A 72,089-nucleotide genomic window follows, 5' to 3' on the forward strand; every position below is an offset into this window, starting at 1 on the left:
CTTCACAGAGCAAGGTTGTGGTAGATGTTGAATGAGGTCAACTTTAGCTTTATCCACTTCAATTCCTTTTCTGAGATGATGTGTCCTAGAACTATTCCTGAATTCACCATAAAATGGCATTTTTCCCAATTTAGAACAAGGTTCTTTTCTTTACATCTGGATATCACGAGGGCAAGATGCTTCAAACATTCGTCAAACGAGGAACCAAAAACAGAGAAATCATCCATAAAGATCTCGAGAAAACTATCTATCATGTCAGAAAAAATGCTCATCATGCAACGCTGAAAAGTAGCAGGTGCATTACACAACCCGAAGGGCATACGTCTATAAGCAAACGTCCCAAATGGACACGTGAATGTAGTTTTTTCCTGATCTTCCGGAGCAATGTGAATTTGGTTATAACCGGAAAAGCCATCTAGAAAACAGTAGTGACTGTGTCCAGACACACGTTCTAGCATTTGGTCAATGAAAGGGAGCGGGAAGTGATCCTTCCTTGTTACTGTGTTCAACTTCCTGTAGTCGATGCATACTCGCCATCCTGTGGTTGTACGAGTAGGGACTAATTCATTCTTGTCGTTCTGAACTACAGTAATGCCTGACTTCTTAGGCACAACTTGAATGGGACTAACCCATTTGCTATCGGGAATTGGGTATATGATACCCGCATCAAGTAGTTTCAGGATCTCTCCTTTGACTACATCTCTCATGTTAGGATTAAGTCTCCTTTGCATTTCCCTCGATGGTTTGGCATTCTCTTCAAGGTTAATGTGGTGCATGCAAATGGTGGGACTAATTCCTTTGAGATCTGAGATGGTCCATCCTAAGGCCTCTTTGTGTTCCTTAAGTACTTCTAAAAGCTTACTTTCCTGTTCCGTGTCTAAACATGATGAAATAATGACAGGTAAAGTATCAGAAGAACCTAGGAATGCGTACTTCAACGTACTAGGCAATGTTTTCAATTCAAGCTTGGGTGGCTCAACAATGGATGGAATAAGCTTGGAATCAGAGATAGGGGTGGTTCCACTTCATATTTCCTTTCAGTGACGTCCATTTGAGGTACAGATTCGAGCAGAGATAGGACGTCACTACAGTATGCATCATCATAGGAATCAGGGTTAAAGTTCTCCATACATGCTTGAAAGGGGTCGACGGATAGAATGTTAGTCAACGAATCTTGCATTAATCCTTCAATCATATTAACTTCATGCACATCATCATCATCAAGATTCACAGGTTGTTGACTAATATCGAACACATTCAATTCTACCGTCATGTTACCAAAAGACAGTTTAACACTCCATTCCGACAGTTGATGATCGCGTTGGACGTAGCCAAGAAAGGACGTCCTAAGATGACAGGAATGTGACAGTCTGGGTTTTGTACAGGTTGAGTGTCTAAGACAATGAAGTCTACGGGAAAATAGAATTTGTCAACCTTGATCAAAACTTCGACCACTCCACGAGGAATCTTGACAGATCGGTCTGCCAGTTGTAGAGTGATAGATGTTGGTTTCAACTCCCCAAGACCTAACTGCTCATAAACAGAATATGGCAGTAGGTTAACACTTGCACCTAGGTCTAATAACGCTTTATTGACCGTGTGTTCTCCTATAGTGCAAGAAATTGTTGGACATCCTGGATCCCTAAACTTGGGTGGAGTTTTGTTCAGAATGATGGAACTCACCTGCTCAGCTAAGAAAGCACGTTTTTGCACATTGAGCTTGCGCTTTTGAGTACAAGTCTTTGAGGAATTTGGCATAAGCAGGGATTTGCTTGATTGCTTCAAGAAAAGGAATGTTGATGTTGACTCTCTTGAACAGATCTAACATCTCATTGTAATGGGTACTTTTCTGTTGATAGATCAATCTTTGAGGAAATGGGCAACAGGAGATGAGTTGGCAAAGGGACATTCACAGCAGTAGAATTGTCAGATTTTCCAACTTGCTCAGATTCTTTGGTTTTCTGGGGTTGTGGAGACAGTGGAATTTGTATCAGATTCATTAGGTTCGCCACGTTGTTCTCGATGACTTTACCACTTCGGAGGGTGGTGCATGGCATGGATTTGATCAGGTGAGGTTTCAGTGCAGGATGTTGTGCCTGTTTGAAATATCCTCTTTGGATTTTGTTGGGGTTGGCTCGGAAGTTTACCCTTTTCTCTCTCACATATTTGATCCATCTTTTGATCTAGATTTTTCTGACTTTGCATCAAACTCTGGAACATTTCCTCTAGGGTGGATAATCTCTTGTCTTGTCGTGTATTGTGTGAGGATATGATTGTTGTTGAGAGTTTGATTGTTGTTGAGGGTTTCTCGGGTGTTGATAACCTTGATTGTTCTGATATCCCTGATTGTTTTGATAGCTCTGATTGGGTTGAGATGGTCCTCCTTGAGTGGGTCCTTTTGACCATGAAAAGTTAGGGTGGTTTCTCCATCCTGGATTGTAGGTCTGTGAATAAGGGTTATGCTCTGGTTTTTGAAACATGGCATGTGCCTGTTCAAGCCTAGACTCCTGGACTGCAAGCAAATCTGGACAATTTTGGAATTGATGGTTGGGGTCGTTACAAGCAGCACAAACAGACGAAGCGACATGTTCTCGGAGAGTAGTGGTGGAAGGTTTTGAATTTTTATGTAGTTCTAACTCTTCTAATCTCCTAACTATTGATGCCATGTTTGCTCTACCCTCAAAATCCGCTTCAATCCTAAAAGCCTTTGCTTCGGATGTAGTCTTTCTGGTTTCACGGATGGATTCCCACTGTTGCGTCTTTTCAGCTACTTCAATCAAGAAGTCCCAAGACGTCAGCAGTTTTATCTACGAATAGACCATTACACATCGACTCAACCGTTGTTCGGGTGGACACATCTAGACCTTCATACAAAATTTGCACAAGTCTCCATTTTTCAAAACCATGATGGGGACATTGGAGCAATAATTCATTGAATCTCTCCAGGTATCTAGCTAAGGTCTCACCTTCTAATTGCACAAAGCTATTAAGACTTTGACGAATTGTCGCAGTCTTGTGGTTCGGGAAAAACTTTTTGAAAAACTCCTTTGTGAGGTCATCCCATGTCATGATGGATTGAGGCTGTAAAGCATAGAGCCAGGCCTTTGCCTTATCTTTCAGGGAAAAAGGAAAAAGCCTTAACTTCAGGGTTTCGTCGGTCATTTGAGTGAAACGCAGAGTTCCACAAATTTCCTCGAATTCTCTCACGTGGTGGTACGGATTTTCATTCTCAACACCTCTAAAAATAGGAAGCATCTGTATTGTGCTTGATTTCAGCTCATAATGGCCATTAGCCTCGGGTAGCACAATACAAGAAGGTTGACTGGCTCTAGTTGGGTACATATAATCCTTGAGGGTACGGGGTTCTCCCATTGTTTCTGGTTGATCTGGACTGTCTCCCTCAGAACTTAGAATTTCGATAGGTTCGTCTGGGTTAATTCTAACAAGTCTGTTTGTCTGGTCTCTGTAGGTCACAATCATGTCCTAGTAGGTACCTTAACTAACATGTTGGTCAGACAGAGCAATCGGAAACAATTTGGCCCACAAGGGTTATGAAGATTTTGTTTTGAATGGGTTTTGGTTTAAAGAAGGGGTTTTGTTTTTGGTTTAAAAATTTGGGCTTTTGAAAAAAAAAATTTGAACTAAACCTAGCATAAATTAGCACAACTCATAAAAGAAAATAAAAACAATAATAATAATTAAAACAAACCCATAAAAGAAAAATAAAAGAAAAATAAAAGAAAACAAAAACAAAAAAAATAATTACAGTCCCAAATATAAAAAAAAAGAAAAAGAAAATAAAAAATTATTACAATCCCAAAATAAATAATTAAATAAATTATTACAAGCCCAAATTTGAATTTAAATGAGGCCCAAGTGGGTTAACTCATGGGTTAGGCTTACTTGTTTTTGGAGGGAAGCCCAAAAATAGGCTTTTAGTCCCCTTTTAGTTGCAAGGCCCAGTTGGGCTTTAGGATCGTCCTAGCAGCTCACGTCCAAGCCCAGCAGCAACAGGTGGAGCAGAGCCCAGCAGCAGCAGCAACGGAGGCCAGCAGCAGTTGCAAGCCCAAGAGCAGAAGTTGCAAGCCCAGCAGAAGTTGAGGTTACTGAGCCCAGCTCAGTTGGTTCAAGCCCAGTTCAGAGATTGTTGCACAAGCCCAGCAGAAGAGGTTGGCAGCAGGCCTGGCAGCATCAGTTGGCAGCAAGTTGGCAGCAAGTTGGATCAGAAGCAACAGCAGCAGCAGCAGCTAGGCAGCTTCAGTTGGCAGCAAGCTTGGCAACAGCAACAGCTTGGCAGCAGCAGCTTCACTTGGCAGCAGCAGTTGCTTTGGTTCACCAGCAGCAACAGCAGCAGCAGACTTTGGCTTGGCAGCAACAGCACAGCACAGCAACAGCACAGCACAGCAGCAACAGCAGCAGCAGCAGCAGCAGCAGGCTTTGCAGCAGGCTTGGCAGCAACAACAAATAATGCACAGCTCCAGCAGCAGTTAGCAAGTGAACAAGATAGCAATGAACACACACAACTATGCAAGCACAACAAGGCCACAACAGCTATGAAAACTTCAAAAATATGGCAGCCAGCTCCCCGGCAGCGGCGCCAAAAACTTGGTGTGATGATCAAGATGCACACAATACACTTGCAAGTATACAAGGTCAAGATTTGTAATAAAAGGGTGAGTAGGGGTTTGTCCACAGGGAGAGGAGCATATAAGAAGTTTTCCTAGGCTAATAAGAGTGGCAATGCACTATGGCAGTGAGCTAAGGGCAAATCAGCAAAGAACCAAGCTAAGTAAAGAAAAACAGACAATAACCAAGGCTTGGCAGGATAAGCAAAGAAACAGCCAAGAGAAGCAGCAAATAACCAAGGCTTGGCAGCCAAGGGCAGGGTGAGTTCAGTGCACTGACTTCAGTGCACAGTAGCTACAAAGTGCAAGAAAATGAAAGGCAAGAAAAGTAACTGAAATACAAGCACACAGGACTGAAAAATAAAAGTTACAGAGAGGGAATTGGTGGGTAAGCCAAGGCTTATGATCCACCTTGTGTCCTAATCAAGTGACATGTTTCTAGGTTATGTTCATTCCTAAGCATACAACTAGAAATGGAAGAACACCAACTTGCTCACTAGTCTACCCCTAGCATTGGCTGTCTTTTGACAGTACAGCCAATCACAGGCTCTATGAGCATTGGCATCTCTCATTTACACAATCAAAACATAGCAACAGGAAGTAACTATCCTAGCTCATTTACACTTGACAGTGCACAAGGCTTCACTGAGCCTTGGCCTGAGGCTGATTAGCTCATGCTAACCATGTAGTAGCAACATACATTCATCATAAGATATAATTTAGACACAATTTGCAACATATCAGACAACTACAAACATAAGCAAATTTCAACTGTCAACAGATAAGCACTGAAATTGAAATTCATAAAAATTTAGCTCAATTCTCTACTGGCTAGTCCAGAGAGGTATATAGTGTCTTCTACACACTTCACCCAACACCCCTTTATACCCAATACACATAATTTTGGTTTTCCCCAATTTTTCCCCAAAGTCAGTAGAACTAGGGTTTGGTGAAAAATTGATTTACCTACTGTTGATGAGATACTCGCTCCATCTCGTCGACCCAATCTTCTCCTGCTTCTTCTCGTTCCTCTCCAGCTCCAATTGATGCTTTAATCATCATATATATCACCAATTTCTCACCTAGGGTTTCAGGCAGAGAGATGAGAAATTGAGGTTGTAAATGATGATTAAAGAGATGGTACGTGATGGGTTTAGGTAGAATAGAGTTGGGGAGAAATTAGTGGAGTGATTTGGGGGCGTCAGGGAGAGGTGGTGATGATGGTGGTGCGGCAGGTGAAGAAGGCGGTGGCAGGACATGGTTGCAGGGAGATGGTTCTGCAGAGGGGGGTGGTGTAGGTGATGGCTCGACTGTTTGGGAGAAGGGGGGTGTTTGGGTAGGTGGTATAGGTTCGGTTGCTAGGGTGTGAGGCGGCTTCATCGAGTCTTGATGTTCTGTGACTCTGAGCTGCGAGATGCGAAGATGGTAGGTAGATCGGATGGTGATTCGGAGGCAAGCGAGGAGCGACCGTCAGATTATATGATACAACAAAATGAACGGTACTTGATGGAGTTAGGTACTGTAGTGTAAGGCGGAGATATCAAACTTCGATGCACAGCAAGGGAGCGACCGTTGGATTCAACTACCATCTAATCTGAAGGCTTGGAATTTCGGCGCTGTGGTGCTTGGCAGAGACTTCAGATTTTGATGCTCTATGAAGGAGCGACCATCGGATGCGTCTGGGAACTGATCTGACGGCTGAGAACGGAGGCGCTTTTGTGTGTAGAAAATGAGGTTGTGCGCACCATTCTTCGCGGCTTCCTTGCGTAATTTCTCCCGGCTTTTCACTACTTTTCTGCTCTTTTTGCTTCGCGACTCATCCGAACTTTATTTATTACCTAAAAATGCAAAATTAATTAATAAAAATATTTATTCTTGAAAACAATGAAAATACAGAATATGGGATAAAATGTAGAATTAATGCATAAAAGATGAGTTAAATGCCAGCAAAAAGGGATAAATATATACAATATTTGGCACTCATCAGCATGTCATGTTCTACCAGACCTATGAGAAAGATCTCCTAAGTGCAAGGAAGCTCGTAATGTATCACCTGTATATAAAGAGATGATATTACTGAACAAGAGATTGATGATATGCAAGACATATTAAGGATGTACCTTGACTCTCAAATGGAAAGCATCCTTCCCAGCAAACTTGGTCATGTACTTGTTGTCAACATCATAAATTCTAATGGACACAGAAAGGGAACTCACCAAATGGACACAGAAAGGAACTCATCAACTCCTTCCTTTTTCATGCCAACATCATAAATCCTAATCTTTGGGTCAGGTAAACCACGACAGTACCTTGACTTTGGGTAAGGCTTGTTCTTAATCTGCCTGTAACACCTAGCAGGTCCTGCAATATTTAACCAATGCAACAAGTATAAGAAAATATACTCAAACCTTTCTCCAATTTAACCAATGCAACAAGTATAAGAAAAAAAATACTGAAACCTTGCTCGAATAGCTCATATCGTATGTCAATAGTGAGTAACAAAGATAACTTGCTTAAATTTGGTAGCACATAGCTCATGTCATATCATAAACAGACAAATAAAATGAGAAAGAAAACAAATCGGTGAATGAGAGCTAAATTGCTTAAATGCACTGGTTTGCATGGTTTTCCAATTTAGCCAGTTTTACATACAAGAGGAATTCTCAATTCTCATGGCTAATTTATTATTCTTCTTCTCTTCCCAACGGCTTGCTGCTCTAGCTAGGGTTTCCAGTGTACATTAACTGAATAATGCATACTGGGGCATAAGTTGATCCAAATCCTCACGCAATTCACTTGTCACCCAGCAATAATGATCATTACCTTGCAAAAAAGTATACTGAAGGTTAGTATTCAACCATGTAAACATGAAAGCATAAGCATAAAAAAAAGTACGTACCAGGGATTGATATTCCCCTCTGATAGCCTTAGCTTAAGTCACCTACCTAATCACATAAAAGAGAAAAAAACCACACACATACGTACAAAAGTTTAATAGAAACAAGGGAATCAAAGTAAAATAGACTTATATATATATTAAAGTTGTTTCTGGTGAAGTTAGATACTTATGCACAACTGCATAAAGTCTTTCTAAGCATAACTTCAATAGAGTCTTATGCACCACTGCATAATAGTTACATAACCGCTATGTTCAGCCTAAGTACAAAAGTGTGAGCATAGTAAAAAAACATAAAAGCCATAAATGCCAGTTGCTTGTATGCGCGATATACGATGGCTGGGATATCCATGAAGCATATAGCATATCTCCAAAAAAGTTGATTCACCCTTCTAATCATACTTGATGTACATCTTTGTATGAACCATGTATCCTCCAATTCCAACATCTTGAAAGATCACTGCTAATCTGTTAGTTTTTACAGTGCGCTCAGCTGGCAGGAGAATGCGATCAAGCGAAACCTTTGCAAGATTAGGTGGTACAGGCAAGCAGTGACACATAAGTCCAAATTCACCAGTACAGAGTTTACCAATAACACGGACTTCACCATCCATGTTAAGCAAGGAACATTGTTGCATATCACCTGTTGTTGATCGAGCTAGAGATATGTGTTCACCAGGTGAACTTAAGTTATCAGGTGAGGCTTCAGGAGATAAATCTAAGTGACCGGGTGAACCAATTCCATGACCAGATGAACACGCTGAGCATGTGAACTAGTCGAGGCAACATATGATGCTGGCATTGTAAATTGGATATCCTTCATAGCGTGACACAATTTTCCCAAGCCGCCGATCATAAGCTCTATCTTACCACCTAGTTCATCCACTTTATGATTCAGAACTATATCTTTAGGCTTTAGATCATACACTTTAGCACGCGCAGGAGTAGAACTATCAACTTGCGTACGAGAAACGGGGCCAACAACACGAACCCGTCACCTAGAATCCTTTCCAAATGCTTCAATCAATGCATCTGTGTTTGCTGGGGGAGTACCCGCATCTTGCAAATCTTTGATCAATTTTTGCTTCTTCTGAATCTCAGCCTGCGGTACCGAGTATAAAATTATGGATTTATAAATCACGATAAATAGTATATGTAAAATTTCAGAAATGATATAAATGGAAAATAAGATGACTTACAAAGTATGGTTCTGCACTAGGTAAAATTCCCCCACCCTCTTGTGTATAAGCTTTTACCCATACATCGGAGGTACTGACTTCTACTCGAGGATTGACGCTCTCATAAAACGCAAATATAATAAGTTTTTGAATATTGATCAACCATTTTTTTCTGTAAGAGTCGGATCGAAGCATTGTTAAAACTGAACTAACATACCAGTTCAGCTTTGACCAAGCAATGAGGTTTGCGACCAGAGCAATGAGAGTAGTCATAAAGTTGTCTTTTCCTCTTATTCTCAGCTATTAGTTCATCTACTTTTTCATCATTTTCATTGATACAAAATGTAACCAGTCCTCTTCTTTCACAAGAGGAGGCACATTTCTGATTCTTTCTTCGTGGGTAGGATATATGTCATAGTAGCCCAATCTTAACTCATGCTTAAATCTCCTCCATGGATCAGACATCGACTTCACTGTTCGCTTAGAAGTCTCAGGTAAATTATACACTCCATGGAAAGACAAGATTGGTGGCTTAATGCTGTTGTCAACCAAATTCAGATTCAGGGTAAATGTGGTACCTTTAGTTCATTCCAAACATCGTCTTTGTACTTCTGATGTACGTGCTTCCAAGTTTTGAAAGAAATAGGCACATGGGTACGAACCAAGGCACCCTTTTTGTGGCCAAGTTTTGTTGCATTAGCGGAAACAGGAAGTCCATTTTTATTCACCTCCACTTCTGCCATAATAACCTGCAAACTAACCAAAGCTAACCCAATTATTGTCACAAAACCTATAACAAACCTGTCACAATCCACATAAACATAACAATAAAAGCTTATCAAAATAAGCAATGCATTCATATTTTTCAGATGATTAAACTACAAAGTAAAACTTCATGGAAATCATATCATTCTAAACTACGGAATCAACACATATAAGTTTTTCTAAACTCTCATTTTCAGTAAAAACAGAATGATAAATAGTGGGTATCTCAGTGTTATCTACTAAGGAAGTTAACCCCTGCGGTGAATGCAAGACCACGGACCATCCCTCAGGTGAAAGATCTATTGAGTAGAGCACTTGGGTTGCTTCTGAAGCCATGATAAGGGGTTCATCCTGCACTCTATCAATGCTTTTCAGCTTGGCACAAGTTAACCTTTATCAAGTATGAGTTTGGATCAACTTGGCACCCATTAGTCTTATCTTCAACTCTGACCCAATCACAATAAAAAACTGTCTCTTCAAATTCCATATAGTTTAAACTGATAATCTTTTCAATGATTCCATAATAGACAACTTCAGCTTCGATGTAATTTATGTCCGTAGACCTTGCTCTATGTCTGGTAATTGCTCTCATCGAGACGCCACTGTTTTGCGTTACCATTAGTTCATCGGAATCTTGTGCACAAAAATTAAAGACATTAACTTGGTATCTCTTATACGACTGTGCCTTGAAGAGAGGACCCTCACTAGTCGCCAAAGTACTGAATTCAGATCATTGGCTTCTAACAACTGTTTTTAATGAACTACAATGTTCGAGTCAGTGCATTATTTTAATGACATTTACTGTGAGAAGAAAAAGAAAAGAAGGATCCTACTATCATAATCATAATTAAATTTATTAGATATTCAGTTCGACATTATTATCTGTGTATTATTACTTTTTATTCATCTATCAAATATGGAATCCTAGCCAACATGATTAGCAAACTCTCAAATGATAAACTTCTCAACAGCAAAGCAATGGCCAAATTCTCAACAAGTAAGCAATGTTTCTGTCATAGCATATTACCTCATCACGTAACCATAACAGAAAACTCTTCAATGGCTGTTGCGATGTACGATTTTTTGGACCATGAGGCTTGCGACTGTTAACATAGGCAGCATACTTCCTGCAATCAAACGACAAATGAATATTAGACAGATAAACCTAATAATCGAAACAACAACTTCCTGAAACTAAAAAGATCTACCTTTTCCAGTCATCTATCCCAACAAACTTGAATATGACCCAGTTGCGAGCTTGTTCAAACTGTACCATAGTCAAAGTGATATTTTTAGGATTACTTAACGACATCTCATCAGCAAACTCATCGTCATCATCTAAAAAAGCTTGTCGAGTATGTTTGTGAGTACCTTCACCATTTACTGACAAATCTTTCATGCAATATAAGCTAGATTCTCGCGTGATATACCCTCTGGCGATGCAACCCTCAATGTACCTCCTGTTGCGCACCAATCTCTTGAATCCTTTCATCATCCTACAAATATCAGTAATAGAAAGTTATAACTCAGCATAACTAACAGTTCATATATTGAAAAACAAAGACAGGTAGGTGTAGATGTTACCTTTCAAAGGGATACATCCATCTAAATCTGACCAGACCGCAGATTAAAGCTTCGTCGGCCAAATGCACTATTAGGTGGATGCTAATAACAAAGAAAGAAGGAGGAAAATGTTTTTCCAGAACATAAATGGCTTCCACCAAACTATCCTTAGCTCTTATAAGATGTTCTCTGTTAATAACCTTTGCGCACAGAATCCTGAAGAATGTACTGATACGGAGAAGAGAAACTCGCAGATCTTTTGGCATTGAAGTAGCTACATGAACCAACAATGGCAGCAAATATTGTATTGTGACGTGGTAATCGTGCGACTTGAAATTCCTTAGCTCTGGAGGATTAATGTTGACATTGTTGCGAAAGTTGGAAGAGAAACTGCTCGGCACCCTTAAGTTCTTCAGAATTATACAAAGAGCAACTTTCTCCTTTCTTGACATTGCGAAATCTCCATCTGGCATTGTGGTTTTACCAGTCACCTCATCCACTTTTAACCATAATTTCCTTTTAACCCCCATAGCTTCCAGATTTTGACGTGCACCAGGACTGTATTTCGACTTGCCATTTCCCATTATGGTGTTAAGTAGATGCTCAGTTATGTTATTTTGTGTGTGCATTACATTTGTAATATGTCGGATGGCATTTGAACCCCAGTTTGGAAAATCATATAGAATAGACCTTCGCGAAAACAAGGACCGGTCCTGAACCTCTTCTTGTGCATCAGTATCTTCGTCATTGTCCTCTGCAGCTCTCCGTTTACGTTTCTTACTTGGTTCTGCTGGTGGTTTTCCTTTACCATGTTTAGTTTTCAAATTAGCTACCTTCTGTTGAATCTGTAAGCCAGATAGTGGCCATGGGGTTGTACCATGCTCTACAACTCCACCAAAATTGGTCTTATCTTCTCGAAATTTGTGTCATGTTGGAAGCCATCTACGGTGTCCCATATAACATATTTTCCTACTAAACGGAAGATAGTCTGAACGAGTTCCTTCTCCGCAGTGATGACAAGCTAAGTACCCATGCGTTATACATCCAGATAAAGTACCTAATGCAGGATAATCGTGTATAGCCCATAACAACCTTGCCCTCATTACAAATTCAGTTTTGCTAAAGCTATCATATGTTAACACACCTTCATTCCATAACACTATTAACTCTTCTATCAGAGGTTCTAAATAAACATCTATATATTTACCTGGTGCTCTTGGGCCAGATATCAACAACACCAATATCGAAAATTCTCGCTTCATACACGAGGAAGGAGAGAGATTGTATGGCTGGACAACTACCGGCCAACAGCTGTGGTTAGTACCGAAACACACATTTGGGTTGAAACGATATCCCAAGGGTCACATTACACGGCTCCTTAGCAAACTATGGCGAAAAGCTATCAGCACATCGCCAAGCAGAGGAGTCCACAGGATGCCGCATAACATTGATATCTGACTGAGCTCTAAAGTGCCAAAGAATTAGCTCTGATATCCGTGACATACTGTACAACCGCTGAAGCCTAGGAATTAATGGAAAGTGTCTTAAAGTTTTTGAGCAACTTTAGTAAGTTTTCTCTCCTCATTGAAAACTTTCTTATACCTAGGTTCATTACAAAAAGGACACCTAACCATTTCACTTCTATCCTTCCAATACAAAATGCAGTCATTTATGCATGCATCGTAAGTTATATAATCCATTCCTAATTCTTGGATCATCTTTTTCAGTTCAGGGTACTTAGCTGGGAATCTATTTTCTTCGGGAATCAACTCCTTCATCATTTCTAAAAGTGCAGTTACATCGTTGTCTGAAAACCCATACTGGGTCTTAATGTCATTCAATTTTATAGCAGCACTCAGTGTTGTCTTTCCTGATGGACATGAATTGTACAATGGTGCCCTAGCACGGTCATATGCATATTTACGCTTCCTACTGCGGATAGTTTCAGCAGGATAATGAATAGTATCATGTAATCCACCATTCTCATCTACACCTTCTACATCATGTTGGACTATATGATCAGATGCTACATCTCCTCCTACATTGTTAGCTACATCTCCTCCTAAATTAGCAGAAACATCTCCTCCTACATCTACTCCTACATTGTCAGATACATCTTCTCATACAGTCGCAGCTACATCTTCTCATACACTTGAAGCTATACCTCCAACCCTCTCAGCTGCTACTGAGATTTCCCCATGAAAACGCCACACCGTATATGTCAAATCAATACCATGTCTTAGTAAATGAAATGAAATTTCACTAAGCGGCTCTAATCCTTTACTATTCTTGCAACGTCTACAAGAGCATAAGAATAATAAACTATCGCCACCATATTTATGCACAAACTCTATGAATAACCCTACACCTCGTATGTATTGAGAAGATCTACGGCTACAACTCATCCATCCCTTATCACATTCCATTACCCTACACTGTTGATCCTAAAAAAAGATATCTATGTCAGGTAGGTACAACTCAAACATATCATATTATGTTATACTATACCATGTGAAATAGAACAGATAATGAATTGCATAAAATAATATGCAAGAGTATATACATCCATATAAATAAGAATGCAATGTGGCTCAGAACCATACTGCTAAGTGTGCAGCAGCCAGCAAGACCATTATAAAGTCATGGATTATGAGATACTAATTCAAACATGAACTTCGTAAAAACACCCACAATAACCGAGTTACAAATATCCCCCTCTTAGTCTTAATTCTATATTGCTATACCAACCCCCTTTCCCCCCTGAACCAAATTAAATATGATAATGTAAACCCAAAATAAAAATGACAGAAAACCAATTCTTTCCCCCTCTGATGATATTAGATATTTAACTTCTCTGACATAGGTACAACAAAAACATATCATACTATGAACTGAAAGTTAACTTCAAACAAATTATTTAAAGTTCTAATTTTTTTGCCTAGCATATTGCAGGATATTATGAACTGAAAGTTAACTTAAAAAAAAAATAAGAAAAAGCTTCAATTGTTTTGCCTAGCATACTGCAGGATACTATGAAATGAAATTTAACTTCGAACAAATTAGTAAAAGCTTCAACTTTTTTGCCTAGCATACTGCAGGATATTATGAAATGAAATTTAACTTCAAACCTATCATACTATGAACTGAAATAAAACTAGCAAACACCCACATCTCACAGTAAAATGCATCTAATACACATCCAGATTTCACACAAATAACCCTAAAAATGAAATTGGGAAAGTAAAACCCTAGATAAAATCAACTCTGAATCATCAAATCAGCGAACACCCATATCTCACAGTAAACTAAATCTACTACACAACCAGATTTCACAAAAATAGACATAAAAATTGAAGTGGAAACAAGCAGATTTGACAAAATTAAAACCCTAAATTAAACCTAAAATTTATGAAATCGAAACCATAAGAGAATCAGAAAGAGGAAATTATACCTAGATCGAAATAGAAACACCCAAATTTCGCAGATATACTTCCAACTGCAAAGATGGAACCATTAGTTAATAAGAACTGCAAAGATGAAACTGACCTAACTATAAACTCAATAAACAAAGTACTATATTGGTTCTGAATTAAATGACTCACATTTGCAGAGCTTCTGTTAATGGTAAGGAGAGAGAGTTTTTCTTCAGAGAAGTTTCAGATCTGGAAATAATGGAGGAAGAGAGAGTTTCAATGAAGTTAGTAGAGAAATTTTGTGGCTGAGAGCGAGTCGTACAGATGAAAAGCGAGGGAGTATTCCCGCTCAGTGAAAAGTAGGGTGAGGTGAAAGTGAAAAAATGGGTTTAACCCAAGTTAAAAAATCTGTTCCCAACACTTAAACTGACTGCACAGAATGATGCTGGTGTTACTCTGCACACAAACGGTTGGCACACCAGGTATTTTCAACAGTTGCAATTCGCAACAGCTGAGGAGCAATTACAAATTTCGCAACTGCTTAAAGCAATTGCGGATTTCAGAGCAGTTGCAAAATCACTTGCGAATTCGCAACTGCGTAAGAGCTGTTGCAAATTTTAGTTGCTATTCCGGAAAAATGGTGTAGTGTAACAATTCAGAACATGAACTAGCATAGAGAAAGAACTAATGTCACTCTAAGAGTACACCACATGACCAGAAGTAATTTACTTAAAAGTTGTCTCTCGGGTATTAGTTTCATTAACGAACATTTGGCCACCATGATGTGCAGGGAACTAGTTATGGAAAAAATATGAAACAGTAATATGGAGTTCATGGGAAAAGCCTCCAAGATAGGGAGCAAGGGCTGCAACTGCGACTTTTCAAATGATGTTGCTGGATAAAAAACACAGAATAAATCAGCATCTACGCATTCTAAAATAATTGATGCTGAAACAATACTACGGTAGAAAACATAGAATAACCTTGTGAATCTCTGAAACAATACTACAGTAGAAAACATCTCCAGAGAAGTACACCTACACAATGCTTTACGAACTGTTTTCTACAAAAGCTTTGACTTAACAGTTGACAATAACAGAAAAGTAGCAGGACATCTAAGCAAAGGACAGTGCCTTTGATGTACACAAGATGGAGGATATAAAAATTAAAAAAACTACAGGATGCACCATGAGCAGTATTTGCCTAATGAACTCTTGAGAAAATTCTACGACAACCTAACACTATGAATCAACCAACAGAAAATTTTAAGCAATTAATTGAAAAGTATCTGCCAAAATCATATACAGCAAAACATATCACCTAACTAAGATACTGTGAGGAAGAATATTTCAACCAAGTGAACCGCAAAATCTAACAGCAGTTCACAAAATTGAAACCAGTAAAGTCAATTCTGCTGCAACTAACTATAAATCGAAACAACAAATGAATCCATGAATCAAATTCAACTACTATTAACCCTAACATGTTACTACCACCAGCAAAAATGAACCTAAAATCAAACACCAACCAACAAACTTCACCATAATAAATCCAATTTCACTTCAACTAACCCTAAAACCTAACAATAAAAGTGGATCCATAAATCAAATTGACCAAAATTAGCCCTAATATGTTGCTACAATCAGATAAATTGAACCCTAAAATCAAACAAAAACCAACAAAATTCACCATAACGAATTCAATAGACCTTAAAATTAACCCTAACATGTTACTACAAAAAGAAAAACTATAGATCGAATTTCTTAAATTAGTACTTTCAAGTGAAGAGGAACCCCAATATTAAGACCAATACCCTTTTCACCGAAACCGTAATTTCTCTGAAATCCATCAATCTACTGAAACCCTAATTTCTTACTTTCTCTCTTTGTACTGGAAAATATAATAAAAATCATTAAAAGAGAAAGAGGAGATAAAGGAGAAGAAAAGGAGATTTGATCGATAGGAAAAAAAGGAACAGAAAAAGGTGTGATTGAGGTTATCCATGGTGATAGGTTATGGAGAGGAGAAAGAGAGTGACAGAGGCTCCCGAAGAATGAAATGAAAGAGCAAGAAGAAATAAAACTTTAGGATTAGATCGATACTCATTTGGGGGCAAAATATCCTATGATTATTCTAACTTGTGTGGAAAAAAAACTCCTCCGCTACCACCCTAGTGTGACAAGCGTGTGAATGGCACACGCAGAAACTCATCTGTTACGAGCTGAGTGTGACCAAGCGTGTGGCTGGCATCCCTATAAAAAATTTCGTAACGGCTGCAGCCTGTTACAAAGTTTCCGTAACGACCATTTGTAACGAGAATTTTGTAACGGCCACAGAGCCGTTACGAATGCCTGTTACGAATCCGGGAATTTGGTGTTGTGAAAATAGCTATCACGGTTGAGACTTTTCTAGTCGTTAATTGTTCAGTATCTGTAGAAAACAAGGAAATTTTCCAAAATCGGCTGGGAATTCCCAACCGTAACCCTAGGTTCCCAACCGTGAAGTTTTGTGTCGGTCGGGTTGGATAGTTTTCCCAGACGTTATGATATATGTCGGTTGGGTTGGAAAGTTTTCCCAGCCGTTATAGCTTATGTCGGTTGGGTTGGAAAGTTTTCCCAGCCGTCGGTTGCCAAACGGATGGGTTGTGTATTGCTTCCCGACCGTAATTGTCTGAATGAATGTTTCTCTGGTCTTATATAATTGTGTCATTTTTGGGAACCAAGGAAGGGAAAAAACATATATTTTTTCAGTGAAATGAAAAGGAATACATATTTCATAGCATAAGCTTTCATTATATTGCAAACATGGGTATTAAGAGTGGAAGAAGTCACGGTAGATACTTTCTTCCAAGACATGATAGCAAGCATGAATTTCAAACTTCATTCCATTGACATCCTCATAATGAGTTTCGGCCATCTCCCACTGAAAATAAAATAAAATTTAAATCGGTTTTACATAAAACAATTTTTGATGGGTCAATTATTGATAAACTTACTCTTTATGCACGTGGCATGTTGAGATTGTTTTTCTTTGCGGCTTCCATTTCGTCTTTGAAGGCTTCCAATTGTGGAAAGATCTGCTAGAATATTTTCTTAATGAGTTTCATCGATCTTCCAACCGAAAAACCAGCTTCCAAACCGATATCTCAATTACGTTTGGGAAACTACAGAAACCCGTCCGATACGGTGTTTAGGGTTCGCTCGTGGTCCGTTATTCAAACCGTAAATTTGAATTTTCAGTTTTTATGGTCAAAACGACTAGGTCGTTTTGCATTAAAACCTGGCCGAAAATACTTTAAAAAATATGAAACTATTTCTTTTGAGAAATGGAACAAACATAAAAAAAATGGACCAAAATGGTTTTTCATTCATTGAATCGGAAAAGCATACATATTTCATTATATTGATAAGATAGATCATAACAATTAAAATAAACCGTTATTCGTATCGGTCAAAATCATAGGTAGTATTTTCTAAGATGCGATAACTATCATTTTGTTGAAACTCTTTTCCATGAACTGCCTCATATTGGCGGTGAGACCTCGACCACTATAGAAACAAATACGATATGTTAGATAATGTTACTCAAAACGCTTTCTAATGAAACAACTTATTAAAAAACTTACTCTTATCGCACTTGAAATTGTGGGATTGGCTTCCTTTCGAGATTTCATTTCCTTTTTGAAATCTTCATATTCTTCAAAGACTTTCTCGAATGTCTCCTTAACGCTTGCCAAAATTCTTCCATTACGATTTCCGTTTAGTGCAACAAAAACTATGAAAACACGGTTCCAAAAAGACTAGGATATTTGATCTATGTCAATGTCTAGATCTTCATCATGTTGTCTGACCGTCGACCATGCTCTAACAATCGCATAATCTGTTTCATTGGTGTAGGGAGTCACCATAGTGTTTTTTCTTATTTTTTTGGATGAGAAATAAATGAGAATGAATATGAGAGTTTATAACTAGGATTTGGGTGAGCAAGAAATGATAGAATGGTCTCCTTTTATAGGGTTTAATGACATAAAGATTTTTTTTTTTTTTGAAAACTAGCCGTTTAGTTTAAAAAATAGAAGTCAAGCAATGCATTAAATGCATTGGTTGAGAGTGTTCAGGCCTAAAAACGGCTGGGTATCCCAGCCGTTTATACAATTTACGGTTGGGTTTTCAGCCGTGATTGGTACAAGGAGACTCTGAATAACTATTCGGCTAGGAGTTCATACTAACCCATCCATGAGTATGAATTACAGCCAGAAGTTATTACTAATTAACCTAGCCGTGAATATATATTACGGCCTGGAATCCTTAAATTACGAACCTTAAATCCTTATAACGGCTGGGACGATAACATTTTCCCAGCCGTAACCTGTAAATAAATTCATATTTTTCCGTTTCAAACGGATTTGAATCAATTAAAATTTCAAATGGGGGTTGATTACAAGACTTTCTAGACTAGTTTTAGGATAGGTTTCACTAGTTTTTCTTCAAAATTTTCAAAAAAGTTCGTAAAAATCATCCTTCTTCTTCTTTTAGATCAAAAACAAAAGAAAAAAAAGTTTTGATTCTCAAAAAATTAATCATTAAATTAATATAATTCATTTGCTAATCAAGGGTATATTGGGAATTATGTAAAATGGAGGATAAAAGGTTATAAGAAGTCTTATTTCATGACCCATTAAGCCCCTGAACATCCATCTTACCTACAGCCCCAATAAGATTCTTTATATAAGTTTTGGATGATCATTTTACTTGCAAAAAAAAACAACAACCAGTAAACTGGTAACCCCGTTAGCAACCTTGCAATATGGATGCATATATTACTTGCATTTGCAATTCCTAATCGGTTACACATGATCATTCTTTTTTAATAGGACCCGCTATGCTTAAAGGGATTCATTCACTCCTCAATCTATATATATGATGCCCACCTAACAGTCAACATTTTGACTAGCTAAATTGGTCCTCTTCAATCTTCCCATAGTTCCCTCCGATAAGCCGCCGTAGAAGGATGTGATAGAGGGCATGAACATTCCCTGCAATATCATGGTGATGCATATATATATCCCAATCCCAACGCCATGAAAAGTTGTTGTTTTTAAAAACCGATGCTTTATTATTGTTGATAAAGATATGCTTCATATCTACTCAACCAAGTACCACAACTTGTAGTAGTAAAAAGTAGTAAAATCATTTACCCATTTTCAAGATAAAAAAATAATATATAATATTACTTTCTCTCTGTAATCGAGAACCCATTTTCAATGCAAAGTTGCAAACTCCTCCTACTACATTCAAGTTACACCTCCCAGCCTCTCCACTAAATACAAATCCACACCTTTCCAAATCCCCCCTCTTTCTTCATTCACTCACAGTCTCTCATCTCTCTCTCTCTCTGTATTCATTGGAGCAGAGCAGTTGCACCATTCAATAAACAAAGAAAAGAAGAAGACAAAAGAAGAGAAGGGGTTTAATCGGCAAGTGTTCAATTGATGTAATCAAAGAGCAGAATGAAGAAAGAATTTGTATTTAGTTTGTTATTGATTAGTATCTTGATTGTTGTTTCTGTAGCATCATCATCTTCGATACTGAGGAAGAATCTGCCGATACTATCATTTGATGAAGGCTATAATCATCTGTTTGGAGATGATAATCTTGTGACTAATTCTAAAGACGATGATGGTAAAACAGTTCAGCTCTTACTAAACAAAAGAACCGGTTCAGGGTTTGTTTCTCAAGACCTTTATCTTCATGGGTTTTTCAGTGCTTCTATCAAATTACCAGCTGATTATACTGCTGGGGTTGTCGTCGCTTTTTATGTAAGTAAATACTATGATTGAATAATTATACTAATATTTAATGGAATCCTCTGTTGTTTTTTTTAGTAATTTTTGATTAATTTTTGCAGATGTCAAATGGGGATATATTTGAAAGAAACCATGATGAATTGGATTTTGAGTTCTTGGGAAATATAAGAGGAAAAGATTGGAAGATTCAGACAAATGTTTATGGGAATGGAAGCACTAATATTGGCAGAGAAGAAAGATATGGTCTCTGGTTTGATCCTTCTCAAGATTTTCATCACTACTCCATTCTCTGGACTCAATCTCACATCATGTATGTCAATCACAACCCACCCCCCACTAATTTGTGTCTTCTCGTCCAAAGTTCATCTCTTCTTTTCTCAAGATAAGGCTATCAGATTTGTTTAGTATTTTGCTGTTTTTCCCCACTACTGTTCTTATCATTTTTCTGATATTTTTTTCTTAAAAAGGTAAAAATTCTTTTATTCTTTATATTTTGGATACAGTAAATAATTTATTATGAATATAGTAAATCATTTCTTGGTATATGGTAAAAAATAATTTCTTGGTATGGTAAAAATGTGCAGATTTTATGTTGATGATATAGCCATTAGAGAAGTGGAAAGGAGTGAGGGAATGGGAGGAGATTTCCCTTCAAAGCCAATGTCATTGTATGCAACAATATGGGATGGTTCTGCTTGGGCTACCAATGGTGGCAAGTACAAGGTAAATTACAGATATGCCCCTTACGTCGCAGAGTTTTCCAATTTGGTTCTTCATGGTTGCACGGTAGACCCGATTGAACTATCATCTCTGACTTGTGATATGTCAACCAACAATGTGGATTTTGATATTTTGAGTTCTGATGAACAATCGTTGAAACGTACGACACTGTCGTCTGATCAGCGGGTTGAAATGATGAAGTTTAGAGAGAAGCATATGATGTATTCGTATTGTTATGATCACATTAGATACGCGTCCCCTCCGGCAGAGTGTGTGCTTGATAGCCGTGTGGCGAAACGACTCCAGCAATTCGACCCGGTAACGTTTGGAAAACCGCCAACTAGTCACAGGGGTAAAGGCGGCCATCATCGTCGTAATCGTTCTTCTAGTCGAACGGATTCAGTGGTCACCATTTGAACAAAGATTTGTGGTGGTGGTAAAACATTTTACAACCCTCTAATGGGTATCTTTGAATAACTTGGATTTTTTTGGTTATATTTGTGAATTGTGAAAGAAAGGCAGGTTATTATTTGAATGAGAATTTGTGGGAGATTAAATAGACTTTTATCACATTTGTAATGATTATTTTGAACACTAAGTTTTACCTTCTGCAGGCCTTTTTGAACATGTGGCTACCAGGCTGGTGCTGTCGTGCTTGTTAACGATTTAAAATATTATTTCTGTTTCATGAAAAGTGATATTTTAAAAATAACCGAATTGAAATATAATTTTTTTTTTTTTTGAAATATTACTTACCACGGAACGAAAGTGGTTTCTCACTTTTAAGTTATTGCGATCAACTTGTGCGTAGAAAATTTCTGTCTTTAGAAGCAGCAACACTTCAGCTTTTGACATGCGAACACCTTCCGTTCCCAGCAATTTTGGTTGCCATCGTATAGTCTCATTTCAAGTCATTCTTCTTTTGGGATATATCATGTTTGGTGTGTATGATTTCTTATCCGAGATTGAGATAAAATTTGCATTTCTTTTCATCATCATATTTCGTACAAGTGATGTGGAGTGGCCAGGGAGGATATGCACAGAATATGGGTTCTGGGACCATTTAATCCCCTTTTTTTTCTTCTTTTGAGCCGGGCCCTCTGCCGCTTTATGATTACTGAGCTTTTCTCAGTAGCAGTCCCACCCAATCAATCTGGGGCGGCAGACATATCAAATCAAACTAAACGGTCGAGAAATTCTGACATTGTTATAATCTGGAGCGACCGTACAGGTTCCCAAGTTGTGCACGTACAGACAGTAAATGCCAACTGTGATCTGTGAGAGAGCGTCTTGAACCATGGATGGACGTTTATTTTCTATCCGTTGGTTGTTCATGCCATGGGCGGACCAATTGTTTTGAAGAGACATGCTTCATCAGTATTAGCTTGTTTGGGTATTAGAAAGGATTCTGCCTCTCCAGAAATAGAAGCCCATATCAGAAGAAAAACAATTCTTTTCAAATTAACCTTTTTCTAATTTGAAATCATTTAGAAATTATGTCCTCAAATATGGAAATGATTCATATCTCACCTGTTGAATCCCACGGGTTATCCTAACATAGTGGGGTGGGTTCCATCCTAAACCCATCCCTGCTAAACCATCAGGTTAGGGAGCATCCACTCTCTCTGTCGGGATGGACGGTGAGATTCAATTTGCAGTCAGTGTAACATTTCCGTCTAAAAAGTCAAAATATAACTTCGGAGGTGATATCTGCCAAGTGCAGACTATAAACAAAGTTTGAAAAGATAGTGAATCATGGAGAATTACTAAAAAGTTCATGTATTTTTTTTCTTGGGATCTCTACGTGTAAGAGGTAAATTCTGATCGCAACTTTCTACCTTCAATGGTATTCACATCTGCCAATTACTTCTCATTGATGAGTGCATAATGGCAAATCTTTTGGAAGCATGTTTTCTTTGGATTTAATTTAAAGTCTTAATGTGCTAATTTAGTGCCTCTTAAACCTGTTAAGTTATTACCTGTTCAGTTAGCAAAGAAAGATACATTGTCCTCCTGATGGTGTGTTTACATGTCACGTCTTTTCACTGTTAGCATTTTCATGTATTGCTTGCCATCATGATTAGTGGAAATATACGTGAATTAGATTCTAACTACCAGTTGCTTGCCATTTTCATATACATGCAGTCAGCAACCCTGGAAAGTCTGAAGCTATCAGTTGATTTTGTGGATGCATAGCTGGAAAGTGTCGATGTTGTTTAGATGTTATGGAGACTGTGGATTTTTTGAATTACTAATCTTTATCTTTTGAATTGTGTTTAAGAATGTTATGAATTTGGATTGTGTATGGAATGGGAATGTATGTAGCCTGTAGGTAGGTTTGAAAATCTTTAAACTATGTTTTTTATTTCTTAGATTTGAACTGTCAGTTTCCTGAAACTGACATAGCAGCCGGTTAACCGATATCCGCTGGAATAAACCGAAACCGGCTAGAACCATTAAGAAACCGAACCAATGGTTAATGAATTGGTTTGGTTCATATTTTAAGAAACCGATAGTATTGGTTTCGGTTTTGGTTTGGCTAAAAACCGAACCAAAACCGACCATGAACAGCCCTATTTGGGGGAGATGACTTTCCTTCTTGTCAGGAATATGCTCTGCTTCCCTTGTACATCCACATATATCTCCTATAAACCTTCAGACTGGATAAGGAGGATCACCGTGTACACAGAAACAAGTACTGAATTGCTTGAAACAACACAAGGTGAAGGGTTGCGCTCGGCATTCCTATCTGTAAAAATGTTCTAAATACTGATCCAAGTAACATAGGAGGTTTAGTAGGAGGTATGACCAAGTCACAAAGATTCTGGTTCATCTTCTCAATCCACACAGAATTCACATGAATTATTACGACCCTGAGATTAAAGTAGGATGTGTTTATCACCCGAACAAAATCAGGCAAGAGATAACAGGTTAAGCTTACGACATTGTTCCACACCAAACTTGCCCCGCAAGTTTAGTTCAAGAGCTAAAAGTCCACATAATAATGCAAGGAACAGAAAAGCATATCAGAAAAGTCTTCATGTAACTGTATCTGTTTAAAACTAAATTCCACAATTTCACGAGGTATTAGAGATGGTATTTGAGATGTATTATTTGAGGAGGAAATATGTTGATAAATGATACGATCTCCTGGATTTCAAGAAAGTCCATAAATTGGGTGTATGCAAGGCACATACCTTACCGAGCTTGAAGAGGTGTGAACCCTTTAATTGGATACTTAAAGGGACGAGCCTCAAAGTTTAAATCTCAACGCTCACCCACCAAAAAGAGAAACTGCAGGAAAATAACCAAGTCTAGCACCCATCTTTCGAACCCCTTCAAATGCCATATCAAGAGATACACCACTCCTGTAGCAAGAAATCTCATCTTGATCTAAATCAATGCAACATCCAATTAACCAACAACTCATGATTGACCATACGTCTCAACGTCAGTATTCCATTTGCTAACTCCTCTCTTATCAAATGCGTATGAATATTCAGCATCTCTGACGCCTTTATGGTCTGTGAAGGGCTAGCCCAACCGAGCTGCTGTGCTCCACCAGTTTCTGAAATGACTTCATACATCCAATTCCCTTTCCACACATGCATTTGCTTTAGCACTACGAAACATAGCCAAACTCTCCAAAAGTAAATGTTGCTCGACAATCCGTAAACCACGACAAACACTACTATCATCAAGAACACATATCCCATCTCTATGATTGGTAGAGTAAGCCATCTTCGAATCTGGTCGAGCTTTGTTATTGTTGTGATATAATAGACACAGAATGTACACCCGAAGTGCCGTTCATTACTGTTAAAAACAATTGGTCATCTTGGCAGGACTGGGACTGGTAAGGGACAAGCCTGCTCCAGAGTTTCAGCTTTTGAATGTTATTTGAGCTCTTAGGTGCAGCATTCCCTCCATAAAGTAGAGACTATCTTCGGCCATGAAATTTGTCCATGGGATTGCAAATAGGTTTCTAGATCTCACTTCCATCCTGGCTGTCAATGTATATCTTTTGAACTTGGTGACGTACTCTTCAGATGGTTTTGATCTAGCTGCAAATTCATAGTATACCGCAAAACTAACTGATCCCTTCTCTTGCATTCCTAGAGTTAGGCCAAAGTGGTGCAATGAGCTCTGTTGGTCCATGTTGCAGTGAGCTGAGAGGAAAAGACCTTGTCCACCAAAATGGAATACTTGTGAGTCGACTCGGCCAGATGGGAACAGTTTTACACACTCATCATGTTTAAGAAACAAATAAACTACACACTGCTGACATGGAAGCTCGAATTCCACCACTTTCACTGGTCTGTATATGTATGCTCGTTCAATGTAACAACGATTTGTGATTGCAGATAACTCGGCGGCTGGGGTTCGTTGTGTATGTGCAGCTTCTGCCTTAACAAAGAGAGCCGCAAAGACAAATTTCGACATGCAATCATGGTCAAAGTCATTGCAGGTAAGAACCTTCTTTAGTTTCCGGCAGGTCATGTAAGGGAAACGAATTAGACGACCAAGACGTGAACCAAGAACCTCACACCTGTCCTTTCTCTTTGGATAATGCAGTTTTTCCCACTTCAACACAAAATCATAAACAACATCTTCCGATGAAACCTGAAGATCATCGCTGGACAACACTGCCTCAAACTCAGCCAAGGGTAAGTTCAGCATCTCCTCTCAAAACCTGCTCAGATTTGAAAGACAGAAAAGCGCATGAAATCATGTGTTCGTTGTTAGAGACCATAGGTGTATCCAAATCCCAATATAAGGGGATGGTAGATAACTTTTTTTTAAAAACAGCATCATGTAATAGATCCATGTTAATCGAAGAACTAAAGTCGTAGCTCATAAACTCTTTGTCAGGACAGAACAGTTGATCCAAGTAAAGGTGTGGCATGCATGTAAAAAAAAAAACTCACCCGGTAATGTTTATATAGCGTTCAGTAAGGTATTGCTTTTCTGCATCCGTCAATGGCTGAATTGCATCAACCATTAATACACTGGAAGGCTGCAAAGCATACAACCAAGACTTAGCTTTCTTCCTGGAATGAGAGGTTAAATCATGGAGGTGTGCACTACACACCATATATCGCAGAGAGTAAATGACTCAAAGAATCAATAATTCAGCAAGCACACGCAACAACCAGCTACCATAGGCACACAAAAGCATCATTCACGTCGTTGTTTCAAGAATTTTACCGCTGTTACAGAACCGGCAGTAGGTACAACAACCACCCCTGCTTCTCTCCATTTCCTTTTCTTCATTGGCTTGTCTAGGAGTTAGTATAACACCTATCAAACCCAAGAAAAGTTCAGGACAAGAGATATACACAGACGACAACAACAACAAAGGATAAGATTCTTAGGGCGATGACAACAAATTAAGGATGCAGTAAAATTGGCAAAGGCAAAAAATTTCAGGAGATTAATCAATGAGTACAAAAGTACAATTTCAGAAGTAAGTTCTTTCTTCAACTGTGACTTATTTCCTAACTACGATCCAATGAGTTTTGTTTCCTTGTCGCAAAATTGCACACTAGGAAGGAAGCATGTAATTTAAGAAAATAAGAGTGTGAGATCCACACGGCTCTATCTATGGTAGTCAAATTAATATCAGTAACTGAGTAACCAGAATCAAAAACATGTATAAATCCCTGCCTTCATAGTTTGAATTCTATGAAAACCATATAAACTAGTCTTCACTTAACTTGATACAAGCAGTGAGAGTAAATGAATGACTCTTCGTCAGTCTTTCTTGTATGGAGAAGGAGAGAAATACACCAAATGGAGATATGGTGCTCCTAACTATGATGTAGTTATATGGTAGAACTAAGGTACAGACTCCATCGTAGGAAACATTCATTATATGAACAATAATCAGGTTACAATCCTCTATGAATGGTGTAGTGTGACAAACCTGAAATGTGAACCAATATTGGCATACATGAAGTTGTGCTGGAGACCATGGATTCACTCTGATTCATTCAAATACAGTGAGTTAAAATAAGACAACAGGATTGACAATGGTATGGCAGATTCCTCAAACAAAATCAGTTTGAAAATTGAATATATCAGATTTCATTTGCATTGTTATTTATAGAGGAAGATTAGATTCATGGAGTGGAATTTTACTAGTTACCAAGTATTACCCTAAACAAGCTTACATACCATCTTAAAATGATTAGCAAATGTTCCATAGCTTTCCACTTTCAGATAAGCTTGATTGCTATCAACCAAAACAGCTGAAATAACAAAGTAAGTTATATTTGCCTTAAGTCACCATGACTCTATTGTTAGAAACTTAAAACACATAAAGGCAGAAAAAACAAACAAACTATTCCCTAAAACTAAGTTACAGCTTCTGACAATTAAACCCCAGTGACTGTCCAGTATCCATACAATTAGAAAACTAAGTTACAGCCTTTATACTTATGAAAAAAACCAAGAATCAAAATTAAAAGTAGCAGAAATGCACATTAAAGATCAAAATCCATATATTGTAGTCGCCACCAACAACTAATCTAACATCTTTCCCATCTAGAAAGCTTGAACAACACAGAAGAAAGCCCCCCTAATCTGAGGTAAAAACTCTTAAAACCCTCTAACACCCTAGTTCATCAAGAGACAGACTGAGAGAGAAAATTGAACATAACTTGAAAAATCAACTGAAACGAGGACTGATTAACTGAGTCAGACTTAAGAATAGAAATGAAATTTAAAAAAAAAAAAAAACTAAAAGATTTGTGTATGAAGATCAAATACAATTTATGTATTGACTTGCTGTTGACAACAAAGATTTGTGAGTGAACTGAGAAATGAGTTCACTTTACTTGATCATGACTCTTTAGCGGACGAGAAATTTAGACTTACAGTGGAGATAGAAGAAAGCGAGTTAGAAAGAGGGAAACACCAGGATCTTTAAGGATGAGTTAAATTTAATCTTCGACTCTTCAGGCATTACTACAAAATTATCAAAAACATAAAGCTGATACTCAAAACTCAATTTCTATGGTTTACCAAAACAACTCATACGTCCAATTCTGAGAATCATCTCATCAACCAAAAGGTTGAAGCAAAAACAACGGCAGCATTCTATGGTATGTGGTTATGCACCTGTTAAGAAGCGTTTGAATTTACATATAGGAGATACATAACACAAATCACAGAACACGTTTTGTACAAGATATGAGAAGATACTAATACATGATAAGCAAAAGGAGATATGGGGATACAAAATACAGACATATTTTTAAAGCAAATTACCAACACTAAGAGATTACAACTTACATTCTTCTTCATTGCTGCTACTGGAGCTTTAACACCTTTCTTTCAGAACCTGCAATAAACATTAACACCACGAAATAGATTCAGTCTCCTTGCATAATACAGAGATATACACACAGGGGAAATCTCAAATAACTTGCACAATACAGAGATTCAGTCTTTCAGAGATATAGTCAAACACCATAAGTACATAACAAGTACCATTTCAAGAATAAAACAAAGAAAATGAAACTTGAGACTAACTGAATGCAAAGAAAACCAGCATCGATGAATGAAATTCTTGTGTCCATAAAGCAACAGTATCAAAATACTAAGCACCACCAAAATCAGATTGATTAAGGTCACAAAACCCCCAATTTTTAAATCCCCACATTTTATGTATGTGTAACAATTAGAATCAAAATTCACCCAGTGCTTAACCAAACCCCAATTTTAACAGAAAAACCACCTGAACGTCTACAGAAACTTTTATCAGTTTTACCCTTAATTATATTCCCAATGTTAGAGACAAATATTCAATTGTGATGATTCCCAAACAGATAAATAAGGGTAATAGAAGTACAAAACAGTTTTGAAATTTGGATTTATATAATAGTACAAATAAGAATAAAAATTCTGCTGATATATAATAGATACGGAGGGAGTATAAAAAATTTGGTACTAGGAGAGTATTGAATTCAGGTCACTGAATTCAATTTTTTATCACTGTATTAGAGCGACTCTATCACCGTATTAGAGTGACATTGGCAACACCCGCTATCACCATATTATCACCGTGTGACTCTATCACTGTATTAGAGTGACATTGGCAACACCCGCTAATTACCATGATCAATTTTTTAACATCTATTAAACAACTAATACTGGGACTGTAGGAGTAGGACGTGTAAACTGTTACGGGGCTGTGTTTTGACCAAAAATTACAAACTTTAGATGGTGCACTTGCATATTGCAGCCTATCTATCAGTAATAACTAGGGCTATCTATGGGTACCCATTACCCGGAACCGGACCCGTTAGATTTGTGTCCGGTTTTGGATCCTAAAATTAGACCCATTAGCAACTTAGAACCCGATGGTTAATTATCCGATTGGACCCGAATATTAACGGGTCCAAACGGATAATACCCGTCGGGTACCCTGGGTAATGGGTATCCGGTTATTCTTTTTTTTAGCAAAATTATAGGTATTTTGCTAGTTTCGCTTTGATTTTTTTTCCATTTTCAATTTTTTCTTACATTTAATCTTTTTTTGGTACATTAATAAAGAAATAATAATAAATTTTTCTAAAAACAATTTAGATTGAAGTTAAAAGAGAAAGAAATTAAGTTTTAAAGATTTTCTTTATAGTTATTTTAATACCTAACGGGTACCCGGAACCGACCTGAGACTTTAAACGGGTCTGGTTCTGGGTCCACAAATTTAGGAACCAGACCTGACCTTTATAAGTAGGATTTGGTTCCGGGTCTAGTGATACCCGGGAGGACCTGAACTAGGGGTGCACATATCCTACCCTTACCCGCCACCCTATCCTACCCGCCAGAATTTTTATCCGTATCCTATCCTACCCGCTATTGACGGGTAGGGTGACGGATAAATATTATTTTATCCTCCGTCAAATGGGTAGGGTGCCGGATAAAACCCTAGATTATCCTACCCTACCCGCTTACCCGCCTCATATATGTAAAAGACCAAATAATCCATGTCCTTTCTTTTGTCTCCTGCCCATTGATCCGTTATTTTAAAACAAACAAGGGGTAAAATGTGAACTTCATTTCTTTTGTCAAATCCATCTAAATCAGTAACACATAAGTAAACAATTCTCGTTTTCTTCCACATCGTTTTCTCCTTCAACCATTTCTTCAATAATTCTCAGATAAATCTTTGAAGTATCCGAAATCAGCCATGGCTTTGAGATTAATAGCTAGGGTTTTAGGACGATTCTATGAAGCCATAAAGCAGAAGCATAAAACCCTTCTTTATCTGATTTAGCAGTACCTCTCACACCTCTCAAGTTACATATCAAATTCAAAGTTGTTAACGGATCTCGTTTAGAACCCTTTAATCGGTTGATTCAAAGTAAGATCTAACTTCAAAGTTGATTTTGTTTCAAATTTTTTTTTCTTTCTTTTTTCTGTTAAATTGATTGAAAAATCATAGGGTTTTACGATTTCATGCATGTTGCAGGATACGATATTAGGTAATCTTAATTGATTAGAACAGTTCCAATATATGATTGATTAGACATAGTTCCAATCATAGCTAATCTTAATTGAGATTATTGATGTACATTGTTTGATATGAATTTGTTGCAGAATACGAGGAATCTGAGTGTGCAAAGCTAATGAAGGGTTTAATAAGTGGTTCTTCCTCCTCCTCCTCCTCAATTAATTCCTAATTTGAAATCCAAACTAATTTTCAGGTGAAAATTCACTAAACCCAGATTTCCTTTTCCATTTTTTTACCCAAATACTAGGAGGGTTTTTTGTAGTTGAAGTAATTTTTATGTGGGGTTGCTCATTTTGTTGTTAGGAAGTTAAGCTACTTAGATTGAAAGAAAATTTACATATTTGTATTTGGAATCAGTCAGTATGTTTGTATTTGCTTGGATTGTTCCTCTCTGAATAACTTTTGAGCTTAACTTATATAAGGAGTATGAGGAAAGATTTATCGTTAACATATATCTGATTTTCAGTCGTCTGTAGTTTGTAATTGTTTTGACTATGGGTAATCTAAACAAGGATTATCAGTGGAGAGTTGGTGTATTGATGAGTGCGGTTGTTTTCTTAATTCTTCTTCCATTGATTTATGTAGTCTTGGGGTCCAATTCATCACTAGCTAATACAAGTATGTGAGCACACAGTCCATGATCCATGCCATCTCTCTTTGTTCTCTATTTTAGCTTTTTAAGTGGAACGTTTTTTCATCAATTACTAATTGGCATTAGTGGTTGATCAGTTTCAAGTAAAATGTGTGTTATTACTGAATAGTTAATTTACATTTGGTTTTTCTAATAGTGTTACTATTTTTGGATGGAATTTTAGGAATCAACAAAATTGATGTATAGTTGAACATAAACTGTTTTGCTATGCCTTAGTTGAGATCTTGTTCCCTTGCTTATACACAACTCATTAATCATTGCTTAAATTGGAGAGCCGGTCTATATTTTTGCACTCTATACGCATTCATACGAAATTGATTCATTTAGATTTAATTGTGAGAAACATGGGGTGAAAATGATGCAACATGGACAACAGATTATTTTTGCACTCTATACGCATTCATACCATTGCTTGCAGAGACATAATGCCCAAAACTGGTGCTTGCATCTCTTGCAAGCCAGTTTAGAATTGTTGGTGCATATGATGCTGTAACAGTCCACTTAGCTTCAGTTGGCCTCCCACCCGAAGTTTTCTAAATATTAAGCAAACAATGTAAACCATTGGACTCTAGGCTCAATATTATGAATTTGTTAGCATTTAATATGCGAACTACCTACTAAAATTTATGTCTATTTTTCAGAAATAACTTGAAGCACACACTAGAAGCTCGTCCTAATATTCGGTTTCAAACTACAGAAGTAAGTTATATGTTTACTTGTTCCTCAGCTCGTCATAATATTGAGTGTGACCTTACTTGCGGAGGATCTGTTTTATAAGCTCATAGATGTGTATCCTTAAATTTTCATGTCTTAGACTATGACTCTTAGTTGTGAGGACAAAGCAGTCCAACAAATCCGACTTAGTTGAGATCATCAGGAAAAGTCACTAAACATGTTGTGCAGGCTTAGTGTGAGGAAACATGGTTGAGATTACAGAAGTGATGTCAACGAGACCTCCTAATCCATCTCAAGATGCATCTAAATCTGTGCAACGAAGGACCAGTGCGGTTGCATCTCCGCCACCTCCACCTCCACCATCTTCTCAACCTGAGGTCAGAGAAAGTATGAAGCGGAAGAGAACACCTTGGGTATGGGATCATTTCGAAAGGAGTGTTGATGAAGCTGGTATTACATGGGGGAAATGTAACTACTGTGAAGGTGGTAAATATAAGGCTGGTGGTAAGGATTATGGAACATCTAATTTGAACTGGCATTTGACTAAGTGTCAGAAGTATTTGGATACAGTAGAATCTGCACAGCCTAGCAATATGGGAGATCAACAACGTATGGTTGGGGCTACATTTTGTCAAGAAGCATGTAGGAGAGCCTTGATAAATTTCATAATCACGGATGAACAATCTTTCCGAATGGTTGAGGGTGAAGGGTTCATAGCATTTTGTAGGTATCTTGAGCCGAGGTTCAAACTTCCATCTCGGATGACCGTCTATCGTGATATATGCAGGTTTTTTGTGACTGAAAAGGGCAAGTTGGTGAACTATTTCAAGGTGAACAAGGTTAGAGTTTGTCTCACAACAGATACTTGGACGTCCATTCAGAACTACAACTACATGGTAGTTACTGCCCACTTATCGATGACCACTGGAAATTACACAAAAAAATCAGATGTTTTTGTTTAATCACTAGTCATGGAGGTGAACATATTGGAAGAACATTGGAGAAGTGTTTGATCGAGTGGGGGCTTGAGATAGTGTTCACCATCACTCTCGATAATGCATCTACAAATAAAAAAGCAATAGAATATGTCAAGGAGAGAGTTGTTAGTTGGGGATCATCAATTGTTGGAGGTAAACATTTGCATGTCAGATGTGCTGCCCACGTATTAGCTTTAGTTGTTAAGGATGAGTTGAAGAAGTATAATACTTCAGTTGCAAGAATCAGGTCAGTGGTTAAATACGTCACAGCCTCTCCTGCTAGGATGAAGAAGTTCTTAGAAGCTGTATTTGACGAAAGAATTGAGTATAAAAAGGGATTAATATTAGATGTAAAAACAAGATGGAACTCTATTTTTTTGATGCTGGATTCCGCGGAAAAATATGAAAAAGACTTTATAAGGCTAGCACGGTCAGATAAAGCATTTCGTGAGAGGTTTATCTTCGATATTCCCGATGAACCAGAAAAGGGTGTTAATATTGATGCTATTAACAGTACAGATGTTCCCGATGAATATGAATCTACTTCATCTGATTCTGATGCTCCTGAAGAACCTGTAGCTGGTCGGAGAAAAGCCAAGAAGAAAAAGCCTCGTGTGCATGCTCCTGAAAAGTATGATTGGGCTAATGCTCGAGTCCTAGTTCAGTTTTTATAGGTATTTTATCTTTCTTTATCAACCATTTTAGAACTGATTGCATGAAAAAAAACAAGGTCTGAAACTTAGAACTGATTGCATGATACAAAACAAAGTCTGAAATTAGTAGATGGATTGTAGACTGCGATAGTCAAGGTGGTTAGTCTTAACTTTTGTTGATTACTCGTTGAATCTTACCTCATCTGCCACTTGTCAGTAATACAAGATCTTCAAACTAGTATCACACTGGGTCCATTCCTATGGTCCATTGTAAAAAAGAAATGGACTTTTGTTGTTTATTTCTTTCATTACCTTTTACTGCAATGTAGTTAGTTTTGTCACTAAGGTTGAATTTATCACTAGGAATAACCCTATCTCAATATATGAGTTACTGTAGTGTTGCTCTTTACACCATCCATGACCTCTTTTGGTATTAGTTTACATTGTGGATGCTTAAAATGTGAATTAATCAATTTGCTTCTTTTTCCATGTATGATTTTTGGCAGTTCATGAATTATTAATTGCGTTCACTTTGAAGTGCAATGTACTGATTTTGTTGTTTGTTCATGTTTGGAATGTCCAACATTGCATTTATCTATGCTAGTATGTTCTGGAATATATGCTTCAGAGTGTGAAGTGTAATCATTGGGAAACTCACATTTGACGCATGCTCATATCCTTGTAATTGAAATTGCTCATTCCAAGTGTATGTGTTTGTGATTCTGTGTCTTGTTAGAATAGCATACTTTGAATGGTACAGGCCCTGCAGGGTGTTATTACTGTACATGGTTTAATATGCATTATCAACTGGAGCAAATTTATTGCAAGTTTTGCTATGGAAACATCCATCTCTATGGACGCAACGGTTGATAACAATTAGTATTGTTTCTACAGGTATTTTTTGAAGCCACTGTTGATTTTTCTGGTTCTACGTATGTCACTTCGCATACATTTTTGGCGGAAATTTGTGATGTACGTGGAGAGTTAAATGAATGGCAAAAAGTTCATTATGATCCTCACTTAAGCCATATGGGTGAGAAGATGTTACTTAAATACAACAAGTATTGGGGTGAGTATAAAAACATGAATCCTTTATTGTTTATTTCTGTGCTTCTTGATCCAAGATAAAAAGAACGTGGACTGCAAGTAATACTAGAAGACTTGATTATGCATGATATTCCTTGGATGAAACAAAGATTGGTAAAAAATTGGTTAGATAAAGTGAAAGAGGATTTTAATGAATTATATACATCTTATAAGGCAGAATATGCAGGTGTAGGAAGTGTGTTAGCCTCGTCAGAGTCTGTAGGTGAAACTGGTGGTAGTCCTAGTCAAGAGAGATCTAGTTCTAGTTCTACATTACATAGAAAGAGAAGATATAAGGCCCATAGAGAAGAACGTAAAACCCAGTTGTCTACAATGGAGGATTTTGATAAATCAGAGGTGGAAAGATACTTATCGGAGCAGATTTACTCACCAACAAAAGACAAGAAAGAAGGTTCAAAGTTTGATATATTGACTTTGTGGAAAAGCAATGCTGCAAGGTTTGATATTCTGTCACTTATAGCAAGAGACATACTTGCTATTCCCGTCTCTTCAGTTGCAAGTGAATCTGCTTTCAGTACTGGAAAGCGAATACTTGGTCATTTCCGTAGTTCTTTAAGACCCCGAACTGTGGAAGCATTGATTCTCCTACAGAACTGGTTGAGGACACCGATTGATATGGATCCATCTACACTAGGAGCTGAAGAGAAGGAGGATGACGTCTTAGAGTCAGGTATGGAACTTGTTGTTAGTATATTGCATGAATAAATGTATGAATTTGAGTGCATTCAATCATATTCATTGTCAAATGGTAGTTTCAGGGTTTATCAAAGATACCTATGCATCAAGTAGACTCGTACATTTTTTCTCAACTTCTCAATTCATCCATTCAAACTATCTGTTTCACATTGTAAATGAGATTGAAAACTCAAATGTGTTTACTTGGAATGTTGTTATGAACTGAGTTCGCCTAATGTTGATCACTGTAGCAATATAACAGGTATTGGCTTTCTAGGGTGTGCACAGTCCTTGACCCTTCTTGAAGCACGCGGCTGCGAACTTACACCAGAAGGATTTCATTTTATACATATAATGAATAGTTGTTTTTCTGGATTTTAATGAATTGTCACAGGGGCTTTACCCCATACATTTAGTTAAACTTTTTCCCCCTATGCTAGTTTAGTGTACAACAGGCACCAGGCACATAGTATAATTTCAAATAGAACATTGGTAAACATTAGTCTGCAGTTCCTGTACCTCCTTGAGAATTTTTCAGGTCTACCTACCTTTTCAAAATTACTGTCTCAATTTTTTTTTGCAATTTGTACAATTAATCACTTCCACATTGTGTTTCATGCTTCCCTTGCTTCAGCCTCTTGTTGTTGATGGTCTTTGGATAAGCTGCAGTGTATACAATGCAAAAAATTAGAATCTCTCTTAACTATGAATACTTAGCCTTAATCACTCATGTTTCAACTGTTGTTATGCAGATTTATTTGGTGATCTTAGTATGTATTCCATCCTCGTAGATGATGATTGAAGAAGAAGGTCATATGAAGAGCTTTTTGTGATGATACTGCTATATGAAGAACAAGGTTACGTGAAGAACATGAAATTATGCTGGGATTCATCGTCGATTTTGAAAAGAATGGAACTCTTGTTTCTTGAGACTACAAATGGATTTGTGCCTGGCAGGATGTTTTTGTCTGTTCATTTTTCCCTAGTTAGATTGGCAGTACCATTGGGTACATATTTAGATAGGTTGTTGCAAGATTATTCTTTTTCTATTTTGCTTTTTGGGAAACAGTTTTTGTATACACAGTCAAGGTAGTAATTATGAACCACAAAGTCCAGAACATAGTAGAAAGTAGGAACCAGAACATAGAAGGGGGAAAAAACGATTATACCCGCTACCCTATCCTACCCGACCCGCCAAATAATGGGTCGGATAGGGTCTTACCCGTTTAATGGCGGGTAGGATGGCGGGTAAAAAATTTCTTACCCGCCATTTAGCGGGTAAGGTGGCGAAATAGGCCATATCCTACCCAACCTACCCGTTGTGCAGCCCTAACCCGGATCTATTGACAGCCCTAGTAATAACTGTAGTTTTCACCGCGTTTTTATAACTAGCCGTACATTTGACCCTTGAGATGTTTCGTCTTTTTTCACTAAACAATACATGTTTGTGGCGGGGGAGCCAGAAACTAGACTAAGGAGAATATTATTTTTATTATTTTTTTCTTTTCTTTAAAATCAAAGAAGTCTTGTCAGGGGTAACAAGAAAGCAAGTAAGGAGGAAATTTTGGGTTTAAAATATAGAACTGGAAGCCCAATGGGTAGGGATAGCAAGTGCGCACCCTTGCTATATGCTAGATTCACCGCTACATGTTTGCTGCAGTACAACAATCTCCCTGCTGCGTTAGGGTTTTGGACACCTCCAGAAGGGTCTAACGCGTCTATAAAGCAAATGATCATCTTTCTGTCACATCGTCCATGACCTCAAAGAAATGTGCGTAGTTATTTATTTATTTATACATTAGGTGCTAAAATTCCAACCCTGTGGCAAAAAATGAATAGACGGTGAGTATTGGTATTTAGGTATCGTATCTGAATTAATACATCGTAAGAAAGAGTATCAAACACAAATGATAATGTAGACAATTAACAATAAGCATTAAGTAGTAACATTCTTTGTCCATGTTTTATGATCGTAGGAGTTTTATCCATTCCAAGCCCAGTATTATGGGCTTCAGTTATTTCATTCAGACTTGCGGAGAGATTCGGACAGGTGAAAACTACAGGGAGACCCATTCTCCCTGATGTTTCTACTGTGAAACCCACGCTCCCAAAACTACAGGCACGCACCCAAATTCTGGAAGAAAATTATTCTCAAACCCAAAATTTATAAAAATCATGTTTTCCCGAGATTTCCAATTCAATAAAACTACTTCTCCTCCTTCTAAAACCCTAAAAACATCGAGATTTCTGAGAAACCCTCAGCAAAAATGGCGACTTTGAGTAGAATGATGAATAAAGCCGCATCTTCAGTAATCCCGCTAGCAACCAGAACTCCTTGTAGAAACTACACCTCTGCCATCTTCACTACCCCATTGAAGACCAGCACCGCCAATAAAACTGTCACCGACAATAGTAATCTATTTAGAACAACTTCAATTTCAACTCATCGTCAGTTCTCTGCTCTAGCTAAGAAGAAACCAGATTTCGATGACACTCTTCTCAGAGTTATTGATTCTGAAATCGTTGATGCTGAGGAGGAAGCTGGAGATTTTGAGGTTTTTTTTTTTTTCTAAATTTGGAAAGTTTGTTTTATGAATTTCTGTAATGGGTTTGTGTTAATTTTGCAATTAGTTACTTTAATTGTGATTTCATAGTAAGAGATTAATTTGGCTGCCCTTGTCTTCATCAATTGAACAAGATTACTGTCTGTATGTGTGTTCTCAATAGGTTGGTGAGGCACCAAGTGAGTTTCCATTCAAGATTGTGGATAATGATGGAGCTGAAACTATTACACTGACTAGGAACTATCAAGGTGAGGAGATCAAAGTCACAGTGTTCAAGCATGATCTCTTTGGTGATTATGAAGAGGGTGATGAGGAAGACCAAGACGACCAGGAAGCAAATCAAGGTGGTGAGGAGGTGGAAGAAGAAGATGGTTCTCAGCCTGTTGATATGGTTGTAACTGTTACGAAAAAAACCGGTCCAACTTTGGAATTCGATGTTATGGTTGAGGCAGATGAAATTACAATCAACAATTTGGCTGTCAAGAATCCAAATGTTTCGGATGAGGATATTGCTTACGAAGGACCTGAGTTCTCGTAAGTTGAATTCATTTTTGAGTTTTGGTTATTATATTTCTTGCTATTGGTTTTTGGAGTTATCTATTGATGTTGGTCTTTTGTTGCGTTTTGTTTTGAAGGAGTTTGGATGCGGAACTGCAGGAAGCTTTCTACACATATTTGGAAGTCAGAGGGATTAAACCAAGCATTGCCAATTTCTTACATGACTACATGGTTAAGAAAGAGCATAAGGAATACATTGCGTGGTTGAAGAACTTGAAGAATTTCATTGCCAACTAGATGTTGCTCGAGTTCAAGAGCATTTGAAGGTTAAATACTCTTGCGCAGGGTTAGGAAAACAGATTGTGTGTTCACAAATGAATGTTTTTTCTGGTGTTGGACGATGTTTACTAGAAATTGAGAGACAAATACTGGGGTCCGTTGCTGGTGTTGGTCTGTTTAGTGTCTGCAGATCATGGTTAAATACAGGCTCGAGTTGTGCAGGTTGTGGTGATGAGCAATAGCCGATAGAAGGTGCACTTATCCGCGTTGCATAATCCGTTAGGAGATTTGGTTAGTGCTGTGGAAGACTTGGTCAAGGCTAAACAACAAGAACATAACCAGCTGCAGCTGCTTGACCGCACCGTTTCCTTGCTAGTTTGTTGTGCGTTTGTGGGATGAGTACAAGGGTTGTTTGCAACGGATGTGGCGTTAATTAGAAACCAGTAGGGTGATCTAACTTGGGTACCAATTTGTTTCAGCATCGGATAGAGTTTGTTATGACTGCATAACATGTCAAGATCAGATTTGGTTTTTAGTCTGTTGGGTGTTGTTTTAAGTTGTTATGCAGCTATGAAAATGGATGTATAACCTGTTATGCATCTACAAAATTTGTTGCATAACTTGTTATGCAGTCCAGAAAACGGTTGCATAACACGTTATGCATCAACTTTTTCATCACTATTGAAACCAACAAAAACAAAGACTGCACAACTTGTCATGCACCTAAAATAATATCTGCATAACATGTTATGCAGTCGTGAAAATTGATGCATAACCTGTTATGCATCCGAAAATATGGCTGCATAATGCATTATGCATCGAGAAATTTGTTGCAAAATCTTTTATGCATCGAGAAAATAGATGCATAACCTGTTATGCATCCGAAAATATGTTTGCATAATGCATTATGCATCAATTTTTTATGTACGCACTAAAATCAACCAAAACAATGGATACATAACTTGTTATAGATGCATAACTTGTTATGCAGATGCATAACTTGTTATGCAGTCGAGAAAATGGTTGCATAATTCGTTATGCGTCTGCAGAGTGTGTTATGCATCTTTTTTGGTGGCTGCATAATGGTTATGTAGTCAGTTTTCGAAATTTTGCCTAAAATGATGATCACCTCCGATTTTTTCTTGAAAAACAAAAATTTAATATTGTTGTTTGTACTCGTTGCGTAGCTCTCTTAAAAAGATTTCCAACGATATAAAATTTGTAAAATTCCAAGGCACGGATTTTTAGATATGTTTTATCCAAGTTGCGTTGCCAATTATACCCCTGAAAAATTAGGTTGCATAACGAGTTATGCCTGAAAAATTAGTATGCATAACGAGTTATGTATTAATTCTTAATAATTTTGGATAATTTTGGGTGTCAGAGAAATAATTATGGGTGTCACGATATATAAAATTAATTGTGGGCCTGAGAATGAGAATATTTTTTTTTTGGGTCTCCCCCTAATTTCCCCTTCCGACAGTACACATACGTGAATAATAATACTGCAATGGTATCTCTCAAAATAGACCAGTAATTTGAAGCTAGTTTCCTGGTTTAGACATTAACAGTGATATTTATTAACGTTTTAATACAGCACAACTCTACGATATATTTTTTGCTATGATCCTTTTCAGAGATTTTAACGTGGAAACCTTTTCAAAATGATAAAGCTGGGGTACGCTAATCCTCACTGTGTTTTTTTCTCTTTTGGCATATAATGCCATACATTTATTCACCTAAATCTTTAGCTCACGCAGTTTACCATCATAAATATGTTTACTTAATTAGGGGTATCCACTTCTAAACTAGCTGTGTTCACCTTGATTCATCTTTTTCTGGAGATTTTAACGCGAAGCCGTCTTGAATGCATTTTACTCCTTTGATCTTTGTCCACCTGAGGAAATAGTAGCGAGAAAATAAAAACTTCATTGAGGACCCTGTGTGAAGAAGGCCGGCTGACAATGTATTCTGTCTTTTAACTTTCAAGGAAAATCAATAGCTTCTTTTGAAGGAGTTGCCACTTACAATCCATGAATCTCCAATAACTTCATCAATCTCTTGATTGTAATTCAAGTTTCATCGCAAAAATGTGGGGATCTGTTGTATTATGTTTCACATTTTTGGTAATAATTGCTTTCACTCATTATGGGTATAGATGAAGAAATCCAAAATGCCGTGGAAAACTCCCACCTGGTTCGATGGGTTTCCCTCTCATCGGTGAAACAATTCAGTTTTTTGGTTCCAACTATTCATTAGACGTACCATACTTCTTCAAAACGAGATTCTCCAGGAAAAATTGAGAAACCTTCTGCACATGCATATATAGTTATAATATCTGGACATCACAATTAAAGGAAAAATAGTACTGGTGATTTGCCGGTATCTATAACATAATTCAATTATTTCCATTTATTAATACACTATATCGATGTACTTACGTTCCGTCCTGCTAGATTGAATTACATATCCTGCATGTCAAAGAAAACTTTCCTATGGTGACAAACACAATTTAGTTTCCTCCAATGTGTTATCATGAACAGAGAGACCTGATACATATTAATGCAGACCAGTTAATTTGGCGCTAACAGAGATGATTATGGATACAAATTAGGATGTCAAGCCAAAGCAAAAATTAATAGAGATACAAATACCTGAAATGGTCGTAGTCTTGATCCTCATGTTGTCTCCCTGAAGGAAGAGTATCAACAATTTCTTCATATATATCCCGACCATTATCTAAGTTTTCTGGACTTTATACTCTCCTGCTGTGTGAAGTTCATAGTAAAAGTTTCTGGAGCTAAACTTTGCATATGGAGAAAGTACACGCTCAACCTAACAAGAAAGTTAGGTTAAACATAAACTATGCGTGCCATTGAGCTGTTGGGTCATCAAAAGATAGCCTTATTTCATTCTCTTAAATCAGTTCTTTCGATCATTTACATAAAGTATTTTTGATGTTTTGGGTTTCATAATAAATCAAACTCTCAACATATTTTTGGAACAAGATTGGTTTGTTCGATTTGGAATTGAGGACCATTAACCATTTCTGTTGCTACTTAAGTGACATGATATTCTATCAATATCAGGGTCTGTCAACACAGTTAAAGCTTGATGAATATTTTCACGGCAAGGTCATTGTTTATCAATGTCCATCATAGATGTATTATCTCAACTAATTAAGTTTCCCTGCAGTGTGGTGAATCAATAATGTCTATTTTACAAGTTTTGACTCGTTTATGGAGTCTGATAGGAGTACACTTGTTTCTCAAGAAGAAGTGTTTGTTGACTACATTCAAAAAACATAATTGATCCAAAGAAACGAGATTTATTACTTAAGAATGTGCAATTATGAGCTCACCTTTTTTTACTGGTGATTTTAGAATGCTATGACAGTGCACAAAGTGCGAATTCTATACCACGAACAAAAATAAGTTTGAAGCAAATATATTTGGATTATGGATGCATGACAGTGCACAAAGTGCAAATGAAAGGATCGACCAAAATAAAATTAGAAATGGTTCCAGCAAAAAGCTAAGAATAACTTTATGAGTGGTGAAGAAACAACCACTAAGAAATGCAATATTAGCCAATGTAGAGAACTTGTAAACATTTCAAATAAAAAGACAAGCAGTAAACAAGAATATCCAACTACCTACGCATCGACGAAAAGATTGATCTCTGTTTTGGCAACAGACTACATAACCATAACCTAGGCCTTACCTATCAATGCAGAAAGACGCTCAATATCCTGAGTTCCAATTTATGTCTCCTATAGTGAGTCGGCACCCATATTATTGCGTTATCGAAAGAATGTTATTTTCGCATCGAGATGGTTTCATCTGTCAGCCACGCTAATAAAGATTATAAAGCTTAGTAGGAGAAAATACCTCTTCTTCGTCTTTCCAGTTCGTTTCCAAGATCATTTAGGATTTAAGAACTAGCGTGAGCAATAGCAGGTTATTCGATTTCACACATAAAAGTTTAAATGACTTATATTCAGTAGGATGTATTATGGCGACCGTTTATTAAGTTAGTTAGTTTTCTAGTTATAAAGGTTTAGCACGTATGGGGTGCTTCAACCTTGAAAAATTTAGCTAGCATGCTACGTTGTGTTGGAACAATTGCCGATTTCACACCTCCAAAACAGAAATTAAGACACAAAACAAAGTGATGGCTGGGTCGTTCTCTTTAGGACGTTTCGTGGCTCAGCCTTGAATTTTGTGCAAGCAGCTCTTTTCCGTCACAACGCCCCCAGGATAAAACAGCCGAGAAAAACTCTCTTTCGATCTCTCACGCACACAATGAGAAATCGATCACTTTTACTCTCTCTATTCTTGCTCAGTATTTTTGGTCTCTTGATTCTCAGAAAAACAATAGTGTAAAAACTTGTATCTTCTTTCTGTTCTCAAAACTGTTTTTATAACCAGACAGTCAATGCAGATTAATGGAGAACAAATTGGATTAATTACTGCAATTAAAATTCCATTCGAAACAGTAAAAAAACTGGCAAATAAATCATGTCATAATTAGCGCAATTAAAACATAATTAAGTGCAATAAAAACGGTTTGAAAAAATCTTTTAAAAACAACAAAAATAATTTCCAAATTCAAGGCCCCGCTCCCGGGATCCTGAGACCTAACCCTCCAGACCCAAAAATACTTAACCACTGGACCAAAATCGAATTATTGATATAAATGTATAAAAGAATTATTTTAAAACATATATCCCAACACGTTGTAAATATGATTATTTACCTACGTATCTGGGACTGGGGTTACTTCCAGTAGATCTAAAGCTTTGGAACTAGATAGTAGGATGGATTAGTCCATACTCAATAAAATTAAGCATATTCGTTTACAATATTTTGTTCTCTGTAGTCTAACAAAAAACTCATATAGTCATCCATAATCAATGAAAACCGTCAATGTTGATGGCCGGATTTTAAATCATGGTCAATAGGAATTAGATTAAATATTTGCGTAATCCCCATCTTATTCAATTTTGGAAATAAAGAAGTGAAATTAAAACTGGGAGCCACGAATCATTTTCATTGAAAATATCAGCTGCCTAACCACAATTAATGTTTATTAATGGAAAACTTCTGTGAAAATATCAGCTGCCTAACTACATCTAATATATTAATGGAAAACTTCTAGATAACAGACAGTTGAATACTTGAAATTAGCATTGTTGTTAATCAAGTGTATATACAGTGAGAAGAGAAACGGTCATGACACGTGTTAGTTTTTGTCCACACTAGTTCTCTTCTTTATTACAGTACAAGGATTCACCTCTCAGATCACTGTTAATTTTTGTCTCTCACCATCCAAGGTTACATGCATGCATGTTCAGCTCCTGCATTCATATACAGACAGCACATACCCTTAGCTTTCAGCTTAGCAACAAAATAAAATAGAAGTTAAGAGTCATATAGCTAAGCCGGTATCATGTGCACTACAGCTTAGCAACAGCCTTCATGGTACCTATCTGCCGCTTCAAATGGACAACCAAAATCCAAAAATCCACTTTATAAGTGGAACATAGGGAGTATTAGACACATAAATCTATCGCCACAATAATTAAACTCGGAAGGAGATAGCATGCTAAGTGATTGTACGAAATAAGTCTCACACAATAACCATCGCTACAACCATGTTATTACTGCCGCTACAAAATCCATATTAGTATTAGTAATTAGTCTACCCTTCCTTCAAAACCTTGCTCCGCCCCTTCATGCAGATGGCATGGTGAAATTAAGATCGAAACTCGGATTTGACTTTCGGGGTTCTGGTTGTAAAAGATCAAACCCTGTTCTACTTCATTAAGGCTAGACACTTGTCGGGGTATATTGGCTGATAAATTCTGCCCGACTTTATTGAACTTGTTTTAAAAAAATAATATTTGTTGAAGATTTTGGGACCATATCCACATCCATAATCAATCAGAAAACGATATTCCATTGACGATATTTTCTTCTGAATGATATTATCCATAAGTTTTTTCCATGTACGTTACCTCGTTCTTGTCGTGTTCTTTGAACATTTAACTATAAATACCTACATCCAACTTAAGAAGAAAACACACAATTTCAAGAAACCTAAAAAAAGAGAGAAAACAATTTCTCACTGGGCTTTCTGTTTCAAATAAGCTCCTTCACTTAGCAATGGCATCCAGTAAGAACTCGCTATATGTGCTATTTATGGCTTTGGTCCTCATGGCTGTAGTAAGTGAATTGACAAGTGCAAGTTCACTAAGAGTGTATCGTTTACAAGGTTGCAGCGGCGAAACTCAAACATATAGTAGATGTGGATGCACAAACCTTTTGTATATGGGTGGTTATCAATTTACTTACACTGGTCAAACTGCTAGGATGTATAACACAGGGAATTGTCTAGGTTCAGGCGTTTTTACTCTCACCGGCAATGCCCGTATGTGCAGCCCCATCGGATGGAGGAGTATTAACATCCAATGTTAAGTAAATTCAATCGCAGATGTCTATACTATGGGATAGACATTATCTATGCAAGTATGCTTATCTATATCATTACGTGTTTCCTAAATAAAAGTCTTATTATGTAAGTTATGAATAAATCGGGGTATGACCCGAGCTTTAACGATAAACGCTGGGTTGCTGTTATTGCAGACTGTTGTTTTCTCAATGTATTCGATGTTTGTGCTATAATAAATGTACGTGTCTTTTATATAATGCTGGGTTTATATTTTTATTTTGTAATATTGGTTCAGCATTTTTCACTCATAATTCTCACCTAATGTAATATGGTACCTCCGCTTTCATGTTGAGTTATTGACGTAGGTAGGGAAACTTGACCAAGATAAATGGAATGGCCTAAGGCGCTAGATATACATATTACTGACCGCACCCACGGGACTCATGGGTGACTACTTATGAAAAAATGTTAATTTTAGATCGAGTTAGTGATGATTTCATCCGTCAGCAATGCAAATGAAGACCTCTTCTTCTTTCCGGTTCGTTTCCAAGATCATTTGTGACTTATGAAGCAGCGTCAGCAATAGCAGGTTGTTTGATTTATCACATAAAAGTATAATGACTTATATTCTGTAGTTACAAAAAATCTTACAAACACATCCATACAAGGATTTATCAATACACTAAGAAATCATGGTGAAAATTATTCATTTACTCATTAGAATTTTAAGTTGAATACAAGATAATCAAAGATTTTACTTGCTCTCCAAATAAATTTTCTCTCTCCTAATTAATTGTCTAACACACTCTCTGAGATCTCTCCCATTACATGATAGCTCTTCCCTTTATATAGTATTCTACATAGTGGATAACAGCTAATAGATCCCCTATTTTCGGAATCACTGTGCGTTACAATCGCTCATATACATTCACTCAACTTCGCACACTTTATACTTCGCACAGATCATCACACTTTACTCGTGACTGTGCTGACATCACCAAATACGTCATCTCAATTTTGCTACGTGCGATGATCTTCGTCTGTGTTAGATGATCTTTGTTTCGCATACATAATGAATGTGCGATATTTCACTCCTATATTTTGCCTCTTCTCATGTCGTTCTCTTTTCAAAGTGAGCGATATGAGAAACTTGAGATCCAAATTATCCCACGTGTTCATTTTGTCTTGCCGAAATTTTTCCGCAATTCCAGCCTATTTATCTATACGTGTCAATTCTTCTACTTTTTACCGATATAGCCTGTTTCTAACCGGTCATCTCTTTTACCTATTTATCGATTTACTTTAGAGAAATAACTTCTTCTTCTCTTCTGATTTCATTTTTTCTTTCCAACTTCTTCGAGACTATTTCATCTTTCTGCTACTGCTTCTCTGATTTACTGTTGTTGCTGTTCTTTCACTATTAATTATCTTCATGGATCTTCACCCAAGGTTTGCATACTCTACCAAAATCAACCTCTCATTCTTATGATAATCATATTATTGATTATAATTGCTAATCTCAATCATGATTGTTGATCTTATAATTAACTTAATTCCCATGTTGTTTGCAGGAAAAATTCATCCTCAGGCGGCCTCAAAATAACCGTTTCTAACCCGAAATCCTCTTCAGACACCAAAGACAAATAATCTCTCAAGAGGAAGACTTCGCTCAACAAAGGAGTAAGAAATACTTTATTTTTTATCAAAAAATATTGTTGCCTCTATTTCTTATTTGCGTTGTTTTCGCAGGATTCCGATTGTGAGATGGGTGGTGAAAAGGGACCGAAGCTTCAGAGAATTCGCAAACCTACAGCTCTTAAATCAAATATTTCTATTCCTGAATTTGGTGTTGTGAATGTCACCCCTCCAACTGCTATCGAAAATATAGCTCAAACTAATACTCACCCCACTCATGCGAATCTTTCCGTTACTCTCGAAGAAATCTTTCCTCCCGTAGAGAAAATTGCTGATCAAGGAATAAAGGATACCCCTGTTTCTGCCTCTGCGGTTTCTTCGAATGCTGTTCAAACTATTTCAACCTTTGCGAATACTCCTTTGCTCGCAAACACTGATACCATACATAATAATACTGATATTCCTCACTCTGCGAATTTCACCATTCCTTCTCCTTCTATTTATGTTTCCCCTTCTTCATCTTCTTCTTTCTTATTGGAACCCCTTTCTTTGGATAAGAAAGCTTTAGATAGTGTAAGATTTGCTTCTCAAACTTTGCTCGGCATCATCAATTCTGCCCAATCGTCTACTAATGATCCTCACCAACTCCGCATTTGCTCGGCTTTGAGTAAACTTCTATGCATATTTCCTTCTGATATACATATTTCCTCTAGATGTATTGGTAAGTGCCTCTTGTATTTGTAAGCGGTGATGAAAAAGACCATGAAAATGATATCGATGAAGAAGATCAACTTGAGAAGAACATTTCTGGAAATATGGACTCTGTTGATAGGGCTGATGCTGAAGTTAAAGACCCAAATCCAAGTCTCAAGATTGATGCTGAAAAGTCTTTAGTTGAACAAAATGTACCTTCTGACAATGTTTAATCTTCGTATCTTTTAACTACCCGTATTCCCCTCTTTTATTTTGATAAACTTTGAACTTGTTTCTTGATCAATAAGGATAATATTTTTTTATTTTAATTCCCATACTTGCCTATTATTAAATTTCTTAGAAGAAAGAAGTGTGCGAATTTGATCGTCTTGCGAAACATAGTTGTAGACAGAAAAGAAAGAGTCCAATTTGGTGCACACTTCTTTAAGGAGTGTCCACGAAACAACATTAATTCATTATCGTGAGGTCTTATTTTGCCTTCTTAAGTAAAGGTCTTATTTTTCCTGAATGTATCTTTTATTTTTGTGCGACGAGATCGCAGTCGGTCATTACACCTAAATGTAAAGACCCATTGATATCGCCTTATCATATTCTTGTATTATTACCTCTGCAGTTTTCTTATGTGCGTAAACATGATAAGCCTTAATACTCCCTTGAGTAAAAAGCCTCATGACATTTACGTCTTTTGACACAATTCGGCTCCCTAATGGAGGGTTCCGTCCTTATCTTCCCCCTGGTTGCCTCTTCAAGGAAGCTTACCTCTACCGGGTTAAGGTTAGCAGTCTAAGTGGTTATGGTTACACCGATGAAGTTTATGGTTTCGCAGTCTCTTATCCCTCCACCGATGAAGTTTATGGTTACGAGACCGCACCCTAAGTGGGGTATCTTCGGACCGAGTGTATCATAGTCAGGACTTGTCAAGAGTGGCAAGGTACGCTCCAGACGTCCCAGGCACTCTTGACTCAACCGTGTACTTCGGCGCACTGATTGAGTTTCTGCACTCCTTAGGAAAGATCTTATTACCCCAATATTTCGATTTAGGTGTCTTTCCTGGATGGGAATTTTCGTTTTTCTCACCCCAAATCTCCATGACTCAAGTTCCAGGGTCGATGTAGCTTTCCCTTGAGTCATGCTTACCAGGTTTTCCCCGATTATGACGTGTGATAGGTCTTACTTTTTGCTTCTTGCATTTATGCGAACTAGGTTGCACGCCACATTCGGATGCCTAGCCTCCCTCATTAGAGTTTTTATTTATATTTCCTTCTATTAAGGTCTTACTTCAAGGTCTTACATTTGCCTTTTTCTTATGAAAGAATTTCTTGAATACTGAGCGAAATCTTCAAACTTGTTCATTGAATTGAATTTTACATCCATGCTCAAAATATAAATTTGCATTTGTAACTTCGCATCATTTTTCAACTGTGCGATTCATATCGCAAGTATTTATGGATAATACTTCTTCAAATATAACCTATTCCAAGGACGATCTAACTTGCGTCCTACATCTCTTCCTTCAGGATCCCTTAATTCATAAGCTCCATTACCAACTATTCTTTTGATTATATATGGCCCGTACCACTTCTTCTCTAATTTCCCATCTTCTCTTCTCTGATAGACTGGTATTTCTCGCAACACCAATTCTCCTCGTTGAAAATCTCTTGTCTTAACTCGTTTGTTGTATTCTCGAGCTAATCTTCTTTGATAATTTTCCATGTGTCGTAGAGCGACCTCCCTAGTTTCTTTCAGATCATCCAGTTTTGTTAAAATTAAATCCGCACTTATTCTACACCCACGCTTCTTTCTTCGTTGTAAGGATAATGACTTCTGTTAGTAACACTGCTTCTACCCCATATGTTAAACAGAAAGGTGACATTCCTGTTGCTTCTCTCCTTGTTGTTCTGTGTGCCCATGCTACATTACGTACTTGCTCGCACCACCCTTTATTGTACCCTTCCGACTTCTTCTTCAATGTGTCTGCGATTGTTTTATTAGTGGCTTCTACCTCACTACACCAAAACATCCGATTTGCGACGGATATACGCGTTGCAATGAATTTCACCAACGCGTACATCCGTTGGAAATATGGTGTAGCAAATTTATGTGCAACGCCAAAATCCGTTGGGAAAATTAATTTGTGCAACGCATAAAAACGTTGGTCAACCGGTTTACCAACGTTTGTTAAGCAACGGATTCTTTAATTTGTGCAACGGTTACAATAATTTACGCAACGTATTAGTCTAATTTGAGAAACACTTATACACGTTGCAAACCCATTTACAGGTGAAAAAAAAATCCGACGATAATTCCAGGTAAAAAAGTAAATTCCAGCAATAATTCCAGCAGATTTTTCTGCACCCGAATTATTGTAACCTTCATATACCATTGTAAATCAACTAAAAGACCAAATTTTGTATATGAATATATAGTTGTTCTGATACATAAACCATGGGAATTCTGTACACAACCACTGACATTAGAATATGAGGTTCGACATGACACGAACTAACATTACCTTACCAGCATACAGACAGTTCTTACCTCTATTAGCACCATTATTCTAGTATGAATTGTTGTTCAGCGGTAAATCTCTGCAGAGAAGAAGTTCCACGTCCCGATTCAAATGACTGATTAACGCAATTTCTTCTTGTCTCTCCCTGTAAGATGCTCAAGTTACCGTGTCCAGTCCAGCAATAATTAAAGATCTACCACTTGCTTCTTGTCTCTCCCTATTCCTATTTCACCATCTTGCTGAGCCTACAATACAAAATATATAAAATTATGAACATGAATGAACTGAAATTGATGAGACATGTTAATAAGGACGAATGCAACATTACATTGAGACTATTCAGTAATTCTAAAAGCATATGTATCAAAAAATATAAATCCCGTGTCAGTTGAATGAACTGAAGTTGTTTTTACCATATTTTCTCGGCATTGCAGAGCCTCTAACTGCTACCGAAGACAAACGTAGCTTTTTTTCTTCTTATCATTTGTACATAAATCGTCTGTGTTTGTAGTTTACTATAATAGTAAATGGAAGTTTATCCGTAATATGTATTATCTAACTTGTCACATATGTGAGAATGTTATTTTTTGTTTCAGTTTTCATAAGAGCCCACAAAATAAAATAATCATAAAATTTTAGACAATTATCAAGAAATATTAAAGCATAAGGCACAGATCGAAGAGATCACCTGAAACTTTTTCTTGTATATGGAAACAGGTGCTTCATGAGCCATAAGTTGATAGTGTGCAGCCAAATATGGTTCAGTAGAAGAATTTTCACTTCTTCCACACTAGTCCAAAAGGGGCTATAAATGACGAATGAAGTCTGTTATAAAACATGATTTATCACGGTTTTCATCTGTTATTCGAACCGTTATTTATTTGATGTGACTCTTTATAAATGACAAATAAATAACGTCATTAAACACGACGAACAAAATATGTGACTTTCAATCACGAACAAAATCTGTCATTCAATACCACGATTTTTATATGTTAAATATAATAATGGATGATGTCTGTCATAAGGGAGGACCTTAATATCACGATTATTGGGTGTTAAATATAATAACGGTTAATATTGGGTGTTAAAACGAGAACGTCACGTCATTTGTATTCAGATTTTATGAATCTAACGATTCAGATTTGGTGTATCTGAATCAAATCTGAATCTGATTTTGGTTTTGAAAACAAAATAGAATCTTACAGGGGGTTAGTCCTCGAGTGATTTCGGGGGAGTTGAGTGTATTTTAAATCTCAGAGAGTTTGAGACAGTGTAGGGAGTTTGGGAGAGTTTGGTGTTCTTGAGTTCAGGGAGTTTGGGGGAGTGTAGGGATTTTGAGAGAGTTTATTAGAGGGAGTTCGGGGGAGTTTGGGATAGTTTGAGAGAATTCACTCCTAACTCATTCTCTTTTAAGAAACAATAAACCCTCATTTGCAAATAACATTGATCTTTAATCAAAAGAAAAAAATAAATGAAAATGATCATATCTTTGTATCAATAGTATATTATTTTGTGTAACGAGATATTTTTTTCCCTTCAATTTAACGGTCTCCATACAATTCTAACTCCCTTTGTTCACGAACATTTTCCCACATATCATCCGCTATACTCTTTCTCCATGCATTAGCTTCTTGTCAAAATTTCGTCGTCATTTACAAGCGTTGATGTATGGCTATCTTCCTCTTCCTCGACCGGAAACTCATCTGAACGGCATTCTTTTCGTAAGAAGTTGTGTAGGCCTGCACAAGCTGTCATTATCTCCGCTTGCACCTGATACGGAAATGGAGGTTGAGACTTAAAGATCAAGAAACGAGACTTCACAACACCAAACAATCTTTCAACTACATTCCTCAAAGAAGCATGACGCATGTTAAATAATTCTTCAGCCTTTTTCGCATGATTACCCGTACCAGAAAATTCTTTCAAATGATAACGTTGGCCACGAAATGGTGTTAAACAATATCGTCGGTTTGCAAAGCCACCATCCCCCAAGTAATATTTATCTGAATAAAACATAAAAAGAAAACTTCGTCAAGTAGAACCCGAAAATAACTTAACCAAAAAACTCAAAACTTCACATTAGATAAAAGTAAAATTACCTTGCGGTATTTCCAGTCCATTTCTTTTTGTCATTGCGTCGTTAAGTATTTTCGAATCATGAGCAGACCCTTCCCATCCACTGAGCACGTATATGAACTCCAAGTCGAAGTTGCAAACCGCTAACACATTTTGAGATGTAATTCCATGTTGATTCCGATAAACGGCTGCATTTCTTTTCTCTACCATTGCTGGGATATGTGTACCGTCCATAGCTCCAATGCAATCCTTAAAGTAAGGATAAAATCGTGTACTCACGAATTTTAAATGGAGTTGCACTTGTTGGCTTAGCCATCATCCTCGGAGCTATAGCATTTAAAGCTCGCAACATCCTGTTGAAGTTTTTACTAACTGTCCATCGAGAGCGACCAAATGTGTCACGTATTGTGCAATATCGTGAACTTTGGCCAACAACGAGTAAAAATGTACCAAGCATTTCTTCAATAGAAACACATCTTGTATCACATAATGATGTACTTTCTCTAATGATACAACATAGTTTTAGAAAAATATCAGGGTACATCCTATAACTTCTTCGAAAGTCTTCTGGGTCTTGACGCAAAACTCTCCTTATATAGTTATATCCAAACAAAGTAACTGGGCGTCTCATTGGTCTTTCAATACGCTGACTTTGTATGTATTGCAATTGCTTGATTATATCCATCAACCATGAATGCACCGCTGAAAGTATATTCAAAAATATGGATAGTTCAAATTCATTATTGCTGCTTACCTCTTCATCATCACTGCTTTCTTCTTCTGTATCAAAGGCTTCATCTTCACTATCAGTAGATAAATCCAAATCATAAATGTTCACCTAAAAAGATGATAAAAGTACTTTTTTTATTAGAATCATCATTATTTCAAAAGCATAAAAGTATATGTATATAGAAAATAAGCATATAGAATATAAAGTTCATAAATTCAATCATAATAACCATAAAGATGTCAATCCATAAAAATTAGTAGCAATCAATCCATAATAATAAGTTCTCAACTTGGAGAAAAAAAAATTAAATACTAATAGTTACGAAGAAAAACGATCAAATGTTGTAACTCTAAAAGCCCATTAAACCTAATAGAAACTTGCAAAGATGACAGGTTTATGCTTTTAACTTTGAACCAATCCACAACTTTCTCTTTTCAGGAGTAAAACGTATGAATAAGTTCTTCTTGTGATTTTTGTCCAGCATTTCAATTACTTCCAGCTTATCTTCCAAAGAAATTTCATTCATGCCATAAACAAGATCCCATACTTGGTTATCTTTCTTATCCTTATCAATTCTACGCATTTCTTTTTCAATTTTGCGGTCTTCTTTCTCTTTCGCAATAAGAGCATGCATTGAATCAATAGAATAAGCAATCGATGAACTGTTGGCAATCAATTTCTCTAGATAATCAGACTGCCCAGTAGGATTAGTTGATGTAGAAGAGTCACCAATGTCACACCTTGGTCTTTTCTTTGGTGCCGTTTTTCTGACGGGAATTTTCGTTGTGTTCATATCTTGAGTTTCATCTTTATCTTGTTCATCACTTTCCTCTAAGCCATATCCCACGTATGATACGTTAAAAGCACTATCATATTGCTCTCGTTGAGTATAATCAACATCGAAGTAATTATCTTGTTCATCTTCCTTATCACAGGTTCTAGCACTTGTACCCTCATGGGTAAGATCAACTGTAACTTTTCCAGAAGCACATTTATTCCCAAAAACAATAAGCAAGTCACCATAGTCTTTACCATTATCTTCCCTTAAGTTAGTTTGGTTTGGATGGCTCTGTTAACACACAAAATAAATAAAGGATAAAGCATGAATTAGAACTCTGCACAAAATAGAAGAAAAAATATCAAATTAGTTGTCAGTAAGTAACACCCACATACCTCAAAGTAATTGTTCCACATCTCGTCGGATCCAGTAATCATCTTGTTAGCATCATCCCAACCGAATCCATAAGTACAAGATTTAAACAAATCCTTGTATTGACCAAATCTAGTCTTCAGCCATCTATGTTTCCCTTTATAGTTCTCAAAAGATTTGTCACAACCACATGCTTGGTTAAGTTTTGGAAGTATCTCCTCTGCCACTATTCTCTTAGTAAAACATCCACTAGTGTCTTTCTTCTTCTCAAGTGTAGCTTCTTCCAACAGTTCCAATAATTTCTCAGTCTCTCGAGTTGTCCATTGTTTGTAATTCGTAGTCACTTCCTTTTCCGGTTCCGTATTCTTATTCTTCCTAACATTCTTTTTCTTCTTGTTGTTTTCAGAAGATTGGCTGGATTTTTCCATTCTATGGTGTGACGTGTTAGCTACATTAGTACTTAGACTAATACTAGAACTTAACAAAGCAAGAAAGAAGAGATTCTATGGTGATGAAATTCAGCAAATTTCGTCTCTTTAGAAAGCCGAGGAATCCCTCGTTAACATAAAAATGATAAGAAATAAATATGGGTTTGATAGCTGTGCCCAAAGGTCTAAACCAAACAGGGCAGAAATCACGTTTTCAGGACTTGAATACGTCTTCAGAAAATTTTAGATTTCACAATCTTTACTCAAAAAATCATACAAAAATCATTGTGTGATGGAATTCAACAAATTTGGTCTTGTTGCAAAGCTAAGAAACTCCTCTTTAACATAAAAATTATATCGCAAAGGAATGAGTTTTATAGATATGTCAGAATCATCTCGACAAACAGGGCAGAAATCACGTTTTCAGGACTTGAATACGTCTTCAGAAAATTTTAGATTTCACAATCTTTACTCAAAAAATCATACATAAATCATTGTGTGATGGAATTCAACAAATTTGGTCTTGTTGCAAAGCTAAGAAACTCCTCTTTAACATAAAAATTATATCGCAAAGGAATGAGTTTGATAGATATGTCAGAATCATCTCGACAAACAGGGCAGAAATCACGTTTTCAGGACTTGAATACGTCGTCAGAAAATTTTAGATTTCACAATCTTTACTCAAAAAATCATAAAAAAATCATTGTGTGATGGAATTCAACAAATTTGGTCTTGTTGCAAAGCTAAGAAACTCCTATTTAACATAAAAATTATATCACAAAGGAATGAGTTTTATAGATATGTCAGAATCATCTCGACAAACAGGGCAGAAATCAGGTTTTCAGGACTTGAATACGTCGTCAGAATTTTTTTAGATTTCACGGTCTTTACTCAAAAAATCATACAAAAATCATTGTGTGATGGAATTCAACAAATTTGGTCTGGTTGCAAAGATAAGAAACTCCTCTTTAACATAAAAATTATATCACAAAGGAATGAGTTTTATAGGTATGTAAGAATCGTCTCGACAAACAGGGCAGGAATCACGTTTTCAGGACTTGAATACGTCGTCAGAAATTTTTTAGATTTCACGGTCTTTACTCAAAAAATCATACAAAAATCATTGTGTGATGGAATTCAACAAATTTGGTCTGGTTGCAAAGCTAAGAAACTCCTCTTTAACATAAAAATTATATCACAAAGGAATGAGTTTTATAGGTATGTCAGAATCGTCTCGACAAACAGGGCAGGAACATGTTTTTCAGAAAAATCTATACGAAAAACACTATCAGGGTTTTGACCGAGAGAGAGAGTACGCACAAAAAAAACTATACACAATCAAAATAAACAATCATGGAGATCAAAGATATGAAAAACAATCAAAATAGTACACAAATCAAACGATAAACAATCATGGAGATCAAAGAAGAAAAAAAAACATACCTGGAAAAAACGTTTCCTCTTCTTTCTCATATGGTTTTCTACGCACCAAACTCCTTCCCAAATCTCTACTTTTTTGAGAGATTTGTTGTGAGACCAAAATACACTAAAAACTCCTTCGAACTCCCTAAAGCAACCAACTCCCTAGTATTGTAGGGTTTTATGACTAACAGGGAGTTCAAGAGCTTTTTTTTAAACTCCCCAGCGACTAACAGGTGTTTTCTAGAGAGTTTAGGAGACTCCTCTAAACTCCCCCACGACTAACGGGGATTTGGAGAGACTCCCTCAAACTCCCCCACGACTAACAGAAGAAAACACAAATACATTAAAATCTCTCGAACTCTCCCACGACTAACCCCCGTTAAAGGAGACATCGTGAAACTAAATTTATATTATTTACCCAAAATACCATTCAAGAAAATCAAATCGCTGTATACAAAATCACAAGATAAGTTCTTGCTAAAACTGAATTCAGAATTCAATCTGTTATAACCTTGCCCCACTAATTGCTCGCTCTCCTACAGGAGTTGCGTGATCTTTTGGCCACTTAATCATCTCACCTCTTGAAACATAAGCTCTTCCAAGTGCTCCATCTCTATCGCATAACATATCACTTACCCCACTAATTTCTTCAATTGCAGTTATAATTCTCATCATTTGGTGGCTTTGCGCTATCAACATATGCAGTAGCAAGAAATTGAGTTTTAGAAACCCCGGCAGAAGATATTCTATCTTGTACGTGAATTTTTGAACACTTTCTTTGCTAATGAGAAATCATCCCAAGTCATCAATATCGTGGAGCTGTTTAAAATAGAGAGAATACCCAACATAAGTAAATTAGTACGAAAAACTTGGCTCGAGAAAAAAAAAAAGGATACTTGCAAATATTAGTGAAGTCCAAATTCACTGGAAACATAACACAAGCTGAGCCACAGAAAAGAGGAGACTCTTCCAGTCTTTGGGTAGAATCAGTGAGCCCAACAAGATTAAATAACTTCTTCCAAAAAGATTAAATAACTTCTTTTTCATCTATCAAGCTGTACCAAAACTGTTACGGTTATTATGGTAGTTAGATGATCTAAACATGAATGAGTTCCAAGTAAGGAGATCGAAAATAAAGATTATGACAACCTTCTAGCCTTACCTCCACCAAGGGTTGCTTCAGGTAGTCCCTCAACCGAGTACTTAGAACTTATGGTCATGGATAGTGCTGTACATAATTGGAACACCAGGAACCTGCTCCCAATATGGCAAATTATGCATCAGAATCAAAAGAAGAAAAAATGACATTTGTTTGCACAATCAATTTATTACAATAAAAACAAAGATACAAAAAGGGAAGCAAAGTTTCAAGGAAAATCAAAATGTGCCAGTATACCTTGCGTATTCTCCGCTTCAAATCTCAGTCACATGTTGCAACGATATAGCACTTGTGCTGCATCCAAAAGAAAGCAAGGATCACATAAACAGGAACAGAAGATGAAGATAAAAACACAACTGTACAGTAGAAGCACAAAGCCGAAAATATTAAATTATACCCAGAAGTAGAGATGTAAACTAAATTTGCTACTTGCTAGCACTATGCTGCGAAAGATTTCCTTCGGTGGACCACAACAAGGGATTAATTTTCAAACCTACATATTGGTGTGACTGTGTTGCATATGAGAGCTGTAAGAATAAGAGTTAGTGAAATAGATAATGCACTCAGTCGGTGTGATTTATACAATTTGGGTATGGATACTTTTCCTTTCCTTCGCTAAGGGCACATTAAGTGAATCAGGGTACGTAACGCTATCAACTATGAATTGGGTATGAATACAAATTGTGGAAATATTAGAAGCTGAAAAGAAACATGAATCGACAGATTCTGGTACTGATTCATACCTGGCTACGTAACTCTATCAACTATACAATCACCAACATAAGTTCCTTCGTGGGAACATGGGAGTCTCTCAAAACGGGGATCCTTTGCAATCCTGTTCAGCGATAAGTAACATTTCACAGATAGTAAAATTTAAGAACTATCTCCAGTTACGGATAAAACATGCTAGATAATTTGAAAACAATGAAACTTCTCAAAACATCTAACCTCAAAGCTACTCGTTACTTCTGACCTAACTTCTCCAGCTCTGTCATGAAGCAACCCCTAATGCAAGAAGTACCTTGATACCAAAATTCAAAAAAACAACAATCAAAAGAGTCAATATACGAAAAACAAGCATATCAAACCAATCAAACACAACAAGGATCACAGGGTAACATTCAAATATACAAAACAAAAAGAAGAACACTCATGTTTTGCATACAAGCAATCCATCATTGCTTTCTCCAAATCCAACTACACAAAATGCAAGTGATATAAAGAAGAACATCAGTGGAGATTATCTCTATAGACATAACATAGCGTATAGTTTTAACTCGATTTACTAAAACAACTAAAATCAATAAAAACACTGAGTTCATATGTAATAAAAGAGAATGGTTACAGACAAAAACTACAATCTTTTTTTGTAAACTGATACCTGTTCATATGCAATCGTAGTAACAAGATTATATTTCTTTTCCTCCAAAAACTACAACAGATTCAACTTCTTCTACAACAATTTTCATAATGTAAAACGAAAATACAAAGATAAATGTTAAGAATAAATCCACAGAATGAATCCAAATCGATCTCAAGAAATGTAAGTAAAGCACATAAAATTGAGATTCTCCACCTAAATTCTTCGTATTCAAGGATCAAGTCAGTCATAATCTGAAGAAAAAAAAACTATGATGAGATTCAAAGGAAAAGAGAAAGAGATTTTACCTTCAATCTCAGAAAAGGGAATCAAGAAAACCCCAAATTCTTTGAATAGGAGGAGAAAAATCTATTGAATAAAGAAAAACCCCAATCCCATAGTTAAATCAATGACCGATCTCTAACAACAGCTGGGGTTTCTAGCTCTCGAGAGGAGAAGGAGAGGAGAAACGAAATATAGAAAATTAAAGAGAGAGTTTGGGTCGATAATCGATATAAGAATGAGCTGTTTGAGGGTGTCTCGGTAGCCCAATTTACGCTAGTTAGATAAGTTATGGGCTTTGTTGGATCCGACCGTTCTCGAACCAGGCGAAATTTTTTATCGCAAGCAAGCCAGTGGCTAACCATTTTCAGGGTTATAAAACATGGCATTCTACGTGGCTAGTCGTTTTTGGGCACACAGTATAAGATTAGTGGTGGGCGTATTAAGAATCAAAATATATGACAGATTTATTTTTGTAATTTAATGATTCATCATTAAATCACGCACCTAGCAATTTATGACATTTGAGAAAGACAGTTTGTTGGCGTTAAATGGTGGGCCCAATTATTTCGATGTTATATGACAGAATTTGTTTGTGAAATCCTAATCACGCAATTGATCTGTTATTTAAAAGCGTGATTAATAGTCATTTCTGGACTAGTGCCAGGAGAAAATATCCCGATATCATGTCCATTTACCGAATTTTGAAGAGGTTCGTTTAATGTGATCCAATGTTTTACTCGGTCCCAAAAACTGGCAAAGCAAGTCTCAGCATAAATTGGGAAATATTTTCTGGATGATTCCAAAATAATGTATGGCATCCACTCATTAGTTGATAAGCTACATCGAATGGGATACACAAACCAGAAATAAGATTTTATTGTTAAACTTGCACAATTTTGTCGGATAACCACCCTCCCTACGACTCTTGAAGATGGTTAGGTAGATCCCAATGATATAATGTTCAGTATATATGGCAGCAAACTTGCAGAACAAAAGATATTCAACTAGGCAGTGTAATCATCAATAGAAGGGATAGCCAAGTTATAAACAATGACCTTTATCAAGCAGAGCATTGATGAGATTATTGTAGTAGGGAATTCCTTCCTCATTGACTTTCGTTCCCAAACCATCTATGCTTACAGAAAGCGACCCATAATTAGTTTCATAAAGTGTGTCGATAGTTGAATAATGAAACGAAATAGAGTGGGATTCTTTTACTGTGAACATCTCATAATACAACAGTAAGCAACATTTAAATTTGACATGGCAGCAGATCAAATACCAGGGAAAATACGAGACCATGATACCCAAATGTGGTAAGCACCAAACCCCAACTTGGACATAAGTTCAACATCTTCCTATAAAAGGCAAATATACCGAAAATCTGTGTATTTTGATCAAGCTCATCAATAACTTCAAGTGCCTGCATAATTGCATCCACCATGATTACTATTCCAATGAAAAGTGAAATCTCCCATCTTCTGGCATCTTCAAACTAATTGATATTTCAAATGTATGTATATAATCCACGAAACCCTCTCCTCAATCGAAAAATATCTTCAGGCATCTCAAACAAGTACTAGTTCCGGATAGTCAAGGAGCAAGGGCCAAGGGGTATAATATTAATGTTGAGAATAACAGTATTCAAGTACCCAGAAGATCGTACATAGCCTTCACTAGCAGTAAATTTATAACAGCTGGACCAACGACTGATGCTTTCATTTCATGATTAACGTACAAGAGCGTTTCTGTAATACCAATATTTGTGTACGTACCTTTTGGATTACACGACATCCATACATATGAAGACTTAAAGAAAAAGGTGGCCAAATTTATTTGCAAGTTTCTTTCTCCACTCATCATTTTCATGCTCAAAAAACTGCACAAGTGAATTTCGAACACTATAATCAGTAAATCCCCCTAAATTGAACGTAGAAATCAATTATGAAACTGAGTTCCTAATTTACTCAAGAAAGGCACGAGATATACCAAAAGAGTGAAGAGAAACTAATTTAAAGAAAAATGGAAAAGCTCCAGATTTGGCTATTCAGACCTTTTGAATAACATAATTTCCAAATACATAGGTCACTAGTTTAGAAGCATGGGGAAGAATTTCTTGAAAAACTGATGCCTTTTCTTATGTGCCACAGTTTTCTAACTTCTGCTGAATAAACCGACTTCCATGTTGATCAGCATTGCAGGCATCCATGTATGAAGAGTCATTTTGTGTATAAAACTAATGCTCCAACGATGTTAATTCAATGGGGAAAGAAAAACAGAGAAGAAAAGCTAAGGAGACTGCCTGAATTCAACAATACGACCAGCAATGTCATAGAGCTCGAACTTTCGGGATTTACTGGATTTCAGCCACAAACATAATATCCAGCGGCTGTTACTTTGTCCGCCAGCTTCCTGGAATTACAAAACGTATTATCACTACATTATGTTGTATTCTTAAATTAATAGTAAACAGAACTTCCCAAACTAATATTAAGTAACAAACTTTAGTTTTGAATTTAAGAGTAAATGGAAGTTAACTAGATATTTACTTAAAGTTAGGTGCTTCAAATCCTGCAAAATAAAAAAAATTTGAGACCATTAGTTACACGAAAACAAACAACCTTTGATTCTGAGTGAACCCAAATTATAAAGCAACAAATTACAGATGATTGAAGTTCCTAATTCAGCTAAGGATCTCAATTTTGTTTTAAGATCATCCTTGTCCACTATTATCTGGATAAACATATCGCTAAGCTCAGCCAATTATGCACGGCGCTCGGTAATCCAAAACTGAAATAAACAAGAGAAACCAAAAAAAAATAATATAGATCAACCCAATACAAACCCCACGAATTATAGATATTAGCTCAGATTCTACGAAGAGAAACCAAAACAGCACCCAAACGAAAAATTAAGAAATCTATAAATCTTAGTCATAAATGATTTTGTCTACTTGTAAATTTAAATTCCTTAATAGAAATTGAACAAAAACAAACCCTATAAAATCAATACAATACAGTAGCAAAACCCAAGACTCAAATTCACAAAAATTGAGAAAATAGTTTGTTAGGGTTTCTGATGGAGAAATCATATGTATCTAGGGTTTGAAACGAAATTGGGATTATCAATGATTGGGTTTGATTTATGTAAGATGGTTTTTGATTCATCAGATTAGGGTTTAGGAGAAACGGGTATTGGTTTCGAAATTTTAGATTTGATTTCTCAGTTGAGGTATTTACTGTTTGGTCCAGAAAATCCGACCCGGGTTACTGGCTAGTCCAGCGCCAAAAAATATTTACTTCCTAATCCAAAAAAGTTTTGAAAAGAGTAAATTTACTCTACTAACCCTCGTATATAACATAAGTATATAACCATACTTATGTTATTACATATTACATATGTAGTATACTAGTAGTAATTAGTAGTAACTAGTATGTAGTAATAACATATGTAGTATGTAATATACTAGTAGTAACTAGTATGTAGTAATAACATATGTAGTATACTAGTAGTAATATGTTATGTATTGATACTACATATTGATATGTAGTATGTTATGTATTGATACTACATATTGACATGTAGTATGTTATATATTGATATGTAGTATGTTATATATTGATACTACATATTGATATGTAGTATGTTATATATTGATATGTAGTATAGTATAATAGTAGTATATACTAGCAGTAAATTTATAACAGCTGGACCAACGACTGATGCTTTCATTTCATGATTAACGTACAAGAGCGTTTCTGTAATACCAATATTTGTGTACGTACCTTTTGGATTACACGACATCCATACATATGAAGACTTAAAGAAAAAGGTGGCCAAATTTATTTGCAAGTTTCTTTCTCCACTCATCATTTTCATGCTCAAAAAACTGCACAAGTGAATTTCGAACACTATAATCAGTAAATCCCCCTAAATTGAACGTAGAAATCAATTATGAAACTGAGTTCCTAATTTACTCAAGAAAGGCACGAGATATACCAAAAGAGTGAAGAGAAACTAATTTAAAGAAAAATGGAAAAGCTCCAGATTTGGCTATTCAGACCTTTTGAATAACATAATTTCCAAATACATAGGTCACTAGTTTAGAAGCATGGGGAAGAATTTCTTGAAAAACTGATGCCTTTTCTTATGTGCCACAGTTTTCTAACTTCTGCTGAATAAACCGACTTCCATGTTGATCAGCATTGCAGGCATCCATGTATGAAGAGTCATTTTGTGTATAAAACTAATGCTCCAACGATGTTAATTCAATGGGGAAAGAAAAACAGAGAAGAAAAGCTAAGGAGACTGCCTGAATTCAACAATACGACCAACAATGTCATAGAGCTCGAACTTTCGGGATTTACTGGATTTCAGCCACAAACATAATATCCAGCGGCTGTTACTTTGTCCGCCAGCTTCCTGGAATTACAAAACGTATTATCACTACATTATGTTGTATTCTTAAATTAACAGTAAACAGAACTTCCCAAACTAATATTAAGTAACAAACTTTAGTTTTGAATTTAAGAGTAAATGGAAGTTAACTAGATATTTACTTAAAGTTAGGTGCTTCAAATCCTGCAAAATAAAAAAAATTTGAGACCATTAGTTACACGAAAACAAACAACCTTTGATTCTGAGTGAACCCAAATTATAAAGCAACAAATTACAGATGATTGAAGTTCCTAATTCAGCTAAGGATCTCAATTTTGTTTTAAGATCATCCTTGTCCACTATTATCTGGATAAACATATCGCTAAGCTCAGCCAATTATGCACGGCGCTCGGTAATCCAAAACTGAAATAAACAAGAGAAACCAAAAAAATATAATATAGATCAACCCAATACAAACCCCACGAATTATAGAAATTAGCTCAGATTCTACGAAGAGAAACCAAAACAGCACCCAAACGAAAAATTAAGAAATCTATAAATCTTAGTCATAAATGATTCTGTCTACTTGTAAATTTAAATTCCTTAATAGAAATTGAACAAAAACAAACCCTATAAAATCAATACAATACAGTAGCAAAACCCAAGACTCAAATTCACAAAAATTGAGAAAATAGTTTGTTAGGGTTTCTGATGGAGAAATCATATGTATCTAGGGTTTGAAACGAAATTGGGATTATCAATGATTGGGTTTGATTTATGTAAGATGGTTTTTGATTCATCAGATTAGGGTTTAGGAGAAACGGGTATTGGTTTCGAAATTTTAGATTTGATTTCTTAGTTGAGGGATTTACTGTTTAGTCCAAAAAATCCGACCCGGGTTACTGGCTAGTCCAGCGCCAAAAAATATTTACTTCCTAATCCAAAAAAGTTTTGAAAAGAGTAAATTTACTCTACTAACCCTCGTATATAACATTAAGTATAATAATACATATGTTACTACATATTACATATGTAGTATACTAGTAGTAATTAGTAGTAACTAGTATGTAGTAATAACATATGTAGTATGTAATATACTAGTAGTAACTAGTATGTAGTAATAACATATGTAGTATGTAGTATACTAGTAGTAATATGTTATGTATTGATACTACATATTGATATGTAGTATGTTATGTATTGATACTACATATTGACATGTAGTATGTTATATATTGATATGTAGTATGTTTGATATGTAGTATGTTATATATTGATACTACATATTGTTATGTAGTATGTTATATATTGATGTAGTATAGTATACTAGTAGTAACTAGTATACTAGTAGTATACTAGTAGTAATTAGTAGTAACTAGTATGTAGTAATAACATATATAGTATGTAATATACTAGTAGTAACTAGTATGTAATATGTAGTAATAACATATGTAGTATGTAGTATACTAGTAGTAACTAGTATACTAGTAATATGGTATATATTGATACTACATATTGATATGTAATATGTTATGTAGTGATACTACATATTGACATGTAGTATGTTATATATTGATATGTAGTATGTTTGATATGTAGTATGTTATATATTGATACGACATATTGATATGTAGTATGTTATGTATTGATACTACATATCAAATTTTTTTGTTATGTATTGATACTACATATTTTACTACTAGTTTACTAGTATACTAGTTTACTAGTTTACTAGTATACTATACTATAATAGTATACTAGTATACTAGTTTAGTATAGTAAAGTAGTTACATAATTTACTAGTAACAATAAGATATTTTTGTTACTACTAGTACAATACATATTAATATGTAGTATCACCGTATTGATACTACTAGTATGTAGTAACATACTACTAGTAACATTTACATGTGTTGATACTAATTAGATCTGGAAGTGTGTTTTAGGAATTTATAAAATACACTTTATAGTCTCCACGAAGTTTTTGGACTAGAGAGTAAATAATCTAGTCCAAAAACATGTTTTTGGACTAGAGAGTAAATCTTTTCCACGTGTGGACTAGCCATTAACTGGGTCTGCTAGAACTGGACTATCTAGTAATTCCTACTATCTCAGTTCTCATTTTTGGGTTAGAAATAGAAGATAAGAAGAAGAAGAAGAAAAGAGAGGAGGAGAAGTCGAAAAGTTTTGGAAGAGAGATGAGATAGGAAAATAAGAAAACAGAAAAGAAATTGAGAATAATAAGATTTTATATACTTTTACGTCCTCACCCATTTAAATAAATTACTAGCGTGTCCTTTTTTATTTTTTTATTTTTGTTAATTAGTGTTTAGTGCAACGTAAAAAGCTGATGTCCAACGGATTAAGGTCCCCAACACATATATCCGTTGCACACCCAAAAAATTACATGTTGCAAAATCTTGGATTTGGTGTAGTGCCTGTCCATTACTCTATGGATATAGAGGGGTAGACTTTTCACTTTGAATTTTGAACGCATTGAGTAACATCTCTATATTTTCACCCTTACATTGCTTTCCATTATCAGATACGAACTGTGTTGGGATGCCAAATCTGCATATGATATTCTTAAAAATAAACGTGAATATGTCTTTATCATGAATATATTGAACTGCTTTTACTTCTGCCCATTTTGTGAAATAATCTGTTGTGACTATTAAATATCTTCTTTGTCCTATACCTGGGATAAATGGACAAACAATATCAATACCCTATTTTCCAAATGGCCATGCATTCGCTGACGTATTTAGCATTGTTCCGGGCGCGTGTATTTTCTTCCCATGACGTTGACATTCTTCGCATCGCCTTGATACTTGTTTTGCATCTTCATGCATGTACGTCCAATAATATCCTTGTATCTTCGCTCTGTATACGAGTAACCTTCCTCCACTATCATTACCAGCATCCCCACAATGTAATGCTTTTAAAATTTATATTCCTTCTTTTAGCGTAAGACATCTAAGCGAAGGTCCAAGAAATGATCTTCTATACAGAATACCATCTCTTAATTCATATTTCATCGCACGACTTTTTAACTTGTGTGCTTCTAACCTTTTTCTTGGTACCTCTCCCTTTTGCAGATATAAATGAAGCTCAGTTCTCCAATCTTTGTCTTCATTCACTTGTTCTTCTTCCTTGTCTTCTACTATCATCACATTTGCTTCTGTTTCTTCTTCTTTCTTTATAGATGGTAAAAAAGAGTGTTTGTATCTTTATGTCTCGCGCAACTGGATCCACTAAAACGGAAGGTATGAAAGCCAATGCATATGCGAATCTATTGTCCTTCCTGCCTATGTGTCTCCAACTTATTTATGGAATTCGATCTACTAACTCCATGACCAACTTTTTGTATTTCTGCAAAGATGGTTCATTTGTATTATATTTTCCTTCTATCTGATGAATAACCAACTGCGAGTCACTAGTTACTCGCGCATATTTTATCTCCATTTCGATAGCTAACTTTAATGCATGTACACTGCCTCATATTTAGTTTCGTTATTTGTGGACGCGAACTCCATCTTAAATGAGTAAGCTATTCACGCTCATGTTGGTGAAATAAATACAATACGAATTCCATTTTCTTATCCATTAGACGATCCATATACAAGTATCTCCCATCTATTTGAATTATGATATGTCAAAAAATCTTTAAGATTCCCATGTTCTTCATCTACATCTATCATATCTTCTACATATTCATCTTCTTCCAATGGAAATTCTTCTAGGAACTCTGCGATAACCTGTGACTTTGGTGAAGATAAAACCTCATAAATAATCTCATAATTTCCTACTTGAGCATTCCATCTTTCAATTATCCCCGATCTTTTTGAATTCTTCATTGCAGGCTCAATTGGCACATTTGTGAATACCTTAATCTTATGAGCCTGGAAGTATATGTGAAGTTTGAAGGATGCGTAAACCAGTGCGAGAATTAATTTTCCAATCTTGGAATAGTTTTTCTCTGCAGAGTTGAATGTTTTACTTATATAATATATAGGCTTTCCACTCCTTGATATGAACGTAACAAAACAATATTTAATGCATACGATGTTGATTCCAAATATAGTAACAGATCTTCTCCTGGCTTTGCTTTCTGCATAATGGATAGGTTCATCAAGTAATTTCTAATATGTTGCAAAGCTTTGTCGCATTCCTCTGTCCCTTCAAATTTTGTTCCTTTCTTTAATATATTGAAAAAGTGTTTGCACTTATCAGAAGAACGGGGAAATAAATCTCCCCAGCGAAGCTATCAAATTAACCATTTATTTTCTAAACACATTTTACCGTCGCAGGAGGTGGCATGTCTCGCACGGCTTTTACCTTTTCAGGATCAACTTCAAATCCTTCGTTTGATACTATGTATCCCAAAAAAATTCCCGACGACACTCCGAAAACACATTTTTCCGGGTTTACTTTTATATTTAACTTTCGCATTTGTTCGAATATCTCCTTAAAGTTATCTACATGATCCTCTTCTTGTTTACTCTTTACTAGCATATCATCCACATAGACTTCCAATGTTGTATGTATCCACTTCGCAAACACTTTCTCTACCATTTTCTGATATGCCGCACCCGTATTTTTCAATCCAAATGGCATTTTCGTATAACAGTATAATCCTCTTGGTGCGAAAAAGGAAGTATGTTCTTGGTCTCCTTCAGCTAAAGGAATTTGATTATAACCTTTATATCCATCCAACAACGAGAGTCTGTCATTTCCTGATGCTGATTCCACCATCTGCGGGATGTCTGGCAAAGGAAAACTATCTTTCGGGCACGCTTTGTTTAAGTCACTGAAGTCTATACAAATCCTGATCCCCTTATTCTTATTTGGCACCACGACCATGTTTGCTATCCATTCTGGATATTTTGCTGGTCTTATAATCCCTGCCTCCAACATTTTTTGTAACTCTGCTTCTATTTAAGGATGATATGTTATTGCGATCTTCCTTATTCTTTGCTTAAATGGCTTTGCATTCTTTTTAATATCCAATTTGTGGCATGCGAAAGTCGGATATATTCCTGGCATCTCCTCCATACTCCATGCGAATATGTCATTATACTCTCGCAAAATATTTATTGTTCTTTCTTCTTCTTCATTATCCATTGTGGTTCCTATTTTCAATATTTTTGATTCTTCTTCAGTTCCAACATTTATTTCTTTTGTTGGTTCTGCAGCAGTGAAATTCGCTCTTGGTTCTCCCATTGGTGTTGATTCCTTAATCTCTTGAATTGGCTCACCTTCCTTCTATGGTATCTCGCTTGGTATTCCTTTTCCTTCCTTCGCTCTAATCATGTATATCCGAAATTCCTCTTCCTTCTTCAATTCCTTTGCTTTTCTCCAACGATCTTTTCGCTTATTTGCACGTCCTTCATAATTTCGTGCATCTACTTGATGACAGGTCTTCGCACTCATAACATCTCCTTTAATTTCTCCTATTCCACTTGGAATTGGGAATCTAATGCATTGATGTAGTGTTGACGCCACAGCCTTTATCGCGTACACCCATGGTCTCCCCAGTAACATGTTATATGGTGATTCTATATCAACCACACATAGCATCAACTTCGTTTCTATTTATCCCAACAATATTCGCATCGTTATCTCTCCTTTTGGTTTTGTCACTATTTTATTAAATCCATGTATATTGTAAGTTGGACATGTCATATCTGCATCTTTGTACCCCATGGCTTTGAACGCACGATAAAATAAGATATCAACAACACTTCCTGTATCCACCAACATTCTATTAATCACCCATTCTTCTGATTCCTTCGTCTTTTCATCATTATTTCTTCGCCCAGCCGTTACTGTAATTACTAACGGATCTGTTCGTTTTAAATTTTCTTCCGGAATTTCATCTGCTGAAAACGTTATCTACGCTTTCTCCTATTCTTTTAGAGGAGATTCTTTTTTTATTGTTGTCACCTTCTTTCCGTTGTGATCTCGTTTGTGTATTCTTCCTGTTTGAAATTCTACATCGGAGATTGACGTTTTAGTTATGGAATTACACTGTATCTCTATCTTCTCCAGTATTTCCATATCTAATTTTCCAAGATTCTATAAACTAACCAACAGGATTTATCACCACAAGCTGTTTGTAGCGCCAAAATGTAGTTACAGAAAATCTTACGAACACATCCATACAAGGATCTATGAATACACTAAGAAATCATGGTGAAAATTATTCATTTACTCATTAGAATTTTAAGTTGAATACAAGATAATCAAAGATTTTACTTGATCTCCAAATAAACTTTCTCTCTCCTAATTTCTTGTCTAACACACTCTCTATGATCTCTCCCATTACATGATAGCTCTTCCTTTTATATACGATTTTACATAGTGGATGACAGCTAATAGATCCCATATTTTCGGAATCATTGTGCGTTACAATCGCTTATATCACTATGTGAAAAATATACATCTACAACTGGAGATTTACAACACTTCGCTATACATCGTATAAAGTCCTATGTTTTACAACTGGTTTCAAAGAAAGAGTTGTCGTATATCATCACTACCAACCCTTAGGAATAAGGGGTTGCGCTAAGAAAACAAACGACAACTCCTTTAGCAAAACTGTTGTGACGACATTTAGGTATAACAACTTTGTTTCATAAGTGTAGTGACTTAGCCTATCACAATTCTCACAAGTGTTGTTGAAGAACACAAAAATATGATAATGAAAAATACGTTAGAGGGGAGATTCGAACATGAACCTAATGCATGGATGTATAACTCATCAACCATCCTTACAGTTCACAAGTTTAGATTTTTTCTTTTTTTTTTTAATAGAAACATATAACAACACTTATAAGTGTTGTTGAAGTTAATATATAGAATGTGGGAAAAAAAATAGGTTTGGGGGATTCGACCCTGAGCCTCCTATATGGAAGTCTACACCACTAACCATACCTACACTATCACAAGTTCTGTAAAGTTGGTGGTTCTTTAATATACTATTATGACAACCCTTCATAAGTGTTGTAAAAAAAAATATAATGCTCAAAGGCGACTGAGCCGCAAAGAGCGCGAAGCATTCTTTGTAACCATATACATTCTTCTCTGTAAATAATCACATACATTCTATAAGACCACCCACTTTAAGCAAAGCATGCAACTGGGGAATTATGGCAAAAGTATACCATCAAATTATAAGTTAGAAGGGAGGGAGCATATATATACGAATATAAGCAGATGTAGAGAAAATATGCACAAGTTGAGACCAAGGCAGAATTTAAGTGGGCAAATATAGCAACCATAACAACTCAAATGTCTCATTTTCTCTCCTCCTTCATCCGGCCTTGAGACCGGCAATGAAATGATATATCATTTACATTGGAGGAGTTAAAAATGGTGTTATAAAAGTAACAGATCTAGCATTTTATAACTAAGCACACAAATGGAGCTGTTAACTGTCTTTTTGCAAGAAAAATACTAGTATTAGTATAGAAAATACAACCAGAGTATGCAAGCTGCATTCTTACAACCTGCAAACCTGTACATATGAGAACAGTGGTCTGCACTCTGCACGTTTCTGAAAAACATTACCATCTCCAAATCGATATTCACACACAAATGATGATAACAAAAGCAGCCCTGAATTACCAACAATAGAACATAGAGTTTGATAAGTGATAAATACACAAGCCAATACGCGCAGTCACATAGCACACACTGCAATACTGATATCAGCGAAAAAACACCCCATGTGCGGAAATAGCATGGATACATCAAATATCCATAGAAGTGGCGAGTGATAGAAGCTACTGCTCCATACTCATTCTCAATAGAAGCATACTTCATAAAGAAAGATCTTGCACTATTAATTAACAACTCATACAGAACTACACACTCAGCTGTAGCAAGAAACTTGAGAATAGCAGCTGAAGTAGATTACTGAGAATGCAAATAACACCAAATATTTCTAAAGTAAGAATACAATACCGTAAAAACAATAAACTACTGATCTAACTTGTGAACTTATTTTCTTCTTCTTTTTGTTCTTCTTCTTTGTCGGAACCACTATGGTATATTCCCCATCTTCTCTTAAGTAACTCTCGCTCTCGTCATCCATTTGGAAACCAAGAGTTGAAGTATCCACTGGTTGGAAATTTGTGTCATGCTTTTCATTGTATTCCTCTAATTCATGGAAACCCCTAGGCGGTGATTTCACCATCACATACCAGTTAGATGTATTTGACTCTCGAGAATAGAAAACTTTGTCGCGCTTGCTTTGCTAAAATGAATGGATCGTTACAGTATTGGTTCTTATGCTGCTTTAAATTGACTAATGTAAAGCCATCTTCTACCTTCACACCAAAATTGGCGTGAGCCCAACCACATTTGAATATTGGAATTTGAAACATATGATTGTAGTCCAACAATAGAATTTCTTCTAAAACACCGTAGAACCCACTAGTTTCTGACAATCCTGCAACTAAGGTTATTGATTCAATTGAAACTCCACTGTTTTGTGTGACTCTCTTAACATCCTTCGTAATAAACCTAGTGTCATTGATAAGCAAGCCTTTATATGATATGCAATTTTCTAACGACCCATATGACAACCATTCTACCGTGTGTGATATTGGCATGCCTTGTTCAATTTACATCTTAACCTACAAATGTATAATCTCAGGACATAAGAATATAACTAAATTTATTATCTAAGCATAAGAAGTTAGATTTATGTGATGGTGTGCCTAACATGGATTGTTCTATGTGATAGAATGAAACAAAATCACACGCATTTGTGTTTTTTGTAGTAGTTTTCCGCAGCAGCAAAATGTCCAAGTGTTTAAACTATACTAAGATGCATAATCTGACTAAGAGTGGACTAAACATACCTTTTGTTGAAACCAATCTGCAAATGTGTCAGACTGTATGGAATTGAGTTGTTCTTCACTAGTAATTGCCCTCCCAGCAGGATATTTTAACTCGTCCATATGCATTCTAAGACAAAATTAAAATTAGAAAATGAAGTATTAATTGACAGACCATTTTTAATAAACGTGAACATCACAAAGGAACAAGAAGTTAGAACCAAGTGCTGTTGTTTCTTCTCTAACTAAATGTGCAACAACTCCAAAGCGTCGTCGACAACCTGAAAGTGCTAAAATGTCATCACCAACTACAAAGAGACAGGCTACTAGGAAGAAGAATGTGCAATCTGAAAGTGCTCAACATTCACAGACCACA

The 72,089-nt window shown here is 36.4% G+C and overlaps 4 protein-coding genes, 1 long non-coding RNA gene and 1 pseudogene across 7 annotated transcripts; 2 read left to right on the forward strand and 4 right to left on the reverse strand.

The window, feature by feature from the left end:
* Positions 1–7,665: 7,665 nt before the first annotated feature.
* LOC113347755 lies at positions 7,666–11,951 on the reverse strand. The gene is made up of 6 exons (XM_026591424.1): positions 11,049–11,951; positions 10,836–10,960; positions 10,673–10,731; positions 10,492–10,591; positions 8,721–9,455; positions 7,666–8,623 (listed from the first exon to the last, which is right to left on the reverse strand). Exons 1-3 carry the CDS (start codon positions 11,654–11,656, stop codon positions 10,727–10,729), a joined length of 738 nt encoding a protein of 245 aa, XP_026447209.1. The 5' UTR covers positions 11,657–11,951; the 3' UTR covers positions 7,666–8,623; positions 8,721–9,455; positions 10,492–10,591; positions 10,673–10,726.
* A 620-nt stretch (positions 11,952–12,571) lies between these two features.
* LOC113351129 lies at positions 12,572–13,453 on the reverse strand. The gene is made up of 2 exons (XM_026595178.1): positions 13,192–13,453; positions 12,572–13,125 (listed from the first exon to the last, which is right to left on the reverse strand). Exons 1-2 carry the CDS (start codon positions 13,451–13,453, stop codon positions 12,572–12,574), a joined length of 816 nt encoding a protein of 271 aa, XP_026450963.1.
* A 6,124-nt stretch (positions 13,454–19,577) lies between these two features.
* On the forward strand, positions 19,578–21,645 carry LOC113347756 (probable xyloglucan endotransglucosylase/hydrolase protein 28). The gene is made up of 3 exons (XM_026591425.1): positions 19,578–20,258; positions 20,348–20,556; positions 20,831–21,645. The coding sequence occupies exons 1-3, from the start codon at positions 19,950–19,952 to the stop codon at positions 21,381–21,383; spliced, it is 1,071 nt and encodes a 356-aa protein (XP_026447210.1). The 5' UTR covers positions 19,578–19,949; the 3' UTR covers positions 21,384–21,645.
* A 2,337-nt stretch (positions 21,646–23,982) lies between these two features.
* On the reverse strand, positions 23,983–28,954 carry LOC113347757 (annotated as a pseudogene).
* Positions 28,955–38,153: 9,199 nt separating this feature from the next.
* LOC113351130 (uncharacterized protein At2g39795, mitochondrial-like) lies at positions 38,154–38,584 on the forward strand. The gene is made up of 2 exons (XM_026595180.1): positions 38,154–38,323; positions 38,425–38,584. The coding sequence occupies exons 1-2, from the start codon at positions 38,178–38,180 to the stop codon at positions 38,582–38,584; spliced, it is 306 nt and encodes a 101-aa protein (XP_026450965.1). The 5' UTR covers positions 38,154–38,177.
* Positions 38,585–56,029: 17,445 nt separating this feature from the next.
* LOC113347758 lies at positions 56,030–58,694 on the reverse strand. Of its 3 annotated transcripts, none has more exons than XR_003359234.1 (7): positions 58,514–58,694; positions 57,794–57,866; positions 57,589–57,680; positions 57,243–57,354; positions 57,083–57,139; positions 56,849–56,940; positions 56,030–56,505 (listed from the first exon to the last, which is right to left on the reverse strand). It is a non-coding gene; the product is annotated as an uncharacterized LOC113347758 (long non-coding RNA). The 3 variants fall into 3 exon arrangements; XR_003359233.1 differs by having other exon boundaries at positions 57,243–57,372; XR_003359232.1 differs by lacking the exon at positions 57,243–57,354 and having other exon boundaries at positions 58,514–58,690.
* Positions 58,695–72,089: the final 13,395 nt, after the last annotated feature.

The sequence above is a fragment of the Papaver somniferum genome, chromosome 2 (genome assembly GCF_003573695.1).
Source record: "Papaver somniferum cultivar HN1 chromosome 2, ASM357369v1, whole genome shotgun sequence".
NCBI classification, from domain to species: Eukaryota; Viridiplantae; Streptophyta; class Magnoliopsida; order Ranunculales; family Papaveraceae; genus Papaver; species Papaver somniferum.

Coding starts and splice junctions, on each gene's coding strand:
- LOC113347756 (XM_026591425.1), top strand. CDS start 19,950: ATGAAGAAAGAATTTGTATTTAGTTTGTTATTGATTAGTATCTTGATT. Junction 20,259..20,347: donor GGGTTGTCGTCGCTTTTTAT/GTAAGTAAATAC, acceptor TAATTTTTGCAG/ATGTCAAATGGGGATATATT. Junction 20,557..20,830: donor TGGACTCAATCTCACATCAT/GTATGTCAATCA, acceptor AAAAATGTGCAG/ATTTTATGTTGATGATATAG.
- LOC113347755 (XM_026591424.1), bottom strand. CDS start 11,656: ATGCACACACAAAATAACATAACTGAGCATCTACTTAACACCATAATG. Junction 10,961..11,048: donor TGGATGTATCCCTTTGAAAG/GTAACATCTACA, acceptor TGATATTTGTAG/GATGATGAAAGGATTCAAGA.
- LOC113351130 (XM_026595180.1), top strand. CDS start 38,178: ATGGTTGTAACTGTTACGAAAAAAACCGGTCCAACTTTGGAATTCGAT. Junction 38,324..38,424: donor TACGAAGGACCTGAGTTCTC/GTAAGTTGAATT, acceptor TTTGTTTTGAAG/GAGTTTGGATGCGGAACTGC.
- LOC113351129 (XM_026595178.1), bottom strand. CDS start 13,453: ATGGAATGTGATAAGGGATGGATGAGTTGTAGCCGTAGATCTTCTCAA. Junction 13,126..13,191: donor AGCAGCTGAGAGGGTTGGAG/GTATAGCTTCAA, acceptor CTGACAATGTAG/GAGTAGATGTAGGAGGAGAT.